General features: G+C 50.7%; 1 protein-coding gene across 2 annotated transcripts; it reads right to left on the bottom strand.

Annotated features, from left to right (window-relative positions):
• Window positions 1-15,197: 15,197 nt before the first annotated feature.
• On the bottom strand, window positions 15,198-71,781 carry LOC133357047 (guanylate-binding protein 2-like). Of its 2 annotated transcripts, XM_061574787.1 has the most exons (10): window positions 71,479-71,781; window positions 60,651-60,778; window positions 54,445-54,554; window positions 43,456-43,711; window positions 41,495-41,672; window positions 40,255-40,535; window positions 29,531-29,743; window positions 21,397-21,499; window positions 20,753-20,856; window positions 15,198-18,276 (listed from the first exon to the last, which is right to left on the bottom strand). In XM_061574787.1, exons 1-10 carry the CDS (start codon window positions 71,705-71,707, stop codon window positions 18,109-18,111), a joined length of 1,770 nt encoding a protein of 589 aa, XP_061430771.1. In that variant the 5' UTR covers window positions 71,708-71,781; the 3' UTR covers window positions 15,198-18,108. The 2 variants fall into 2 exon arrangements, with proteins under 2 accessions (XP_061430771.1, XP_061430772.1); XM_061574788.1 differs by lacking the exon at window positions 21,397-21,499 and having other exon boundaries at window positions 18,153-18,276.
• Window positions 71,782-72,089: the final 308 nt, after the last annotated feature.

The raw sequence follows: 72,089 nt of genomic DNA, 5'->3' as shown, positions 1-72,089 counted from the left end.
GCTAGCTAACCCAGCTCTGGTTAAGCTGGGATTACGGCACCCTGAGTCCCCAGACCGGCTCTTACAAGAGCATCGGCTCTGGGCTCTTGGGGCCACGCCACTGGCTTGCCCTGGTCGGTCCTGAGAAGGACAGCGATCCAGGGGAGTCCCAGGGCCTATCTAGCCGGTCTTCTTGCTTCGCTGGTTAAGGCTGAACACTGCCCCCCGAGCCCTCCGGCTCACCGCCTTATATAGCAACTCCCCCACTGAGGGGTTGGGCCGTGGGAGATCCCAGCGCCGAGTTAGCCCCCCAGGCTAAACGGTGCGGACGTGGATGTAAGCACCTCTTGGCGTACGGGCATAACCACGCCCAGTGTGTTTGTTTGCCCTCCGTAACACCTCTACATATGTATATGTATGTGTTTTTTTCCTTGATCAACTCTTTGTATTAAGTAGACGCCAGGTGCTACGTTGTGAGCTTGTGAGGCTGGGGGAGGGGCATACAAACAGCGGCTTTCTCTCCCTCGCTTCCTCGCTTGGGCGGGTTTGCTGTTAGCTGCAAGCTCTCTCCGTAGCTGGATGACGAGTCGGCACAATGCTCGCCATCGGCGGTGCGCGATGATTCCGTCGTCAGATAGCGGGCACAGCTCGTCTGCTGCAGGATGTCTTGGTTCCCAGCTGGTGCAGGTGGGTGTGTGTGGTCGAACACACGGCACTCTCGCTGGCGCTGACACTCTTGCTCGATGGCGCGGCTGGTGCTGTTGTAATAATCCTCCAGGAGACGGCTTCTGAATCAGTCCTTTATTTCCACTCCACAATACACTTTGTTCACTGACTCTCCGTTGCTGGCAGACAACGGAGAGAGGACAGACTACGCACTAAGTCCCCACCGCGCACGTGGCAACCCGAGGCCCCGTCCGCGCGTGACCCTGCTCTTGTCAGTTCCAGTCTGCTCGCGATCGTTCCCTCTCACTCGCTCTTAAGACCTTCGTCACGTGGTTCCCCCAGCCAATCGTGCATGGACAGCTTCGACCATTCTCGATGGTTCCCTGTCAATCCTGGGACCACGCCCCTCATCCGGCTCCCCATTAGCTGGGGCTCCGAATGGCTAGGCCAATCACTCCTGATGACCTGTCGTGATGACGCATGGGCCATGGTCCCTATCTCAACCCTTATTGGCTACGAGCAGGACCGGCAAGCCAATCCCCACATGAACCCTCTATGGCTGTTATTACATCACCCCCCCCCCCCCCCCCCCCCCACCGGTGAAAAAATGTAGCCGTCTCGGCTGGGAAAAGGGTGAAGAACCAATTCCGCAACATCTTATTAGGGCACCAAGGTGCGTTTAACAATTTGAGGGTGAACAGGCGTTCCCGCGCCTAACAACATGTAAAACAGTCACCCATAATAATTATAAGAAAATCACAACATACATTAGGGCGCCCCTGCAGCGCGGTAACGACAGGAAATAAGCGAACGATCAAACGTTAACGAAACGGAAGAGACTTCGACCGCGTACGCGACGCGGGACCCTCTCCGCTCCCAGCGCAAGGTCGCTTCGCTTCCGGATTAATAGGAGGTGGCAGGCTCGAAGGAGAAGTCGGTTGTTGGTGCTTGGTCACGTCCAGGGCGGGCCCCGTTGGAGGGCGGGCAGCGGGGGCTTCCTCAGCCCTCAGAACCTGTTCATCTGCAGGAGGCACAACACAGTCCCCCTTTGGATCAACGGGCGTGTCAAGCGGCGTAGTCGGCCCGGCAGAACCCGGCAGGTCAGCTATTGGGGATGAAGGACCGACACGCGCGTCAACATAGGGTTTAATTCGCGAGGAATGAACATACCACCGACGTTTACCGTATTGAACGCGGATACTTTGCGAGTTCTGAACATCCACGAGCGTCACAGGCCCCCGCCATGGCCTGTGTAGTTTAGGGGATGTGCCCGCCGGTACCTGGGGGCAGTGGAGCCACGCCAGGTCTCCCACTGACCAAGGCATGCGAGAATGCGATCGACGCGCGTACCGTTCGTTCCTTGCCTGAGCACGAGCCGTCGCACACCGGGCAGCCTCTCGCGCTTCCGTTACTCGTTCAAGCGAGTCACACACGTGGTCAGGCAGGGAGCGGGACGGTTGTTTACTCGGCGTACCCAGTTGCACATCGATGGGCGGAACATTTTCACGGCCATACATAAAAAAAAACGGTGAGTATCCCGTGGACGTGTGCGGAACCATGCGGTATGCCGCCAAGACGCCTGGTATGTGCAAGTCCCAATCGGTTTGCTTTTCACTGACCGTGTGACAAAGCATAGCGGAAAGGGTACGGTTGAATCGTTCCACCATACCATCTGTTTGTGGATGGTATGGGGAGGTGCGAACTTTCTTTGTACCTAGCGCATCACAAACTTCCCTAAGCAATTTAGAGGAGAAATTCCGGCCCTGATCTGTGAGCAGCCTTTCAGGTGCCCCCTTGTCCATGACATACCCGTTCAAGAAAGCGTCGGTGATGGACGCTGCCGTTTGGTCGGGCAGAGGCCAGGCCATCGGCCATCGAGAAAAATATTCCACCCCGACCAGAAGGTATTTATTGCCTCTAGCCGACGGGGGAAATGGCCCCAGAATGTCGAGAGCCACCAATTCGTTGATACGGGACACTTCAATGGAACGCAACGGTGGAACATAGTGGTTCCGAGGCGGCTTCCTTTTCGCACAGTCATGGCACGAGCGGACAAAATCATTGATGTCCGCCGTCATACCGGCCCAGAAAAAATCCTTTTGCATCGCAGCAACAGTCTTTTGGACGCCGAGGTGCATCAACTTCTCAGCGTGCAGAGCACGGAGCAGGTCGTAGCGAAGCGAAGTAGGCACCACCAAGCGTGGTCGGTCAGACACCCCGTCGGTACACATCAACAATCCCGACTTACCCCGGAACATCTGCCACTTCCAGCCCGCCAATTGCGTTTTCTGTTTCCCAACCAATTTACGTAGTGGAGACAGCGAGGCATCGGCCTCCTGCTCGCGCAACCAGACCGCGTGCGGCAGCCGTAAGGTATCATCGGTGTCGACCGACACCTGCTGGTCGTCCTCTTTCGCTTTCGCCCCTGCGTCGTCCTCATTCGCTATCACCCCCATAACCGGGCAGGGCGACGTGAGCGGTGCGGCGCAGCGGTGCGTGCCCGTCAGGCAAGTGCACGGAGGAACGGGCGGCAGCCTTGAGAGCGCATCAGCGTTCACATGACGGGCCCCCTTTCGGTATGTTATATCGAAGGAAAATTCCTGTAACGATTCCAACCACCGGGCCAATTGGCCTGACGGCTGATCCAATTTGAGGGAATATTGCAAAGCCGCATGATCAGTGCGGACCAGGAATTTCCGTCCATACAGGTACGGTCGGTACAATCGAACAAAATGGACAATGGCCAAAAGCTCCCGCCTTGTCACGCAATATCGCGTTTCCGCAGGAGACAGAACCCTGCTGCCATACGCCACCACCCTCTCAACCCCGTCCTTACGTTGCGACAAAACGGCCCCAGTGCCGATATCACTAGCGTCCGTATCAAGGATGAACGGCTGTGAAAAATCTGGGTAATCTAACGTAGGCGCCGTGGCGAGGTGGTCCCAAAGTGCCGTGAAGGAACTTTCTTCCTCCGCCCCCCATTTAAACCTTTGATTTTTGCCAGTCAGAGCATGTAATGGTTTTGCCAACATCGCAAAGTTTTTAACGAAGCGGCGATAATAGGAAGCGAATCCAATAAACCGCTGAACATCACCCACTGAAGTGGGTGTGGGCCACTCACGTACACACTTCGTTTTCAGAGGGTCAGTGGATACACCGTCCGAACTGACAATATGACCCAGGTAACGGACGGAGTGTTGCAGGAGGTGGCATTTCCTCGGTTTAAACTTAAGGTCAGCCGCACGCATTCTTTGAAAAACTGTCTCAAGGCGTTGGAGATGTTCCTCGAACGTGCGGCTAAAGACAATTATATTGTCCAGATATATGAGGCACGTTTCCCACTGCAGTCCCGCCAACACCAATTCCATGAGCCGCTGAAACGTGGCCGGAGCCGCGTTCAGGCCCATCGGCAACCGATTAAATTCAAAGAGGCCTTGCGGCGTGCGGAATGCCGTTTTGGGTTTTGACTCATCATCGAGGGGAAGCTGCCAGAAGCCCGAGGACAGGTCGAGGGTGGAAAAGAATTTAGCACCCGATAAAGCATCCAATGAGTCATCCATCCTCGGTAAGGGGTACGCGTCCGCCACCGAGATTTTGTTCAGCCGGCGGAAATCAACGCAGAACCTCGTACCACCATCTTTTTTCTTAACCAAAACGACGGGCGCGCCCCAAGGACTATTGGATGGCGAGATAATATCCGCCGCCAACAATTCATCTACCGCCCCACGCACGTGTTCCCTTTCCGCCGGGCTCATGCGGTGAGGGTGCATACAGACAGGCGGCGACGCACCGGTTTCAATATGGTGCGACAAAAGCGATGTGCGTCCGAGGTCCAAATCGTTTCTGCTGAACACATCAGCGTACTGCAGCAACAGCGAACGCAATGCGTTCCTATGTTCATTTGACAAGGAAGAATTCTCTCCGCATAAATCGGCGATCCAGCGTTCTTGTGAACGATCATGCGGAGGCCCACTCGCGGGCATCCGAGCGCGCGGCGGTTTTTCACAAGAGGCGAAATCGGTAGTGGCGTGAGCCAGCACCGATCCCTCCGGAACAACAACGCGATCAGGTCCCCCATTCAAGACCTGTATGAAAGGTGCCTGACCTGGGCGCACGATCGTTTGTGCCGCCGCCAAAGAAAAAGATTTCGATACGGAATTCGATGGGGATAATAGCACGCCTTTCGCACCCTTTCCCATTTGAAGTGGTTTTCGGTAACGTAGCGGAATAAGCATTTGTGCTCCCGATGGAACCTCCACCGTAGCCGCAACTACAGCAGTAACCGCGTTACCTGTAGGCGCCTTGGCCAGCAGGGAAGGCAGGAATGCCATCCTACGACCCCCTGGCATTTCCAAACAGTCCTGGTCGACCCGTATTCGCAACGGCATCCGGCGCAGGAAATCCGTACCCAACAAGCATGGAACAGCTAGTGAGCGAGAAATTAACACAGGTCCTGCGGCAGTAATATTTCCGATAGTGATGCTCACATCCACCTGTCCGCAGATACCCATGCTCCCCCCATTGGCGGCAACACACGCATCATTAACCTTGCGTATTCTCGACGCAGGAATGGACAACAAATGAAAAATTACATCCGAAACGATGGTAGCCGATGCGCCAGTGTCCACCAAAATACGGACATCAACGCCGTCGATGGTACCGCGTACCGTCGACGAGCCTGACGCCGCAGCCACAACACTGCGAGCCAATTTCTTCCACTGTGTAGCAGAGCGTGTCAATGGAGCAGGAGAAGTAAAATTACCCTGAGGAGTGTAAGAATGAGTGCGAGTGGATGAGTGATGTGACACAACCTGCCGGGTGTCCGATTTGTGCCGACTCGCCCGAGGTTGTTGCAGCTCCGCGACAGGTAGAGGAGATAGAGGTCCCCTTGGCGGAGGAGGCGACAGCAGAGGTCGGCAGCGGCAGTCACGGGCGAAGTGGCCCCTTCTGCCGCACTTAAAACACGCGGCCAACGTCGGCCGGTGGTCGGACGACCCGGCCCTCGCACGCGGTCGACCCGTGTAGTCGTCCCGCTGGTCGCGCAGCCGCCGGCCCGGAATCCTATGCGGGACAGCAGCAGCCAGCATGTCGTCGTCGCCCGAGTCGTCGGAGCAGTGGACAACCAGTCACGGAGACCACCCCAGAGGCGGCCCGTCGATCTGGTCCCACCGCTTGATATTAAACTTAGCGTCCAGGCAGCGCGCCACCCACCGCGATGAAAGCGGTTCGTGGCCGCACACTGGTAGAGAGATGTTGAGCTCCTGAGACAACTCCAGCATGCGGGAAAGGATGAGAGGATCCAAATGCTCGGCCGTTGCGTCGGGGTAGGCGGCCATGGCCATCGCCATCAACGCCCCCCAATAGGCCAACGGCGATTCCTCCGGTGCCCGGCGACGCGACATAAATTTTCTGGTGGCCGATGTCGGCGGGTCGTAAAATTCCGCCATCTCTGTGAACGCATCCCGCAGTGTCTTCTTCTTGGACGCCGGGATGGAGCGGAAGACTCCCAGAGACACATCATCGAGCAGCGTAGGTAGCGCTCCCAGCGCTTCTTCCTCCGTCCAGTTGACAGATCTAAAAGCTGACTCGAAGCGCCACGTAAAAGCACTCCAATCGCCCCCGGCGATAAATTCTTTTATTTGTGGAAGGCGATGTCCGCGGTGGCAGGCGCGTGCTGCGGGCGTCTCCGGCCGCCGTTCCCGCTCTCCGCTCGGTGCAGACAAAATGGCGTCCGGCGGCCGCGTGGTGGTAGGCGCGCCCAAAATGGCGGCCGACGACTCCGGCGCAGCCACCCCACCCAAGACGACGGCGTCCTCCCGCGTGGTAGGAGCAATGGCGGGTCCTGCTTCCATAGCAGGACCCCTTCCCGCGGCGTCCAGCTGATCGGCGATCTGGCGACCCACGGCTGGTGAGGACGCCACCGCGGTCACCAGGCTTAGCAGAATTGCGCGCAACGACTCAATCTGCTCCGCCATCAGCCACCATTCGTCTCTCGGTCCTGCGGTAGTCGCATCCTCCCCCGGTCGACGCTGAGAGGCGTCGAGGCGAGCGTCGTCAGCCGGCGGCACCAGGGCTGTAGCTCCCAACAGCTCATCTTCATCCGTCTCGACCTCTTCCTCCGACAGAGGCACGGGCAGGTTCTTTTTTCTGAGGTGCTTAGACATCTTGACGATCGTCCAAACAGTCGCAGAATTACTTCTGACACCAGTGTAATAATCCTCCATGAGACGGCTTCTGAATCAGTCCTTTATTTCCACTCCACAATTTGTTCACTCACTCTCCGTTGCTCGTAGACAACGGAGAAGGGACAGACTACGCACTAAGTCCCCACCGCGCACGTGGCAACCCGAGGCCCCGTCCGCGCGTGACCCTGCTCTTGTCAGTTCCAGTCTGCTCGCGATCGTTCCCTCTCACTCGCTCTTAAGACCTTCGTCACGTGGTTCCCCCAGCCAATCGTGCATGGACAGCTTCGACCATTCTCGATGGTTCCCTGTCAATCCCGGGACCACGCCCCTCATCCGGCTCCCCATTAGCTGGGGCTCCGAATGGCTAGGCCAATCACTCCTGATGACCTGTCGTGATGACGCATGGGCCATGGTCCCTATCTCAACCCTTATTGGCTACGAGCAGGACCGGCAAGCCAATCCCCACATGAACCCTCTATGGCTGTTATTACACTGTGATGCTGGCTTGGTCGATGTTTGGCGCTTTCCGTCCGTTCTCGAGGATGATGCTGGAATTCTTGTCAGCTCAACTCAAACTGCAGTGGCTCGTGGGAGTCGGTACCCAGAGCAGAATGACTTTCGAGCGATACTTCTTCTGTTGGCGCTGGTGGTGCGCTCTCTCTCTTGCTCCGTGCTATCTGGCGATGCACGATTGCGCTTGCAGCGTGTCCTCTGTTGCTGGTCCTGTACGATGCTCGCTTGGTCGATGCTTGGCGCTTTCCGCCCTTTCTCTCGGTTGATTGCTCGTTAGCGCAACTCCAGCTGCAGCTGCTGGCATCCACTCTCAAAACTTGTAATTGTATCCGCACACCTCTTAGCCGACTGTGAAAGCTTAGTGCAATCAAACTTATCGCAATCCTTGACTTTGCGAGCGACACAACACACCAGAATAACTGTAGAATAAAAACTTTCGGCGATACTCTGTCGGCCGATGCCGAACTCAGCTCTGCTCCCTCGCGGGACTGTTCCCTCGTGAGCCTCCGTCGCGAGAAGCCTCCATCACAAGACTGACAATTTGTGAATCGTGTTCGGACTTAGAAAAGTATAATCCCTCCCCTCTTTCTCTCCCTTCTCACAAAGGACCCGAATTTCCTTTGATGTCGCTTGCTGTGGGGGAGGGGAAGTGGTATGTGAGTCCGTGTGTGTGTTCTACTTTATTGGGGTGATAATTGGCTTCCTCGCGTTATCTGGCCAACAAAGGAAGTTTGCTCCAGATGGCCCCCGGTGCGTCCCCTCAGCGCCCCCACCTTCCCTCGCGGTGTTTTTTTTTATTACCCTTGTATGGCTCACCTCCTGCTCTCTGGCCTCGAGTGTGAAAGGCAGCTGTTGTGAGGGTGGTTGTTACAATTTTTGTTTGTGCCTCGTGCTACACCGCGGTTGATTAAAAAAATATATTGGCCGAATTATTCTTAATATGAATTTTGGAAAAGTGCCCATATATACAACATTACCCGCGGGGTATACCACTTTTTACAAAAAAACAAGACCCTGCGGGGTATATGGAGGTGCAGGCTATCTGATTTTTTTTTTTACACAAAACGCTATTTTTGCGGGGTATATGTGTCTGCGGGTTATATGCGTCTGCGGGTTATATGCATATACGGGCTATATGCGGGAAAATAGGTAATCGTCGACCCAATCCTCCCTCCCGGGTTGTAGGAATCAACGCGATTCAGAAGTCGATTCTATGATCGATTTTAGATTTGTATCATCGTGCCTGCACTGTACATTGAAAACTCATCTTTCAATTGAAAAGTATATTTTTAGAAGAAAAAAAATTGTGTTTAGTTTGAACTTTCCCTGCACTTCCGATTAGCACGGTTGGCTATGTACAGTGCGAAAGACGTTCAATATGCATACTACGTACGGTGAGAAAGAAGTTCCACATACACATCTTTAGCACTGTCTATGGGACCCTCTTTGCCGGTAGCAATAATACAGGAGGTGGTAAGATGTTCAAACACCAAATAGACACCCATTGCAAGGCATCATTGTATGCATGTGAAACTTCCTTAGCACCGTACGAAGCCAACCGTGTTCAACGGAGGTGTGGTGAAAGGATAACAAACTAAACAAACCAGTTCTAAAGATTTAAAAGTGCATAGCTCCAATGGACTTCCTAATATCAAGTCTGCATAACCACGCATTTTTGTGGTAAAACATGCAAACAACTAATGCTGTGGTGGTGATAGTGATAAATGATAATGATAGGTGGTGAAGATGGGTGGTCGGGATGATACTTCCGGTGATGAAGGTTGGTGGTGATGATGGTTGATGATTATTTGTGGTGGTGGTGGTGATGGTGATAATAAGTGGTTCTTATAATGGGTGGTGGTGATGATAGGGTGTGGTGATGATCGGTGGTGGTGTTGCTGATGGTATGTGGTGATGATAATGAGTGATGATGATGGGTGTTGATGATGCAGAATGGTGATGACGATGGGTGGTTATTATTATGGGTGATGATGACGATGAAGATGGGTGGTGGTGAAGATGTGTGGTGGTGTTAATGATGGTTGGTGGTGGTGATGAATGGTAATCATGGTGGGTGGTGAATATGGGTTGTGGTGATGATAGGTGCTGATGACGATAGTTGCTGATGATGCTGGGTGTGATGATGATGGGTGTTGATGATGATGGCTTATGACGATGTTGGGTGATGATGATTGGTGATGATGTGATGGGCGGTGTAGATGGTGGTGGTGATAATGATAATAGTCCGGCGAAAACAACCCCCTACCTCCTCGTGGTGCCGGACAGGCAATGCTGTCGTGGACAGTGCAGTGGGGGGGAGGGCCAATTCCGATTGACCTTTCCCCTCATGGCGTTGGTAACCACCACAGTGGCCAAATGGGGGCTCTGGACGGGTGCGAGGGGCTGGTAACCCCTCCACCTTCAATTAATTACCACAAAACCACGTAAAATTTTCTAATTGGCTTGTGCCGGAGGCCCCGAGGGGACAGGCGTCTATGACGTCTCCTGACCAAACCCTATTTGGCGGAGCCAGGAGATTGAATCTTTACCCTCGGGGCTCCTCCAGAAACCACAAAAAGCCACTGTGGATGGCCACGTGGAATGTTCGAATGATCACTGCGGCAGAAAGGCTCAAACTCCTCTGTCGGGAGCTGGACCGGTACCGCCTGGATCTTTCTGGCATTCAGGACGTCCGGTGGACCGGCTCTGGCTCCTGCCACCATGAGGTGTGGACAGTCCTCTACTCGGGGCAGGAGACTGCCAAACAACAGGGTGTGGCTCTTCTTCTGAACAAAAGAATGAAGGGGGCGTGGGAGCGTGGCGGTGAGGTGTGGGAAGCTCTAAGCCCCAGGCTACTTTGGGCTCGCCTTCCCATCAACCGGAGGCGATGAGTGGTGGTCGTCATTACTTATGTCCCCAGGCAAGGTCGATGAGTCAGATGCCTTCTATGACCTTCTGTCACAGGTGCTTGCTAAAGTGGCCCCTCGGAATAGAGTCATCTTGTTGGGTGACTTCAATGCCTGAGTTAAACTGGAAAAGTCCCTGAGGCGTATGGAATGCAGTTTTTTTGGCCTCGAAGAATCGTCGAGGGGCAGCTGCCAGAACCCGGAAGAAAGCGCCCCTGACAACGCATCGAGGGAATCGTCCATCCGTGACAGAGGGTACGCATCTGTCACGGAAACCTTATTAAGTTTACGAAAATCGACACAAAACCGGAGGTTACCATCTTTTTTCTTAACAAGAACAACAGGTGCTCCCCAGGAGCTATTTAATGGAGAGATTATGTCAGCGGCCAGCATCTCATCCACCGCGCAGCACACATGGGCCCTTTCCGAGGGGCTCAAACGGTGTGAATTCAGTTGTATAGGGCTCGCCACACCGGTATGAATGTGGTGGGACAAGAGCAATGTGCAACCCAATAAAAGTCATCTGTGCTAAAAACGTCAGCATAGCTGGATAGCAGCGCCCGTAGCGCGCCGCGTTGATCAGCGGCCAATGAAAAATTCTCATGGCACAAATCCGCGACCCAACGATCGTCGGACATTGCCCCGAGATGAGTCGCCCCAGCCAATTTCCCAGGTCGGTTCTCATCGTGGTCCGTAAAGGCGGTAGTGGCATGAGCCAAAATCGTACCGGCCGGGACCAAAACACCATCCAGACCCCATTCAAAACTTGCAAAAACGGGGCCTGACCGGCACAGATAATCGTTTGGGCTCCCAAAAAAGCAAGACTCTTGGTAGCGGTGTTTGACGGGGACAACAGCACACCTGCCCCCGCCTCTGCTCCGCCGAATCGTTTACGGTATTGTAATGGCATGAGCATTTGGGAGCCCAGAGGAATCTCAACAGTGACATCCGCAAGCGCCCGCACTGTCACGCATGGCGGAGGACGACTGAGCGGGGTCGGCAAAAAGAACATCTCTAGACAACCCTGATCCACAATAATTTTAACATACATCTTACAAAGAAAGTCGGTGCCCAATAAACAGGGCACTGCCAAGGACCTGGAAATCAAAACCGTCCCTGATGCAGCAACATTCCCAATGGCAATATGGGCATCCAACCTGCCTGGCGATGCCCATACTACCCCCATTAGCAGCAATATACGCATCAAAAGCCGGCCGCACCCGTGCAGCGGGGATAGAAAGGAGGTGGAAAATCACGTCGAGATAATAGTGGCAGACGCCCCAGTGTCCACTAATATCCGAACGTCTACCCCCTGTATTGAACCCGGTACCGTGGAAGATCCCATCGCTGCTGTCACAACACGTCGTGCCAATTTCCTCCATTGTGTTATCGACCGCGGCGAACCCCCAATGGCATCGTCTGAATCGCGAAGTGGCGGGCTACTACGCACGTCGGAAGATGCATGATATGTCAATTGATGCCGGGTGTCTGATGCGTTGCCGACTTGCCTGGCCGGGGTCGTGGTCCGTCCATGGAGGTGTCACCGAAGATGGAGGCCCGAGAGGCGGTGGAGGACGAGGGCCACTTCGGCAGTCCCGTGCAAAGTGGCCCAAGTGGCCATACTTGAAACATGTCATCTCAGCCCGCCGAGTGGCCCCATCATCGGCCCCATCGTCGGCCCCATCGTCGGCCCCATCGTCGGCCCCATCGTCGGCCCCATCGTCGGCCCCATCGTTGGCCCCATCGTCGGCCCCGCGCGGCTTAATAGGACCCTTCACGATGCGGGTCAGGTCTCTGCCACGGATCCCAGCGAGGAGCGGTGGTGACCAGGTCCCCGACCTCCACGTCGTCCGGGATGTGGACGACTTTAGATGGCGCCTATCCCTTCGGGTCACCATCTCGGCCCGCGTCTCCCGTCCAGGTGGCCATCTGTGCCCAATGGCACAAGTTGTCCTGGGCGTCGAGGCACCTAGCGGCCCACCGGGATGTTAGCGGCTCATGACCGCACACCGGCAGTGGAATGCCCATCTCTTTTAACAGTTAAAACATCTTGCACAAGATGAGAGGGTCGAGCACATCAGGCCTGGCGGCCATTGCAAGCGCCAACAGAGCGCCCCGGTAGGCAAGGGGAGATGAGTTGCTCCCTCGCCAACAATGCATAAACTTCCTCTGAGTGTCTAAAGGTGGCTCATAAACTTCCGCCATCTCGGCAAACGCGCCCTTCAATGTCTTCTTTTTGTCAGAGGGAATAGAGCGGAACACCACTAGCGACACATCATCGAGGAGGGTAGGTAAAACGTCCAACGCCTCCTCCTCCGTCCACCGCACCGAACGAAATACTGACTCGAACCGCCACGTAAAAGCACTCGAGTCGCCGCCCATGACTAATTCCTTGATCTTCTTGGTTCTTTCGGTAAAGTCACGTAGAAGGGAAATAATAAAATAATAAAAATAAAACATAATAAAATAAAATTCTCACGACGTTTCGGCAACAACACAAGCAGCCGTCCTCAGGTGAAGACAGAGCTGTCTGAAAGACAGCGCTCCAATGAACACTGCTAAGCTTGGCAGCGTATTTTAAGCTGGGTGGGAGGAGAAGAGCGCCTTGACAAAGGAGTTTACATATCAACAGAAGAATGTAGCATTGAATAAGCTGTGTTAATGTGAGAGAATTAGCAGGATGTTAAAGTCAGAAATTAGCATGTAACTGGGAGATTAGCATGCTGTTAATGTGAGGAATTAGCAGGTAACTGGTCATGGAAGTGGCTATGTAAAGTTAGAGTTTACATATCAACAAAGGCATTTAGTATATTGACGCTAAAGAACTGCATCCACCCACTACAATAAACCGATGTGAAATAACTAAATATTAACTACTTTCTAGATTTGAAGCTTTCGTGACTGCAAGGATTCATATTCTTAGGTTTTTCGGTAAAGTCACGTAGGTAAAAAGTTTAAATAAAAGTAAAATAAAATGAAAATCACGACGTTTCGGAGGCAACACAAGCTTCCGTCTTCAGGTGGAACCGTCACAGCCCGACAGCTGGATCAAGTAAATGAGAGATTACAGGAGATACCACTCCACATATATAATGGTTGAGGGGGGGGGGGGGGGAAGGGCCAGGAATAGCCCACTTTTTATTATTATGGTAAGGTGCGGTTTGAGACTATGAATAGACTGCATAACAAAAGACTGAGCCTTTAGTATGGAGAGGTTCGGTTTGTGACTACGCCTAGCCTACATGTAGGCTAGGCGTAAAACCTATGAATATAAACTACTTTAATATAATCAATGTACTCAATATATTCTCCAATAAGCTGAGCTATTAACATTAATAGCTCAGCTCCAATAAGCTGTATGATAGTGGGTGATTGCAGTTCTTTAGCGGCAATATACTAAGTACCTCTGTTGATATGTAAACTCTGACTTTAACATAGCCACCTCCGTGACCAGTTACATGATAATTCCTCACATTAACATCATGCTAATCTCTCAGTTACATGCTAATTTCTGACTTTAACATCCTGCTAATTCTCTCACATTAACACAGCTTATTCAATGCTACATTCTTCTGTTGATATGTAAACTCCTTTGTCAAGGCGCTCTTCTCCTCCCACCCAGCTTAAAATATGCTGCCAAGCTTAGCAATGTTCATTGGAACGCTGTCTTTCAGACAGCTGTCTTCACCTGAGGACGGCTGCTTGTGTTGTGGCCGAAACGTCGTTAGAATTTTATTTTATGTTTACATTTTATTATTTTATTATTTCCCTTCTACGTGACTTTACCAAAAGAACCAAGAAGATGAATCCCTGCAGTCACGAAAGCTTTAAATCGAAATGTAATTCCTTGATGTGGGGAAGATGATAACTGCGTCCCGCACCGCTGTCACCGGCAGGCTTCATCACAGCCGGCAGCGCGCCACGCGGCTCCGGCGAAATGGTGGGTTCAGACTGCACGTCTGCAGCCACGCCCAAAATGGCGGCCTCCCACCACGTGGCACCCACCACGGTCGTAATGGCGGACGGCCCCTCCGCGGGCTTAATGGCGGCCGTATTTGGCACGAGCGGACCCTCCGTCTCCACTCGGCAGCACGTCCTGTGGCCATCCCGGCGCCGCAGACGACGCGACCAGTGTCACGAGGTGAAGCAGAACCGTGCGGAGAGAGTCAATCTGCTCAGCAACACACCACCAGCTGTCGTCCGCACCTGGAGATGAAGACGGCGCTGCTCCGACGTCCTTCCCCAGTGCTATGCTCGCGCCAGCTGTGGTTACAGTAACCGAGTCCACGGCACCCGGGGTCGGCAGGTCTTGAGTGAGGGAGTCTTCATCGTCGTCGGAAGATGGTGCAGGCGGGTTCTTTTTCTTGAGATGTTTGGACATTCTTGTAGCACGTCGCGTTGTCCAGTTTCAAGAGTCACTTCTGGCACCAGTTGTAATAAACGACTTCGACGACGAACGTTAACTGGCGTCTTTATTTATTTCCGTGTCAGCTGGACAGATCCCCGCTCCTTCTCATGTAATAACTGTTCGTTCTTCCCTGCGCGGCGTATGTTGACGTTGTTCCACGCATGGCTCTCTCATGCTCCCCGCTCCTGCGCACCGCTGGCTGGCGGTGCACAAGGAGACCACCCTCGGACCACCACATGGCCGCTGGCGTTCCGAAGGCGCGAGACGTGGTCCAGCTCCAAGACTTCCCACACTGACCTTGAACCTCTTCCTGCTTCCCCTTATATCCCTCTCACGTGGAGCCAAGCCCCGCCTCTAGCCAGCAGCGGAGCCTATCCAGCTAGTCGGCGACCGTCAGTGTACTCTCTTATTACACAAGTATTAATGACTGCTTAACAAGATGTCATGACATTACACTTGCAGAATGTGTTCATGAAATTTACATCACAATGTTAGTTTTTATTTTTAAACTTTATTCAATAACAATTACAGAGCCCATGGTATTGACAACATATCAAGGGGAAGGGAGGGGAAAAAGACTAATAATGGTATATACATGGTAAAGCTAAGAATAGGTTTTACCCTTTCATCAAGTACTCCATTAGCCACACATACTTGTGGCAAAACATGCAAACAAACATGCTTTGCTAATATATGCATTGTCTTTGACACTGATTGGCCTACACCAGAAACAGCCTTCTCACATAGAACACAGATTAACGAAGGTAGAGCAGATTACGTATACTAACTAAAACTGCATGAGGCAATTCAAGTAGTTTGTTACCACGCGTTTTCCGAATTCCAATGAAGGTAGGGCTTGCAAACATCTAACCAATCCTAGGTGAGGCAACATCGTACTCAAAGGACCATTCTTTGTGATCAAGGTAATCATCATACACATTCAGCTGTGTTTCCTCGTGGTATACCGCCAGTAATTATTATGTTCGGCAAAATTGTTGTACTTAACTTTTGGTTGTATTCATCTCGAGGCTTTGCGAAGTTCTTCAATCATTTCCTAACTTTACTTTCATTGCTTTACTAGAGGGGCTCGTCCATCAGAATAAGAATCTTTATTTAAAACTGGAGGAATCCGATTACCCTATGGAGCTCTTTTTCAGAGATTTCCAGTCTGGCCTCTATCCAGCAGTGGATAGAACATAGTTACAATCCAGTAGAAAAAGAGCCACAATAAATCCCTGTGTGAAAGTGCATCGGAAGCTCTGAGTATTGTGACTCGTGTGAGATGGCAGTGAGGCAGAGACCATGGAGCATCTCTTGGTCTGTCGGCTCCTGGAGGAGGCACGCACCCCAGACGACCTAGCCTGGGCTACAGACCCAGGCCAACATCATCATCACCACGACGTGGCCCGATGCTAGATAAACATGCGACCGTGGTGGCAGGACACGAGAAGGAGGAGTATTATATAGTGTACTAGCGGGAAGTACCTGGCGTTGCCCAGGCAAAAAATATATTTCACAACTTCTCTTAAAAATACATATCCATACACAGATAGTAAGCTATTGTGAAAGCCCGGCGGGCCGTTTGTCCATTTCTCCACCAACAAAATTATAAGAGGCTTGCAGAAGTCCAAAAAGTTATAGAAAGTGGGGGGTAAATAGTTGATATAAAAGGTTTCCGAAAATGTTTACCCCCGCGTAGGTTTATATATACGTACACACCCTACAGACAACAGAGTAAGTAGTATCGTAGTATTTACTGACCGTAGTGGTATATACTGTTTTAATATCTACTAACTCTATATTGCATATATCTAGCAACTCGATAGCAGTATCTACCATCACTACAGCAGTGCATACTGACTGTGGTGGTTCCTGCTAGGATTACAGCAGTGCATACTGACTGTGGTGGTACCTTCTATGATTATAGCAGTGCGTACTGTGGTTGTGCCTGCTATGACCACAGGAGCACATAGCAACTGTGGTGGTACCTGCTTTCACTACAGCAGTGCATACCGACTGTGGTGGTCCCTGCTATGATTACAGCAGTGCATACTGACTGTGGTGGTTCCTGCTAGGATTACAGCAGTGCATACTGACTGTGGTGATACCTTCTATGATTACAGCAGTGCATACTGTGGTTGTGCCTGCTATGACCACAGGAGCGCATAGCGACTGTGGTGGTACCTGCTTTCACTACAGCAGTGCATACCAACTGTGGTGATACCTGTTATCACTACAGCAGGGCATAACGACTGTGGTGGTACCCGCTATGACTACAGCAATGCATAATGTGGTGGTACCTGCTATGACCACAGGAGCGCACAGCGACTTTGGTGGTATCTGCTATCACTACAGCAGTGCATACCGACTGTGGTGGTACCTGCTTTCACTACAGCAGTGCATACTGACTGGTGCGATCCTGCTACGACCACAGCAGTGCATAGCGACTGTGATGGTACCTGCTATGATTACAGAAATACATAGTGACTGTGGTGGTACCTATCACTACAGCAATGCATACTGACTGTGGTGGTACCTATCACTACAGCAGTGCATACCGACTATGATGGTAACCTGCTATGACTACAGCAGTGGTGGTAACCTGCTATCACTACAGCAGTGCATACCGACTGTGGTGGTACCCGCTATGACGGCAGCAGTGCATACTGACTGGTGGTACCTGCTATGATTACAGCAGTGCATACTGTGGTGGTACTTGCTTTCACTACAGCAGTGCAAACTGACTGTGATGGTACCTGCTATGATAACAGCAGTGCAAAGTAACTGTGGTGGTACCTGCTATCCCGACAGTAGTACGTGCTGACTCTATAGCAGTATATATCGACTCTATAGCACAAAGTATTCACCTGACAAAGTGGCGTGGTGAGGCCTAGTCCTGTGCAGAGCCCCCGGCCTCGCCTAGATTGCCCAGCCGGCCGAGGTGGCACCTTGGCAGGTTGGGGGTTGGGCCGCTAACCCAGCCCACCCCTCCCACCATCCTCCCGCCCGCGCTACAATAACACTAAGCGCTATAATATTAGTATCTACTGACACTTTGGGGTGGGGGGGGGAGAAGAGGACATTACACTTTGATGAATTTACCTCAACTTTGTGTGTATTTTTTTGCATTTTGAACACGAATGAGCAATCCGATGATGTGTGTGTGTTGCTAGGGGCAACCCGCGGGCAGCTTTAGCAGTGCGAGGAAATAATTAAATAAAGCGGAATTGCAATTAATTGCTAATTTAAATACTTTAAAGTTGACGGATGTGAAAACGGAATAGCGCTGGCTCACCATGGGGCTTACGGCGTGGTACATGGATACTTTTTTAAATGTAAATCCCACGGTTTTCGAGCCAAATCCTTCAAGTACACGTCCACAGACAGACGGACAGACAGACAAAAAATGACGTTTATAGGTAAGATAGAGGTTGACTGCCAATTTGGAATCTCAAATAAACAATAAAACGGTGAATGCAACTTTCAGTCCAAAACCCAATACGTTCTCTAACATGTCATACATGTCCATACTGTCATCTTCAATGTCCATGTCCTCGGGAATAGACAATGTTTGCTCCTTCATGCGTTTCACCTTCTTATCAAACTCTGTCTTGTTGGTCTAGATGATCACAAAAAAGTGTGTTACAAAATGAAAAGCATTCACAGCGCCACAACTAGGCGGTGTCATTGTTGAACTTCTATACAAATGTCGCAGACAGCAAATAAAACTTTTAAAACTCATTGTCAATGTAAAAAAATAACTACATTTTCTGCTTTTCAAACATATACTACAACAACATCAGCAACAACTTCCATTTGTAAGGGGCTGAATCGTTGAACCAAAGTCTCGGAGCGCCACACATTGGGAAAAGTACGAGTTGGACACCAAGAGGGGGGAAAGGTTAACTAGGGAGGGTAGAAAGCAGAGACGGTATTACGTGAAGGCTGTTTCATGTCCATCACACTTTTGGCTTGTGTACCAAAGACCATAACTGTAAGATCCACGTAAAATGAAATGCAAAATAAAAATAATTTTCTTAGTGGAAAATATAAATAACTAAATAAATAAGTTGATCGCATGCCTCATATTTGTGTCGCGCAAAAACAATAAAGGTATTTTGCTACACATATCCTATCGGCCATTCGGCCGATAGAAAGTCTGCCTGTTGATGAGATACTAAATGTCAATGCTAGCTTGTAGTAAAACAATGCTTTTGCTGCAATGTACTCCCAGAAGCAATGTGACCATTGGGATGTGTAACAAAAAAATACTTTTTTTTAACGTGTAGACAAATTTGGGAAGGAGGCGAATTGTCAACTTATTTTTATGGGACCCTTTTTGCCGGTATAATATAAATAAAGTGTAAAGCCTATTCTCTTTTCATCATCTCTATACTGATGAAAAAGGTCCCGTAAATATAACTGTTTAACCTGAGCTATAAATGCTTTGACATTTGCATTGCCTTTGTGCTCTTTGCCTTTTGGCGTTCTCTGGTCTAACAGCACCGGTGAGACAAGGTCATAAGGAGGCTGTTTCTGGTGTAGGCCAATCAATTTCAAAGGCATACATTATCGAAGCATGCTTGTTTGCATGTTTTACCACAAGTAAAACATGCAGACTTGATACCTTTGCAATACGTCTGTCTATTTGGTGTTTGAACATCTTAACACCTATATTATTGCTGGTAAGGTTAAGCCTATCCTTGTTTTTGTCAACTTATTTGTTTTTGCTGTGAAATGTACATTAGTGCAGCAGCAGCAAGTGCAGCAGCAGCAGCAAGTGCAGCAGCAGCAGCAACTGCAGCAGCAGCAGCAACTGCAGCAGCAGCAGAAACTGCAGCAGCAGCAGCAACTGCTGCAGCAGCAGTAACTGCAGCTCCCTTTGATGCTGTTAATCCTGCATAATGCACATGCATATGCAGTACTAATCACATTCCTTCATTTCCCATAAATATGCTAAATTCCTTTTGATATGCAAATTCCTTTGTCAATGCGCCCAGCTTATATATATGCTCCAAGCTCGTGTGCTGTTTCATTCAGACTCTGTCGCCTCGACGGACCTGGTTTTCACCTGAGGACGGCTGCTTGCGTTGTGGCCGAAACGTCGTGAGAATTATTTTATTATGTTTTATTTTTATTATTTTATTACTTCCCTTCTACGTGACTTTACCGAAAGAACCAAGAAGATGAATCCCTGCAGTCACGAAAGCTTTAAATCGAAATTTAGTGTACGGTACTTAAGAATGGCTTAAATTCATATTGAGGACTGTTTGCCTTTTCGTTATTCAACAAAGTATTCATGTAAACACCCTTCCGACCGAGTGAGTATTCTCACCGGATACAAATATAAAGAGTGTGTGATACGTACCGTGACCCTCATGTATACACACTCATTCATGATCAAACTTGGCCAAACATCCCAAATATAGGACCAGGACTTGGCCAATTGTTGGCGCTGGTTCTGGCTGCCCCTTCCACTTGCCTGTGATCTGTGGCTCCACACAATAACTGAGCATTATACATTCTACAGCCTTTTGAGAGTCAGTTTGCATGAATGATGGTCTATACAAATAAAACATCAGTTTAATACGTAGGCTTTCGCGACCAATATTATCCATAAGAGGTTAATTTTGTGTTATATCACGTTAAACCCGCCACCACCCGACACAGACAATTAGTAAGGTTTATCACGTAAACAAAACATGCCAATTCGTTACTAGCACACCAGTGTTTTGGATAATAATTGTAAATGTTGGGGGTTTACTCTCCAACACACTGGTGTGCTGACCTAGTAACGAATTCGCATGTTTTGTTTAATCTTCAGGTGGGAGACAATTGCTTGTGTGGCGATCGAAACGTCGTGATCTATTATTATTTCTACCTACGTGACTTTACCGAAATAACCAAAGAGGATGGATTCCTGCAGTCACGCAAGCTTCAAATCAAGAATGTTTTGTTTACTTAATAACCCTTACTTATTGGCTGTGTCAAGTGGTGGCAGGTTTAACGACACATTTACATTTACACAATCTAACCCAAAAAAAAACCTCTTGTGAAATAAAAACATATTTTTATTGTTACAATTAATCGAGTACCTCCAGTTGATTCTTCAAGCTTTCCATCTGGACCTGTTTCTGATTATTTTGTTCTTGCAGCGCTCTCTTCCCCTGCTCCAATCGTTTCTTCCGCTCGTCATTTTCTACCGAAAACATTTCACAACGCATAGCTAAACACAGAAGGCGCACATTGCCATGTAACAGAGTGGTTTACTCCACGTAATATGCGGGTGTGTGTGTGCGTGAGTGCGCGTGTGCGACTCAGCCTCAAATAAGTACCTGGTGCGGTGTGTAAACATCGCCACTAGGGAGACAAAGGCGGCCGGGCGTGGTGTTGGCCACACACCCCCTCGTGTGCTATGCCGGCCTTTATAGGTGCTACTTGCTAACAGCACTTGCCTCAACAATCTGTTAGGTTATACGGGGGATCTTTGTCTTTGTTTTCATTATGTTTAAGTGGAATTTGGGTAAATTAACATTTGCAGAGCAATAAGGTTTCATTGGTTGAGACGTACTGTAGTTGTAATCAGTAACATAGCAGTTAAATTAGCAAAACGTTTCATATGTCTGAATTTTTCAAAATGGTTCCATAACAACATCTTATGCACAGTGTATGGCTTTCCAAAAACTTGAGGTCGGACTGCTCACCGCTAACTCCCACCGCAATTAAGAACACAAATTACCTCGCTTATTCCTTTCCATTTGTGAGATGCCTTTGTCCATCATGAGGATGTTGCTTCCTGTGTCCTTAGTTTGATCCATGAACACCTTGAGGACATTTTCCTGCTATATTTGAAAATATTTGTCGGCGCTTAACAACTTCGTGATTGAAAGTAAAGTCATGCTTTTGTAATAAAAGACTCGGATGCTTCTCTCTGACTCCGTGTCCTTTATTTGGGTTCTTGTCTCTTCCCTCACGGCACTCTCTTAGAGACACTCTACTTGTAGCCCCCGGCTGCTATCGCTATTGTAGCCTCCTTCCTCTCCTTGCAGACTCGCTGCTAACTCCATGTGCAGACCCCCGCTGCCAACTCCGTATGCAGACTCGCTGCCAACTCCGTATGCAGACCCCCGCTGCCAACTCCGTATGCAGACCCGCTGCCAACTGCAGCCTCCTCGCTGCTCCGGGTCGGTCACCGTTGGCCTACGGTGCCGATCCTCGTTCCCCGTGTCCGTGGCGATCTCGCCACCCTCCGCTCTCGCCCTACGTGGCCTCACTCGTTCCTAGTCTCCCGTCACTCCCCCTCCTCTTCTGGTTTCTCTCCCTCTATAGACCTGACCCCTCTCCCCCACGTGACTTAACTCCTCCCCTCATGACGTCACCTCCGGGAGGTCGTTTACGCCCGCATTACACCACCCTCCCCCGTAGAGAAAATCCAGCCGACCTCGGCTGAACTACAACATAACAAGCAATGCGGGTGTAAAAGACCAATACGTTAAAGGACACGAAGCATACAACAACAATATAACAAGAACACAACACAAGTTAACGAAATGTGAGGGATTTCGAGCGAGTACGGGTAGCCGGGCCGTCCCGGACGGTCGGCAGCCCACCCGCCGAGCGGGAACGTGGCAGGGTTTTAAAGGCGACAGGAGCAAGTTCGTCCGTCGCCATTGGAGGCCTGCCACCGTCCCGGTCCCGTTCAGAGACGTCCCGTAATCGCGTCCGTGGAGGGGTAGGAAGGGCTGCAGGTCCCGTAGATTCCGCGGCCCTGGTCGGCATCCCGCGAGCGGAACGTCCTCCCTCCTGCGGCGTCACGGCCGGCTTGTCTGTAAGGGGTACGACAGGCGCTCTTGCAAGGTCAGCAGGCACAGGCAAGGGCGAGTCGGCAGCAACAGACCCCGGCAAGGCAACCTCAGGAGATGACGCATCAGGTCGCGGGGCAACGTATGGCTTCAACTGGGATGTATGCACGAACCAGCGCCGCGAACCAACCCGAACACGTGCCGACTGTGGGTTGGGAACCTCAATGAGGCGGACCGGTCCTTGCCATGGTTTATGTAATTTAGGAGAGGTACCTGGCCGCACCTGTGGGCAATGAAGCCAGGCCAGGTCCCCCGTTTTCCAGGGGCACTCCCCCTTTGAACGTCGAGCACACCGCTCGTTCCGGGCCTGGGCTTTGGCCGTAGCCATGCGGGCTCCTTCCCTCGCCTCAGTGACACGGCGAACGTTATCCTGAATATATTCAGGAAGAGGTTTAGCAGGTCCCCTCGCTCCGGTTCCCAACTGCTCATTAATCGGCGGCACGTTTTCACGGCCGTACATGAGAAAGAACGGCGAGTATCCAGTAGCCGCGTGCGGCGTCATGCGATACGCCGAAAGCACCCCAGGGATATGCAAATCCCAATCTGATTGTTTTTCACTGACCGTATGGCACAGCATGGCGGACAGGGTCCGATTTAACCGTTCCACCATACCATCCGTTTGTGGGTGGTAGGGGGATGTCCGTATATTTTTAGTTCCAAGAGCCGCACACACCTCCCCCAACAATTTAGACGAAAAATTCCGGCCTTGGTCTGTAAGGAGCCTCTCCGGCGCCCCCTTGTCCATAACATACCCAAATAGAAAGGCGTCTGTGATAGACGCCGCTGACTGGTCAGGCAAAGGCCAGGCCATCGGCCAGCGGGAGAGGTACTCCACCCCCACCAGCAAATACTTATTTCCCCTAGCGGATGGCGGAAAGGGTCCCAAAATATCTAACGCCACCAATTCATTAACTCGAGATACCTGAATAGATTGTATCGGCGGCACATATGGATGTTTAGGTGGCTTCCGGCGGGCACAATCGGGACACGCGCGAACGTGACCGACGACATCTGTCGTCATGCCGTGCCAATAGTAATCTCGCTGCAGCATCAATAGGGTCTTCTGCACCCCCAGATGTAAAAGTGTGTCACAATGCAGAGTCCTAATCAATTCGTACCGCAATGATGCCAGTACAACAAGACGCCAGCGTTCCTGTATCCCTTCCCTCCACATCAGCAACCCATCTCGGAGAGCGGTTGCCGGTACACCACCCGCACCGAGTCCCCTACTTGCCTTCTCCGGTCGCTTTCGTAACGTTACCAAGGAATCATCCAACATTTGCTCCCGAATCCACACAGACCTCGGGAGACGCAAAATCCCATCAGCCGGTCCCCCGTCAACCGGTCCCGGCTTAAGCGGAGCTTCAGGCACATCAACCGCCAGCGCGACAGGCTGAGGGGGGAGCTGAATCGGTCCACACCTATGCGTCCCCGACGCACACGCGCAAGGGGATTGTTGCGGCAACCTGGAAAGTGCGTCCGCATTAGCGTGACGCACACCCTTCCGATGGTGAATTTGGAATGAAAATTCTTGCAGCGTGTCCAGCCACCTCGCCAATTGTCCGGATGGCTGGTCCATCTTAAGAGCATACTGCAAGGCCGCATGGTCCGTGCGGACAATAAACGACCGACCGTACAGATACGGTCGAAATTGGCGGAGAAAAAAAACAATGGCCAAAAGTTCCCTGCGAGTGACGCAGTAGCGGGTTTTTGCGGGAGACAAAACCCGACTACCATACGCCACCACGCGTTCAACTCCACCTTTTGACTGAGACAACACCGTCCCAATACCAGTGTCACTCGCATCCGTATCCAGAATGAAGGGATGTTCAAAATCCGGATAATCCAACGTCGGTGCAGTAGCCAATAAATCGCGCAGGCTCCGAAACGCCACCTCCTCCGGCGGTCCCCAAGCAAATTTGTGTCCCTTCCCCATAAGGAGATGCAAAGGCCTCGCGATCGTAGCAAAATTCGGAACAAACCTCCGATAATAAGAAGCGAACCCCAAAAACCGACGCACATCACCCACCGTGGCCGGGGTTGGCCAATCACGGACACACGCTGTCTTCTCCGGATCCGTGGCCACCCCGTCCGCACTAACAATATGCCCCAAGTATCGAACGGAGTGTTGCAGTAGGTGACATTTCTTTGGCTTGAATTTCAAATTAGCAGAACGCATTCTGGTGAATACAGCCTCCAACCGCAGTAAATGCTCATCAAATGTGCGGCTGAAGACGATAATATCGTCTAAATATATCAGACATGTCTCCCACTGCAACCCCGTTAATACCAACTCCATCAACCTCTGAAAAGTGGCAGGGGCCGCATTCAACCCCATCGGAAGACAGTTAAATTGGAATAACCCCTGCGGCGTACGGAAAGCAGTCTTTTCTCGCGAGGGCTCGTCAAGGGGGAGCTGCCAGAAGCCCGAAGAGAGATCTAGCGTTGAAAAGAACTTAGCCCCCGACAAGGCGTCGAGAGAATCGTCCATACGCGGCAGGGGATACGCATCTGCTACCGACACTTTATTCAACTTACGAAAATCAACACAAAATCGCAATTTGCCATCCTTCTTTTTAACCAACACAACAGGCGCGCCCCACGGGCTGTTAGACGGAGATATTATGTCCGCTTTCAACATGTCATCCACTGCCCCTCGAACATGCTCTCGCTCAGCCGGACTCATCCGACGCGAGTTTAAGCGAATAGGGGCAGCGTCCCCTGTGTCGATATGATGATAAAGCAGCGAGGTGCGTCCCAAGTCCAAATCGTCGGAGCTAAACACATCCGAATAACTCGATAATAATTTATGAATCGCACAACGCTGTTCGCCGGAAAGGGCTGAATTCTCCCCACACAATTCAGCGATCCAACGATCATCCACCGCTCCATCGTGTGAAACACCACCCACCAGCCCCCCGTTGGGCAGATCACTCTGAGCCGTAAACGCCGTAGTGGCATGTGCCATAACGGTACCAGCCGGCACACACACGCTTTCAGTACTCGCATTAAGCACCTGCAAAAACGGCCGCTGATCTGGCCGGACAATAGTTTGCGCCCCCACCAGCGCCAATCCGCCCGTAATAGCGGCGGACGGCGACAGCAAAACCCCAAAAGCTCCCTGCCGACCAGGCACCGGCTTCCGATATCGTAAGGGAATAAACATCTGCGAGCCAAGTGGAATATCAACAGAAACTTCCGACAACGCCTGCACCTGGGCGACAGGAGCAGGTCGCCCCCAGGCGGACGGTAAAAATGCCATTTTACGGCCCCCCGGTAATTCAATGCAGTTTTCATTGATTCGAATTAGAATGGGCATCTTGGCCAAAAAATCAGTACCCAACAGGCAAGGAACCGCAAGGGACCTCGAAATTAACACAATTCCCGAGGCCGACACTCCCCCGATAGATATGTTAGCGTCCACCTGGCCCACGATGCCCATGCTACCCTCGTTCACAGCGACGCAGGAAGCGTAAGCCGGCCTCACGGCCCCCGGTGGGATGTTCAAAAGGTGGAATATCACGTCCGAAATGATGGTCACGGACGCACCGGAATCCACCAAAATACGCACGTCCACCCCTTGGATCGACCCGGGTACAGTGGACGAACCGGTAGCGGCCGCGACAACCCGCCGAGCCAGCTTGCGCCACTGCGTTACCGAGCAACAAGGCGCAGATAATGGCCTCCCGTATTTAACAACATCCGCGTCGCACAACAACGGCGATGAGTGAGGTGTCAGGCCTTGCCGGGTGTCTGGTGCGCACCGACTTGCCTGTGCTGTAGAATCTTTCTTGGGAGCGTCCGCTGTCGAGGCCTCCTGCTGGGGCGGACCCGGAACGCGGGCCCAGCAGTCCCTGGCATAATGGCCCCGACGCCCGCAGCGGAAGCACTCGATCTCGTTGCGGCGCGCAGCGGGCACCCCGTCCCGACGCGGCCGTACCGGCGGCGCAGCCCGCGGCCCCGGCCCACCCCGGGCCGGCCACGGAGCAGAGGCAGCTGACAGCTCCTGCTGGCTGCTCCCATCCGGCACGTACACGGCCTTTTTAGGGTCCCACCCTAAGGCACCCCCCTCGACGACAGGACCACCTGTCCACGCCGTAACTTGTTTCCAGCGGCGAAGGTTAAACTGGGCGTCCAGACACTTGGCCGCGGCCCGGGACGTGAGCTTTTCATGACCGCACACCGGCATAGGAATGCCGAGATCCCGGGACAACTCCAACATTTTCCCCAGGATGAGAGGTTCCAGCAGGTCAGGCTCCGTCTCCGGGTAAGCGGCCATAGCAAGTTCCAACACGGCACCCCTATACGCTACCGGTGACTCCTCGGGTGCGCGTTGTCGTTGCACGAATCGGCGATGGGCGTCATCCGGCGGCTCGTACGCGTCCGCCATTTCGTCGAACACCCCTCGCAGAGTCTTCTTCTTCGCGGCTTTTATAGAGCGAAAAAAACGAACGGACTCATCATCAAGAAGAGTCGGAAGCACCTCCAGTGCCTCGGCGTCCGTCCACCTCACTGTGCGTACCGCTGCCAAAAATCTACAGGCGAACGCACTCCAATCGCCTCCGATGGAGAATTCCTTGACAGTTGTTAGGTGACGACTGCGACTCCTTGGCTTGCTTCCTTCAGCCGCTGACTCCTCCGGTGGCAAATTCAACATGGCGTCGCAACGCGGTGTCGACAAGATGGCGACTGACCGTCGCGGCGGTCCCAAAATGGCGGCTTCCCGCTTTTCGTCGTGCGCCACGCCCAAGATGGCGGCTTCGTGCCGCGTGGCCGATGGCGGCGCCATCGAAGACGACCCGGGCTCCTGCGGACCACCAACATCTCCTTCCGACGCCGCGCTCGGCGTGACAAGGTCACACAACTGTGTAATGACGTTCTTAAGAGTTACAAGTTGTTCCGCCATCTGGGTCCATCTTGAATCCGCGTCCTTTGGAGCAGACGGGTCCGCCGACACGGCGACCTCTTGGACTCCCGGACCCGCACTCGTCCCAGCACGGATCTCTTCCTCTGTCAGAGTCAGGCCGACTTCAGGAGGAAGATCATCGTCGTCGGAAGATGAAGCCGATGCCGGAGACGGAATATTCTTTTTTCTCAGTTGTTTCGCCATGCCGTTACACTCCTGACTCCAGTGTAATAAAAGACTCGGACGCTTCTCTCTGACTCCGTGTCCTTTATTTGGGTTCTTGTCTCTTCCCTCACGGCACTCTCTTAGAGACACTCTACTTGTAGCCCCCGGCTGCTATCGCTATTGTAGCCTCCTTCCTCTCCTTGCAGACTCGCTGCTAACTCCGTGTGCAGACCCCCGCTGCCAACTCCGTATGCAGACTCGCTGCCAACTCCGTATGCAGACCCCCGCTGCCAACTCCGTATGCAGACCCGCTGCCAACTGCAGCCTCCTCGCTGCTCCGGGTCGGTCACCGTTGGCCTACGGTGCCGATCCTCGTTCCCCGTGTGCGTGGCGATCTCGCCACCCTCCGCTCTCGCCCTACGTGGCCTCACTCGTTCCTAGTCTCCCGTCACTCCTCCTCCTCTTCCGGTTTCTCTCCCTCTATAAACCTGACCCCTCTCCCCCACATGACTTAACTCCTCCCCTCATGACGTCACCTCCGGGAGGTCGTTTACGCCCGCATTACACTTTTATGAACGTAAATATGGGCCAGATTCATATTCTTGACTGATAAAATTGCCAGTAGAAACCAGCTGCCATCGAGATTTTACACAAGTAATGAAGACGTTGGATTTTCTTCAAAAGTGTATGAAAGGCAACATTTTCCAGCATGTTCATCAGGTTATATCTCTTAACTCGATACAGTTCATCGCGTTAATACAGCACTGCTTATTTCCATAACCGTGAGATTATGTAGTCTCTGTCCGATGAAATTTTCTCAATGGACAAAATGACCATAGGAAATCCCGTTTTTATTACAGTTTAGTGAAATGCCTGGTTGATCATGAAGATACTGCATGATCAATCACTTATATAAAGAGTATCAAAGTGTCGTGGTGCAAAGACGACTTGGAGGCAGATCTTCTTTAGGGGCTCACACCAGGGGTTTATTAGGGGCTTACGCCAAGGGTTTATTAGGGGCTTACACCAATAACGGGCTAAGGGATAATATATTTGTCCCCAGGGGTAGGGGTCCGAGGCTCCCAAGCACAACTCGCTTCCCGGGCTCTTCCCTCTGCGCCAGCCGAGGGATCATCCAACATCGGCCGACCGGGTAAAGCAGCCACTCCTATTGCTAGTGCTGGTTCCCTTCTAGGCTCCGTCAGCCCTTCCCCAGGATCTAACTTCCACCCTTCACTGCGACGACCCCGCTCACGTCACGGGCTCCAGCTTAAGTACCCCCGGGAGACATGACGCTGTCGCCCCGCCCCCTATTCATGACGTCACTTCCCGTGACGTCATCACACCGGAAGGGCCGCATGACGTAATGTCCCTGACTACTCCTCTACATTACCCCCCCCCCCCCGCCCCATGAAAAAAAAATCAGCCGACCCAGCTGTAACAATTACGAAAGCGGAGCCCGGTAACCCGGATAGGAAGACAACAACATGAAAGAGCGCATGTGACACGTGTGTGAAGGTGGGACCGACTGCTAGAACACAAACCCAACATTAGGGCAGCATGGTACAAGACAAAGTTTGGAGGCCGCCATTACAATGGACTCCCTCGCTCAGAGTGAGATGGGCATCTCACAATCCATCCAATGGGAGGCGCCGTACCTTGCTGCGAACTCTCTGGTTCGTGGATGAAACACGCGGGCTCAATGGTTGTGGTGTGACATCAGGCAACCACAATGCACTTAGCATCCAAACCCACCACTCTATAAGAGCCAACGTCTATCGCCGTATAGCGCTCTGCCCACTGAATGCACCCCTTGATTGTAAGTCCACTGTTCTCACCATTACACCGTGGCAGGTCTTGTTCTCAAAACATGTATTTAAAATGACTTGATTGACAATGGGGGTGGAAATGCAACAGGTGAGGCTTTAAGAGGGATTTACCGCCATGCCCAGTCCTGGGGTGCTGTTGTAGTTTTCTTGGAGATTCTCCATCAAGGCCTGGTACTCCTGGAAGCCTCCTGGCCGATAGAATTCACGCTGCTGCACCTTCACTTTAATGGGCTGGTACAGCTGCAGAAGGCGTTCCTTACACTTGCATTGTGACGCCTCTGCATTTTTCATAATCAGCCCCTTGTAAACTTCAGTGATTGCTTTCTAAAATTAAATTAGAGCAGAGATATTCAGATATTGAAAATAAATAGTGTAACGTGGCATCCATATCTAAATTTGTCGTATGTTGTGTACGGACTATGCTGTCGTTATTCATAGAAAGTACATTTAGAGCAAAACCCTGATGCTCTAAACTAAGACAAAGTTACTATTTACAACTACTAAACTATTTTTTATTTACCAAGTAAGGCCCACTTAGCTATATAGCTCTTTAACAGAAGGAACAACAAAATCAATGTCATCAGCAGCAGAGGTGCAATATCAGGCATTATTAATTGCATTTTGAGTAATCAAGTATTCAACATATTTTTAATTATGAATGCGTCAGCTGTTCATTTCAGCTCTACAGTAATACTATATGCTCAGCAGCAATATTGAGATTAAGATTAGGGGTGATTAATTTGACCAAACATCCCAATATTGAACCACAGAGCTCAGGAAATTGTTGGCACCAGCTCGAGGTTGCCCTACTGCTTGACTGTGGTTTCCAATGCCTCCAAATGTTTTCTCTTTCTCTCAGAGTGAACGAAAACCGTGCGCATTACACATTACTTATGATCATTATTATACTTCTATTTAAAGCTTTCGTGACTGCAGGGATTCATCTTCTTGGTTCTTTCGGTAAAGTCACGTAGAAGGGAAGTAATAAAATAATAAAAATAAAACATAATAAAATAATTCTCACGACGTTTCGGCCACAACGCAAGCAGCCGTCCTCAGGTGAAACCAGGTCTGTCGAGGCGACAGCGTCTGAATGAAACAGCACACGTGCTTGGAGCATATATATAAGCTGGGTTGGAAGGGGGGGGGAAGGGCGCCTTGACAAAATAATTTGCATATCAAGAGGAATTTAGCATATTTATGGGAAATGCAGGTATGTGATTAGTACTACTTATGTCCGTGCATTATGCAGGATTAGCAGCATCCAAGGGAGGAGATATGTGAAATGCAGGTATGTGATTAGTACTACTTATGCCCGTGCATTATGCAGTATTAGCAGCATCACAGGGAGAGGATAGGGGTAGCATTCATAAAGGGAAGAAGTGTTAATAGTATGTAGCTGCAGTAACTAAAACCACCACGTAAACAACTAAAATATTAACTACATAGTATCATCATTATACTAAATATACTTTACAATAAGCTGAGTTACTAACAGTAAGTAATACATTACAATTCTACGTCGTAAAAAATATAATATGTTTCCATCTAAACTTTATTCTCTTACATCACACGAGTCTACACCGTACTATATACTGCCATAGACAAACCCAACATTAAATGATATACTGTAATGTATATCACACTGCTGTATATTCACTATACAATTACGATACTATATATTACTTTGTACATTGTATTAAGCATATACATTTTTATACTATTTGTTATTATACATTGTACCGTTGACCGTCGTGTGAAAGATACTAAGAGGAAGAAATAAAATATGTCAATGCAGCGGAGCAAAGAATCCATTCCCTGCGGAGAATACAATGCCAGTGAGTGGAACGCGGTCTGAAAGTCACCGTAAACGTGAACACAATCAGTTAAGAACCAAAATGGTTTATTACGTCCTTCCAATGATTGCTAAGCCAGAATCCATCTTCTTGGTTGAAATTGTCTCTGTGCTTGTATATGTGGATCGCCTCATGAACGAATCTCTCATGATAGCCAGATGGCTTGCAGAGAACCTCTGTCTTGGAGAAGTCAATATCATGTGAGCCCACTGAATTGTAACAGTGATCTGCCACGGCTGAGGTGTTTGTCCTACCGTGTTTCAAGTCTGCTTTATGTTCACGGATGCAGTCTGAGACATGTCGTTTGGTTTCTCCAATGTAACTGCTACCACAGAGGAAACTTAGTTTGTAGACGCCAGGGTACTGTATGTCTGGAACCACATCTTTTACAGACGGGACCAGATCACAAATTTTATGTACTGTGTTGAATCGGACCTGGATCTTGTGTTTTATCAGGATTTTGGAGATCTTTTTTGTGACCCCAGCAATGTAGGGTAAGGTGATGGTCTTGAAAGGCTCCTCAACGGGATCCTTCTTGATGGTTGGAGTGATGGCTTTGCGGAGTGTGTAGTCGGAGTAACCATTAGCCTTAAGAGCTTGGCGTACGTGTTTGAGTTCACTGGCAATGTGTTCCTGGTCGGATATGCATTGGGCTCTATGGTATAGAGTCTTGATGAGGGAATTCTTCTGGGATGGATGGTGGTGGGAATCCGGTTTTAGGTAAGCGTCTGTATGGGTGGCTTTCCTGTAGACAGAGTGGCTCATTGAACCATCAGGTCTCCTTTTAATTAGGACATCCAAAAAGGGTAGCTTGCCATCTTTTTCGACTTCCATGGTGAATCTGATGGCTGGGTGTATGGAATTGATGTGGTCGAGAAATTGGTCTAGAGCAGGCCGGCCATGTGGCCAGATGACAAAAGTGTCATCTACGTACCTCTTCCATAAGGTCGGGCGTAGAGTGGCAGTCTGGATGGCGTCAGTCTCAAATTTCTCCATGAAGATGTTGGCTACAACCGGAGATAGGGGGGAGCCCATTGGGGTGCCCTCAGTTTGCTTGTAGAAAGTTCCATTCCAGGTGAAGTATGTATTGGTTAAGCAGTGTCTCACCAGGGGGGGTACCCCAGTATTCAGTCCTTGATGAACCAAGTCTTCAATGATTGCGATGGTGCCAGGTACAGGAACTTTGGTGAATAAGGAAACCACATCAAAACTGACAAGCAGGTCGTCTGGGGACAGGGAAATCCCCTTGATTGTCGATACCAGGTCGGTAGAGTTTAGTACCGAGGAATTCAAGTGTGCAAAAACCAGGCTCCAGATGACACTGAATGAATCTCGAGACCCAGTGGTGAGCAACAACGCACCGACCTTGGCAACTGGGCGCAAATGGAGGCCAGGAAAAGCAGTCCAGGAGGCAACAGCAGCCCTCAGACATGCTGACATTGTGGGTCATGTTCAGCAAGGGAGAGGAGGCCTTGGGCTAACTAGCCGTGCTGCTTGGAGTAAGGCCACTGCACCAGAGCGGCGGAAGATGGTAGTGCAGGAAGTACGCCATCAGGAGGAGGCTGCAAGGTGGGCCAAGGCAGTCTCTCTTGCCAAACAAGGACAGTGGACTCGATGGGACAGTGTGGAGAAGAGGAAGATCAGCTGGAAGGATCTGTGGGCCATGGAAGCGAGGCGGTTGAGCTTTTCCATCAGAGAAACATATGACATCCTTCCAACACCAGTTAATCTTCACCAATGGTATGGTGAAGATCCGGACTGTGCCCTCTGTTCCATGCCAGCCAACCTCAGGCACATTCTCACAGGGTGTAAAACAAGCCTCACCCAAAGACGCTACACTTGGCGTCACAACCAAGTCCTTAAAAACCTTGCGTCCGCCCTGGAGGACAAGCGAGCTGCCACCAACTCCCTACCACCCCCAGCAGCATCACACCCCTTACGGACGACCTTTGTCCGCGAAGGGGCTAAACCACCGAAGAGCGGCTCTACACCAATAGAGCGAGACCAGCTGCGCTTGGCCCGCGACTGGAAAATGCTAGCTGACATTGGCCGGCAACTTGTGTTTCCTCCGGAGATCGCAACCACCACCCTAAGACCTGACATGGTGCTCTGGTCCCGTTCGCTCAAGAAGGTCTTCATCATTGAGCTCACAGTACCCTGGGAGGACTCAGTAGATGAGGCTTATGAGCGAAAACATCTGCGCTATGCCGATCTAGCTGCTGAAGCACGGCATCATGGCTGGAACACAGAAGTCCGACCAGTGGAGGTGGGCTGCAGAGGTTTTGTGGCAACATCTACAACCAGACTGCTTAGAGACCTGGGAATTAAGGGCCAGAGCCAGCGTTCGACAATCAGAGCTGTATCGGAGGCGGCAGAAGGCAGCAGTCAGTGGCTCTGGATGAAGAGGAAAGACCCCAGCTGGGCCCCAAAGTGAGAGGGCCAGGAGGTATGCAGTCAACAATGCTTGACTCAGGGAGGAGGACGCCCCTGCCATGCATAGTCCCATGGGATGTTGGCTATCAACAACAAGGCAACTCCTATGACTAATTGGGAATGGGACGCAAGCGTAGGATTGATCACCCTGTCGCTGGCCGCCTTTGGGGAGGGTGTATAGTATGAAAGGCCGAAACACCCTAGGAACCAAAGGGTCACTACTGACGATGCGCTCCCCAAATTTCACCAGGCTCACTGTTCATGAACTCTTGGAAGTGCTTGCACAAAGGATAGTAACATCTCATCCTGTGTTCTTTGGAATCTGAATATCTGGACTTGTCCAGTGACTGCTGAGAAAGATCAGCTGACAACAGGGGAAAGTCCTTGTGGCGGCACGGAGAGACGGCTGACAGGAGGGAATAGACCCCACTGGGACAGTCATGGGGTAGCTTCCCATTTCTGTAGTTTCCCATGCTTCGCAGTATGTTGGAAACACCCGATTTAGCTACAGAAAGTCAACATACGAGAATACCCCTAGAGTCTGCGAGAGCGGGGGCGGAAGATGACTCATCGACTGACAACATGGTAACGACTGGACCGGAAACGACTACGAGTAATGAGAGCACAGCACAAGAGAACACCACAGCAACTGTCACAAGTTCCGCTGCAACAGCAGGCCACAAACAGATGCAGGTATGTGTCTGTGGTTGGAGGAAAGTTACATCACACCATGGGTTGAGGATCCACCAGGGGAAGAAGGGGTGTTTGGGTAAAGAGAGACAGAGGCCTCGCATTGATTACTTTCTGCGAAAGCGATCAAATCAGTCGAATGAAGCACAGCAACTGGACGCAAACCATAGTTTGCAGTGCATCAGTACCACTGTCATGGAGGACGTAAACTCAAGCACCGAAGTAACAACTGAGGTGGAACCAACAACAGGAGTGGAACTCACCCAGCCTCTGAGACCTGCAATCGAGAGGAGACTACCAGGGCACAGACCGTATGTGAAGTGGCCTGGCGCCAGTGACAAGAAGTTGTGGGAAACAGTGAATACTGACCTTACCTTGACCCTCGAGAAACTTCGAGGCACAGTGGAGAAGAAGTTGGAGAGGATGGGGGACATCATCTATGAGTACGGGGCAGAAAGCTTTGGAGTGCAAGAGGCAAAAGGCGGGAGAAAGGTTCCAACCCCACCAGTTTCCAGGAGGCAACAAGAAATCAAGCGCCTCGTTCAAGAAAGGAGACAGCTTAAGAAACAATGGAAGAAAGCCTCGGAAGTGGAAAAGGAGGGCATAGAGGCACTTCAGGCTGACATCAAAACCCGGTTGGCATCCCTCCGTAGAGCAGAGAACCTACGGAAACGCAGAAGGAAGAAAGAACAAACTAGAACTCGATTCTATAAAGATCCCTTCAAGTTCCTTAAAAGTCTCTTCACGAAGGAAAAAAGTGGAGTTCTAAAAACAACAAAGAAAGACCTAGAAGAGCACCTGAGAACAACAAACTTTGACTCAAAGCGACATGAACATCTGGCCATCCCATCAGATATCCCACCCATTGAACCCCCGGAACATCATATTGAGACCAGCCCTCCGACATGGAAAGAGGTGGAAAACACAGTTCGAAGGGCAAGAACAGCATCAGCCCCGGGGCCAAATGGAGTCCCGTACAAAGTGTATAAGAACGCACCAGACGTCCTGAGGTTCCTCTGGAGGCTTATGAGAACAGCTTGGCAAAAGAAGATAATACCCAAAGTGTGGCGTAGGGCAGGCGGGGTCCTGATCCCTAAGGAGAAGGATGCAGTGAACATCAGCCAATTCCGCCCAATCTCCTTACTGAATGTCGAGGGTAAAATCTTCTTTAGGATCATTGCGCAGAGGATGGCCGAGTACCTGCAAAGGAATGCGTACGTCGATACATCTGTACAGAAGGCAGGAATATCAGGGTTCTCTGGCTGCTTGGAACATTCCAGCATGATCTGGCACCAGATCCAAATGGCCAAGGTGGAGAAAAGGGACCTCCATGTAGTCTTCCTCGACCTCGCCAATGCATTTGGCTCTGTGCCCCATGAACTCCTGTGGTCTGCCTTCAGATTTTTCCACATACCGGACACCATCACAACCCTGGTGAAGTCGTACTTTCAGGATCTGCAGTTCTGCTTCACCACCTCAGAGTTCACCACCTCATGGCAATGCCTGAATGTAGGTATAATGGCGGGATGTACCATTTCTCCATTGGCATTCATAATAGCAATGGAGGTTATCCTTCAGATCCTCAAAATGGGTTGCTGGTGGACAGCGAGTCGACTCTGGTTTTCGCCTCCCTCCACTCAGAGCCTACATGGACGACATTACAACATTGACCACCACTATCCCATGCACCAGGAGACTGCTCAGAAAACTCGAGGAGAACATCAGCTGGGCCCGTGTGAAGATTAAACCATCAAAGTCACGCAGCATCTCGATTGTGAAGGGAGTACTCTGTGACCTGAAATTCTTCATCGGAGATGAACAAATCCCAACAGTGTCTGAGCAGCCGGTAAAAAGCCTTGGAAGGTGGTATGATGCAAGCCTGAAGGACAAAGACCAGGTGCAACAGCTGCGCAAAGACATCAGTAGTAGCCTACAGTCCATCGACAACACCCAGCTACCTGGAAAGTTAAAGGCCTGGTGTCTGCAGTTTGGTCTCCTACCCCGGGTGTTGTGGCCCCTAGCAGTGTATGAGGTTCCAATCTCAACAGTGGAGAAGATGGAAAGAGGAGCCACGAGCTACTTAAAGAAGTGGCTCGGAGTTCCACGATGCCTTACCACCATAGGCCTCTATGGAGATGGTGTCCTCAAGCTGCCCCTCACCAGTCTAACCGAGGAATTCAAGTGTGCAAAAACCAGGCTCCAGATGACACTGAATGAATCTCGAGACCCAGTGGTGAGCAACAACGCACCGACCTTGGCAACTGGGCGCAAATGGAGGCCAGGAAAAGCAGTCCAGGAGGCAACAGCAGCCCTGAGACATGCTGACATTGTGGGTCATGTTCAGCAAGGGAGAGGAGGCCTTGGGCTAACTAGCCGTGCTGCTTGGAGTAAGGCCACTGCACCAGAGCGGCGGAAGATGGTAGTGCAGGAAGTACGCCATCAGGAGGAGGATGCAAGGTGGGCCAAGGCAGTATCTCTTGCCAAACAAGGACAGTGGACTCGATGGGACAGTGTGGAGAAGAGGAAGATCAGCTGGAAGGTTCTGTGGGCCATGGAAGCGAGGCGGTTGAGCTTTTCCATCAGAGCAACATATGACATCCTTCCAACACCAGTTAATCTTCACCAATGGTATGGTGAAGATCCGGACTGTGCCCTCTGTTCCATGCCAGCCAACCTCAGGCACATTCTCACAGGGTGTAAAACAAGCCTCACCCAAGGACGCTACACTTGGCGTCACAACCAAGTCCTTAAAAACCTTGCGTCCGCCCTGGAGGACAAGCGAGCTGCCACCAACTCCCTACCACCCCCAGCAGCATCACACCCCTTACGGGCGACCTTTGTCCGCGAAGGGGCTAAACCACCGAAGAGCGGCTCTACACCAATAGAGCGAGACCAGCTGCGCTTGGCCCGCGACTGGAAAATGCTAGCTGACATTGGCCGGCAACTTGTGTTTCCTCCGGAGATCGCAACCACCACCCTAAGACCTGACATGGTGCTCTGGTCCCGTTCGCTCAAGAAGGTCTTCATCATTGAGCTCACAGTACCCTGGGAGGACTCAGTAGATGAGGCTTATGAGCGAAAACATCTGCGCTATGCCGATCTAGCTGCTGAAGCACGGCATCATGGCTGGAACACAGAAATCCGACCAGTGGAGGTGGGCTGCAGAGGTTTTGTGGCAACATCTACAACCAGACTGCTTAGAGACCTGGGAATTAAGGGCCAGAGCCAGCGTTCGGCAATCAGAGCTGTATCGGAGGCGGCAGAAGGCAGCAGTCAGTGGCTCTGGATGAAGAGGAATGACCCCAGCTGGGCCCCAAAGTGAGAGGGCCAGGAGGTATGCAGTCAACAATGCTTGACTCAGGGAGGAGGACGCCCCTGCCATGCATAGTTCCATGGGATGTTGGCTATCAACAACAAGGCAACTCCTATGACTAATTGGGAATGGGACGCAAGCGTAGGATTGATCACCCTGTCGCTGGCCGCCTTTGGGGAGGGTGTATAGTATGAAAGGCCGAAACACCCTAGGAACCAAAGGGTCACTACTGACGATGCGCTCCCCAAATTTCACCAGGCTCACTGTTCATGAACTCTTGGAAGTGCTTGCACAAAGGATAGTAACATCTCATCCTGTGTTCTTTGGAATCTCTGCAAGCCATTTGGCTACCATAAGAGATTCGTTCATGAGGCGATCCACATATACAAACACAGAGACAATTTCAACCGAGAAGATGGATTCTGGCTTAGCAATCATTGGAAGGACGTAATAAACCATTTCGGATCTTAACTGATTGTGTTCGCGTTTACGGTGACTTTCAGACCACGTTCCACTCACTGGCATTGTATTCTCCGCAGGGAATGGATTCTTTGCTCCGCTGCAAGTTTTCTCCCCACGACTCACCCATTGACACGACGGTCAATGGTACAGTGTATAATAACAAATAGTATAACATTTATATATTCTTAATACAATGTACAAAGTAATATATAGTATCGTAATTGTATAGTAAACATATAGCAGTGTGTGTGATACACATTAGGGTGGGTAGAATAATACATAGTGTAATATTAAAATGTATAAGGTTTAGGGTGGTTTATAGCAATACAGTATATAATTTAATGTTGGGGTTGTCTATGGCAGTATATAGTACGGTGTATGCTCGTGTGATGTAAGAGAATAAAGTTTAGATGGAAGCATATTATATAATTTTTACGACGTAGAATTGTAATGTATTACTTGCTGTTAGTAACTCAGCTTATTGTAGAGTATAATAAGTATACTGATGATGCTATGCAGTTTATACTTTCGTTTTTTATGCAGTTTATACTTTAGTTTTCTACGTGGTTGTTTAGTAACTGCAGCTACATACTATTAACATTCATTTCCTTTGTTAATGCTACTCCCTGCACCCTCCCTTGGTGCTGCTGATCCTGCATAATGCATGGGCATAATATGACTTTGAAACCTCCCCGCCCACCTCCTACGCATTTGCCATGAATATGCTAAATTCCTCTTGATATGCACATTCTTTTTGTTAAGGCGCTCTTCTTCCACCTCCAACCCAGGTTATATATAAGCTCCTAGCTTGGCAATGTCTCATTCTTCACCTGAAGACGGCTGCTTGCGTTGTAGCCTAAACGTTGTGAGAATTATGTTATTATGTTTTATTTTTATTATTTTATTACTTCCCTTCTACGTGACTTTACCGAAAAAACCAAGAAAAAAAACAAATAGTATACAAATGTATATGCTTAATACAATGTACAAAGTAATATATAGTATCGTAATTGTATAGTGAATATACAGCAGTGTGATATACATTAGGGTGGGTAGAATAATACATAGTGTAATACTACAATGTATAAGGTATAGGGTGGTTTATAGCAATCTATATATATAAAATCGTGCATGTCTGTCTGTCTGTGTATGTGTGTGTGGATTTCGGACCATACGCACTTTCATTGGACGGCGGTTGCCCCTGGCAACAGCTAACGACGCCTTCGCCGCTTTCATTGGACGGCGGTTGCCCCTGGCAACGAGTAGCAACTTTTCGCCGCGGGGTGGACGCCATTTTTAATAGCGCGGGGGGGGGGGGGGGGACCGGCACCCGTACCCAGCGTTCGCCGGGTGGGAAAATCAGGCAAGGCGGGAGGCTCTGCACGGTGCTAGGCCTCGACACCCAACACGCCACTCTGAGGTAAATTCATACAAATTTCACGTCCTCTACAGAGTGGCGAGGGAGGCAGAGTGGCGAGGGAGGGACTCAGCCTCAAAACGAGTAACTGGTGTGGCGTATTAACATCGCCACTGGGGAGACAAAGGCGGCCGGCCGTGGTGGATACAAGTCCCGGGCGAAGCCGGGTAGTACAGCTAGTACAGTATATAATTTAATGTTGGGTTTGTCTATGGCAGTACATAGTACGGTGTAGACTCGTGTGATGTAAGAGAATAAAGTTTAGATGGAAACATTATATTTTTTACGACGTAGAATTATAATGTATTACTTACTGTTAATAACTCAGCTTATTGTAGAGTATATTTAGTATAATGATGATACTATGTAGTTTATACTTTAGTTGTTTACGTGGTGGTTTTAGTTACTGCAGCTACATACTATTAACACTTCTTCCCTTTATTAATGCTACCCCTATCCCCTCCCTGTGATGCTGCTAATCCTGTATAATGCACGGGCATAAGTAGTACTAATCACATACCTGCATTTCCCATATCCCCTCCCTTGGATGCTGCTACGTGACTTTACCGAAAGAACCAAGAAGACATTATTATACTTTTAGAAAACAGAAAGAAAGATGACGAACAGAGATAAAAAAAGAACTTGTGCTGAAACTCAAACTGACCATGAGCTCCTTCTCGTGAGCGTGGTCCTTGTCGAGCACAGAGCGGCTGTGGAACAGCGCAACGGCCGCCTCCACGCCCTCCTGGTGCCGCGCATTGAGCTCCAGCGTGGGAAGAGAGAGACGTTCCGCGACCGGGCCCATCGCCTTCCGGTAGAATGCAAGCGCCGCCTCCTTGGCCTGCCGGTTCGCCAGCGTCACCACCTGCACGAGGGCGCTCTCTATGCAGGGCAATGCGTGCGCCCGCTGAGCTGACGCATACTGCTCCACCAGTTCAATGAAAGCTTAAACGACAAAGAAAAAGTGAAATATTTTCAGGAGCTGGTTGGTGGTTCGTGAAGACGCATGGAGCTGTGTTGCATTTTAATAGACAAACGTTATTGAGATAACACAAGTGCGTGCGGCAAAACGTCAGAATGGAGAAATTAAAGCATGAAAAAAAGTGGAACGTAAATGGAGAAAGCATTAGCCAGCTCAGATTTGCTGATGACACAGTTATTTTCACAAGCAATGAAAAGAAATGACAAAAGATGATTGGCGAACTCCACCAATAACGCTACAAGACAGATGCGACTGGAGTGAGGGTAATGGTCACCAAGTGTGCCCAACAATGTCAACCCTGCGAGTACCAGTGGTTGTGCGATGAGAGAGGGAAGAGGGACCAGGCCATTTTCCAGCTTAGAGACTCCAGGGTATGATTATAAATCAGGAGGGAGAGCTGACAAGGAAGTCATATGTCCTGAAAGAGGCCCCCCCTGCTTTGAGTATTTATAGTCTGTTCTCCTGTAACGTCGGGTGTGTTCATAACACAAATTGTAGAAAACGCAATGAATGTATTAAGGGGGAACACATTTTTCGGAGTGCGGATGAGATATAACACGATTGAGTGAACAGAACTATGTCGCGCGAGTAGGAATAAGCAGTCGTATGGCTGCCTCAGCATAGCATCACACAAGGCATTGGAGATGCTGCTGGATGCTTCTAGATGCAACCCACGTGCCTCAGTCTTTGTTCAGGCTGTGTACGTATCTCACGTGTTATCGCAGACTGTGCTTTACGTTATATTATTTTTAATTTATGACAAAACAAATTTTCCACAACGCGATGTTCTTCAGGAACGCAACTACCACCGCGTTATAGGAGAACATGTGTTTTTAAGACAGGCCACATGAGATCCGCAACATCTGAAGGCGCGCCGACCGTGAAGCGTTCACCTACATGCAGCCTACACAAGCGACCTTACTGTGGGTGAAGATGACTGTTCCGCAGACGTGCTTGACTTTGGCAGAATCCAAGATGTACTTAATTAAATTGTCGGCCACGCTGAGGAACTTGGGGTTGAGCCTGTCGTCCGGTAGCTCCTCAAGGTGCTCCAGGTGTTGTGCTTCAGCTGGCACTGGGAACACGAAACACTTTCGCTCCTGGAAAGAAAACAATGGTGAAAATCGTGAAGCTCCAGCCGGTGGCTTTTGGCTCATTTGAATGGCAAAATAATAACACTACAGTGAATTAATTCCCCGCAAACAATCATGTAAAGGAAACAGGATGCTCATTCATCATTATATGTGCGTGTTAGACGTGTCTAAACCAAATTCCTACAAAAAATACAGTTTGAAGATTAGACAGCTACTTCGAAAAAATATTTAAATTCTGTGCATTGAAAATGTGTCTGTCTGACGTGTACAATTTTAAGTACTATATACCGATTATATTGAATTAAGTCAATAAGGGTGGCACAGTTCAATTAGGGTGACGCAATGGCAATGTTTTCGCTCCACAGTAAGAAAGGTCCTAGTTCGATTCCCGACTCGGGCAGCTTTATGTGTTGAGTTTGTATGTTAGGGGTGCCACGGTGGCGAGATATTAACTACCTCGTCTGGTATACAGGAGGTCGTGGGTTTGACCCTGACGCCTGTATATTTGGAGTTTGCATGTTCTCCCCGTGGTGGCGTGGATTTTTATCTCCGGGTCCTCCGGTTTTTCCATCCACATTTAGAAACATGCGTTTAGAACAGTGGCATTTGGCTGCTATAAATTTCCAATTAATTGAGCTATCATTTGTGAAAAATAAGAATACGTGACTTTACCGAAAGAACCAAAGAGTTTGGATTCTTGCAGTCACGAAAACTTCAAATCTAGATCTATCATTTGTGGCCAGGTCGCTTCTGAAAAAGAGCTATATAGCTCAGTGGGCCATACCTGGTCAAACAAAAATAGTTTCATGTTCTCTCCCTGTTCTGCATGGGTTTCCCTTAGGTTCTTCGGTTTCATCCCATAGCTAAAAGAAAACTCCGCACAATGTTGACTGGTGTTGCCCAAAACATCCAGATCCTGAAAAATTACCTCCAAATTACTCGATTGGGCTCACACAGTCGTAATATGCACCGAACTGTAAACACTCGGCAGGATCCTTCTGACAAATTTGCCTTGAGATTCATTGAGGCTTTCCTTGCTGAACCTGTTTTGCAACTGACTTGCCCAGACACAAATAACCACAGATTACTTACCAACACACGATTGGGGCTACAAGTAACTCCGTGATGTTTTTGCAAACCGGAAAAAGTGCACCCAGAACCGCGAATCGCCCCAACAATGTGTAATTTAACATGATCAATTTATTTAGGTTTGTTTACCCATGGAAAGCCTCCCTGGGTCTCAACTCTTTTTCAGGAGGGCCCTGCCAGGTTTTCACAGGAGTGGGGCAATGTTGCCGCCGCTGCTCGATTGTAATCCCGAGTTAGTGATTTCCAGGAAATGTTTCAGCATTGGGAAGTTTGCCCGATATCCAGTTACAATGATATTGTTCATCTGCGGGAAGAAACCAGAGAAGCCAGAGGAAACCCTTGCAGAACAGGGGGAGAGAATATACAAGCTCCACACAGAGAGGTGCCCGAGTCAGGAATCGAACCCAGGGTCTTCCTGCTGTGAGGCAAGAGTGTTAGAGCTGCACCACCACGCCAAACGTGGGGGTTACGATCCTAAAAAATGGCGTTTTGGGAAAAACCACAGTCGCCAAATATATGAAATATAGGGTTGCGTTCCTGGATTCGAAATCATCGACTGTAGAGTACAAGTGCACAGCGCACCACTTGCCACCCCCAGCCCCTCCTCCCGTGTTCCAGAAAACCGACCTCAACAAGTAAACCACATACGGCCCAATCGTGCGTTTGACAAAGTAGCGTTGGTCAAGGTGTGCGACCGCACCTTGAAGTAACCGCAGAGCATCTCCCGCTGCTCGTTGAACTCGCGGCAAGCCTTGGCTAGCCCCTTCTTGCGCATTTGCAGGCAGTGCTCCATGTAGTCGTCGGCCGTGCAGGGCCTGCCTCCCACCTCCAGGTGCAGCGTGAAGTCCCGCATGCACATCACCAGCGACGGGAAGTGTCGGTGAAAGTCCGAGCCGATGCGGTCAGCTTTTTGGTGCTCCTTCGTTCTCACGTGGTCTGCTAGGTTCAATATGAAGCTACGACGTATTGCAGTCAAGGGTAAGACAACACAACATGCTCATTCAGGTAGTGTTTCTATGCTAATAGTTGTATGTCTGTGTGTGGGGAGCGGTAGTTATCGAGCTGCGCTACGAACCTGGCAACTCGAGTTTGATACCTGCTCACGGCCAACACCTGCGACAGTTATCTGCACCGGTCCTGGGCCTCCTCCTCTAGGTCGACTCACTCTCAAATGAGTAACTGGTGCGGTGTGTAAACAACACCACTGGGCAGACAAAGGCGGTTGAGCGTGGTGCTGACCATCCACACCCTCGTGTGCCGTGCCAGCTTTCATAGGTGCTTGCTAAAAGCACTTGCCCTAACAGTTTGTTTAGGCTATGGATATATTGGGGAATCTTTGTCTTTTCACTCCTTTGTTCGGCAATATTTTCACATTTGTCCTTTCCTTCACCAAGCCTTTGCAGTTTTAGATTCGCTTGCTTCTACCTTACGTGTTTTACTTTGCCCCTTAACGTAAATAGTACCATATCTTATATTGCTAGTGATTTCATCATTTGACCTTGATTGCTAGTTACCAGATTACAATCTCGAACATCTGCACCAATTGAAGATTTTTATTTATTTTTATTATGAGTATAATTTTATTTTAAATTTCGGCTGGATTCGTTTTGAATGCACGCGTGCAAACATGGTGCAGAAAGATGCACACGGCCCATGCGCACGTACACATGTGCATTCGGACAAAGTCGAAAGTGATTTACTGCCAATTGAGCATTGAAGCGGTACCCATTTTCGATTTACAGCCCTGAGTCAGTGGTGGGTATTCCACAATCCTATGGCGGGGGAAAGTATATTTAGAGGACAACTACCATTGACTTCTGCACAAAATAGTATATAGTAGTAGGTTTTTACCCTTTTAAACTGGTACAAAACTGACACCTTTATTCAAGGCATCATGTTTGCAAAGGTGTCAGTTTTGTACCAGTTTAAAAGGGTAAAAACCTACTACTATATTTTGCCACTGGTAAAAGAGATCTCATAAAATAGTATATATTTTGACACGGAGGCTTTCACGACCAATATTATTTGTAATAAAGGTGTTTTGGGTTAGATCACGTATATATACTTTCTGGTAAAATCGCCCGATGATGCCGGATGTAATTACCAGCAAAACGTCGTACTCAAATTGTAAATGTTGTGGATGTACTCTCTAACACAGCATTGGGCTGAAGCAGTAACTAGTTGGCACGTTTTTTTACTTGACAAACCTTAATGGTTTGCTGTGTCGAGTGGTGTCGAGTTAACAACACATTTATATGGAAAAATTTGAGACTGACGCCATCCAGACTGCCACTCTACGCCCGACCTTATGGAAGAGGTACGTAGATGACACTTTTGTCATCTGGCCACATGGCCGGCCTGCTCTAGACCAATTTCTCGACCACATCAATTCCATACACCCAGCCATCAGATTCACCATGGAAGTCGAAAAAGATGGCAAGCTACCCTTTTTGGATGTCCTAATTAAAAGGAGACCTGATGGTTCAATGAGCCACTCTGTCTACAGGAAAGCCACCCATACAGACGCTTACCTATAACCGGATTCCCACCACCATCCATCCCAGAAGAATTCCCTCATCAAGACTCTATACCATAGAGCCCAATGCATATCCGACCAGGAACACATTGCCAGTGAACTCAAACACGTACGCCAAGCTCTTAAGGCTAATGGTTACTCCGACTACACAATCCGCAAAGCCATCACTCCAACCATCAAGAAGGATCTTGTTGAGGAGCCTTTCAAAACCATCACCTTACCCTACATTGCTGGGGTCACAAAAAGATCTCCAAAATCCTGATAAAACACAAGATCCAGGTCCGATTCAACACAGTACATAAAATCCGTGATCTGGTCCCGTCTGTAAAAGATGTGGTTCCAGACATACAGTACCCTGGCGTCTACAAACTAAGTTGCCTCTGTGGTAGCAGTTACATTGGAGAAACCAAACGACATGTCTCGGACCGCATCCGTGAACATAAAGCAGACTTGAAACACGGTAGGACAAACACCTCAGCCGTAGCAGATCACTGTTACAATTCAGTGGGCTCACATGATATTGACTTCTCCAAGACAGAGGTGCTCTGCAAGCCATCTGGCTACCATGAGAGATTCGTTCGAGGCGATCCACATATACAAACACAGAGACAATTTCAACCGAGAAGATGGATTCTGGCTTAGCAATCATTGGAAGGACATAATAAACCATTTCGGATCTTAACTGATTGTGTTCACGTTTACGGTGACTTTCAGACCGCGTTCCACTCACTGGCATTGTATTCTCCGCAGGGAATGGATTCTTTGCTCCTCTGCAAGTTTCCCACTTCTACTCTCCCATTGACATATTTCTTTGCTTCTTCTTAGTATCTTTCACACGACGGTCAATGGTACAGTGTATAATAACAAATAGTATAACATTTATATGTTTAATACAATGTACAAAGTAATATATAGTATCGTAATTGTATAGCGAATATACAGCAGTGTGATATACATTAGGGTGGGTAGAATAATACATAGTGTAATATTACAATGTATAAGGTGGTTTATAGCAATACAGTATGTAATTTAATGTTGGGTTTGTCTATGGCTGTATATAGTACGGTGTAGACTCGTGTGATGTAAGAGAATAACGTTTAGGTGGAAGCATATTATATTTTTTACGACGTAGAATTGTAATGTATTACTTACTGTTAGTAACTCAGCTTATTGTAGATTATATTTAGTATACTGATGATACTATGTAGTTTATACTTTAGTTGTTTACGTGGTGGTTTTAGTTACTGCAGCTACATACTATTAACACTCCTTCCCTTACACTATGATATCTCTTCTACCAGTGGCAAAATATAGTAGTAGGTTTTTATACTTTAAACTAGTACAAAACTGACACCTTTTTTCAAGGCATCATGTTTGCAATAACAAAAACACAAGTAGTCAAAAAAGCGAACAAAAAGAAGCAATTATTATCATTATCAGAGTTGCTTCTTTTTGTTTGCTTTTTTGACTACTTGTGTTGTGGTTATTGCAAACACGATGCCTTGAATAAAGGTGTCAGTTTTGTACCAGTTTAAAAGGGTAAAAGCCTACTACTATACTCCTTCCCTTTATTAATGCTACCCCTATCCCCTCCCTTTGATGCTGCTAATCCTGCATAATGCACGAGCATAAGTAGTACTAATCACATACCTGCATTTCCCATATCCCCTCCCTTTGATGCTGCTAATCCTGCATAATGCACGGGCATAAGTAGTACTAATCACATACCTGCATTTCACATATCTCCTCCCTTGGATGCTGCTAATCCTGCATAATGCACGGACATAAGTAGTACTAATCACATACCTGCATTTCCCATAAATATGCTAAATTCCTCTTGATATGCAAATTATTTTGTCAAGGCGCCCTTTCCCCCCCTTCCAACCCAGCTTAAATATATGCTCCAAGCATGGTGCTGTTTCATTCAGACGCTGTCGCCTCGACAGACCTGGTTTTCACCTGAGGACGGCTGCCTGCGTTGTGGCCGAAATGTCGTGAGAATTATTTTATTATGTTTAATTTTTATTATTTCATTACTTCCCTTCTACGTGACTTTACCGAAAGAACCAAGAAGATGAATCCCTGCAGTCACGAAAGCTTTAAATCGAAATTTAACACATTTATATTTACGCGATCTAACACTAAAAACCTTTATTGTGAATAGTATGTGTAACAGGTTCCGGAGACACTTGTAGAGGTAACTTATTTATTACAATACAACACTCCAACAGTCCTGATACTCTGTTACAGCCTAGGTACACAGCCTAGCTACACAGCCTAGATACTCTACTCTGGCTACGCTCCGGAACTCGCCCTCACAAGGTCGTAGAGTCGGAAGTTCCAGAGTCCCAGCGCTGGCTCTCACAGCATCCCAGGGTCTTCAGATGGCTGGTCGTGGGTCTTGGGTCTTGAGTTACAACTGGGCCCTGATCGTCCAGGGAGCTCTCCTTTTATGCCTGGTCCAACGAGGGGTGGGGCCGTGTGCGCCACCAGACATCCCACAGAGCACACACAGCCCCCCCCCCCGTTGGCGGCGCCCAAAGGCTTAAGCGTCTGGACCCGCTGGGAACCCAACGCCTGGCGCCCAGAGGCTTAAGCATCTGGACCCCCTGGGAACCCAGCGCCTGGCGCCCAGAGGCTTAAGCGTCTGGACCCGCCCGGGAACCCAGAGCCCCCAGCAGCCCCTCCCTTCTTATGTCACTACATTACCCCCCTCTACGTAGCCTCCAGCCATCCCGGCTGTCAATAATTAGAAAGTTTAAATTAACTAAAGGGAGAGAGAGAAAAAAAATACGCGAGCCTCAAAAGGAAAAGAAAAGAGAACAAGAAAGCAACCATAAATACCATAACCAACCTGTACAACTCTACACTATATACAAGCATCAATCAACAAAAAGGTGAAGCAATGACACGTGAACAAACGACCCGCGGCACACCTAGCCCTTTTCGGGATCTGCATAGAAAACGGGGAATTAACAACAAATATACAGATTCCGACGCGTTGGATGCACAACCAACACCGGTAATCGAACCGAAATCACACAATCACAGCATGGATGGCAGGGATCCACACCACCCTGCCACCCTCCCATCCATCAGGTGGTGAGAAGGCGAAGACCAACATGTCTATCACCCCTCTACACACACTTATCCGGACGTCTGTCTATGTCCCGGGTCGAGAAGTCGTACTTCAGGGCCGACCCATGTACTGGGCAAAGAAGTCGCACTTCAGGGCTGCTCCAGTATCTACATTTTTAAATATATATATAAAATTTACATGACACAACCAAAATAAATCTGCCTGCTCCTGTCCATAAATGGTGGCCGCACGCGCGAACCGCATCTCCAAGGCATCCCGTGCTTGCGTCCCAGCAGCCTTCAATGAGGACCACAACCGACATTACATGTCAACCGTTTGCACCCCCCGCCTTTCCAACGTGGCGTCTCCATCCTAAAACCGCGCACGTCGGCCATATCGGGGGGGACTTCAACCCAGTCTCTCTCCAAGACTCGCATCGCAGCATATAGCTGTACCGACCGATCTGAGACCCAACCTCTCTCCAAGACTCGCATCGCAGCATATAGCTGTACCGACCGATCTGAGACCCAATCTCTCTCCAAGACTCGCATCGCAGCATATAGCTGTACCGACCGATCTGAGACCCAACCTCTCTCCAAGACTCGCATCGCAGCATATAGCTGTACCGACCGATCTGAGACCCAACCTCTCTCCAAGACTCGCATCGCAGCATATAGCTGTACCGACCGATCTGAGACCCAACCTCTCTCCAAGACTCGCATCGCAGCATATAGCTGTACCGACCGATCTGAGACGACCCATTGTTCACTCCCTGCACAACATGCACCCTAACAACTGAGGGATACAGTCCCAACGTAACGGGACAACTACACCTGAACACCACGAATCTCCAGCCCACTGTTTCAACGCGCCTCGGAGTGTTTCAATCTCCGGGCCGTCAGGGCGAGCCTACTGCTCCAGATGTACCACGGAGGGTCTCAACCTCCGGGCCGTCAGGTCAAGCCGTCAGCGATTCCATGACGGGACCACCCTCTCCGAGCCATGTGAGCACACAGCCCACAAGGCTAGACATGCCACGGAGTGTCTCTATCTCCGGGCTGTCAGGTCAAGCCGTCAGCCATAGCATGACGGGACCACAACTCTCGTGTTAGACACGCAACACCCGCTGGGACATCCTGGTCAGAATCTGCACCCCAAGATATTTGAGAGCCAGCATGACAATTCCAATCCTTGGCAGCATGTCACCATCTCAAGATAAATGCCCCATACAGTATATACATCGTTAACAATGACAACACAAGCTATACATTAACAATTACGAACAAAGCTCAATATAAACCATACATTTGTAATAAAAGACTCGACCACGATATCTGGCTTGGTGTCCTTTATTCGGTTCGTTTGCTGTCTCCCACACGGCTGTCCTCCTTTGAGACTTTCCACATGGTGCCGACGCTGTTGTTACACCCGTCACCACTATCAGCCCCGCTGTTGGTCTCCGTCGCTCCCGTAGCCTCTTAGCAGCCTCGCTGCTGTTACTCTCACGCAGCCTCCCTGGCTGTACTCGCTGCAGCTCCTCCTCGTGTCGCTCCCGTAGCCTCGGACAGCCTCGCGGCTGTTTCCCTGTCGCTCCCGTAGCTCCTAGCAGCCTTGCTGCTGTCTCCCATACACAGCCTCCCTGGCTGTACTCGCTGCAGCTCCTCCACCGCTCTCCCTCTCCAGCAGCCCCACTGCTGTCTCCTCCCGCAGCTCCGCTGGCTGCTCCCGTGGTTGGTCACCGCTGATCGACGGTGGCACCCTTCCCTGGTTTCGCCCTGAGTGGCCTCACCCTTGCTCAGTCTCCCACTCTCCCCCATCTCCTTCAGGTTTCTCCCCTTAAGGACCCGAACCTTTCTCCCACATCACATAACTCCACCTCTCCATGATGTCACATCCGGAAGGTCGCTTACGCCCGCATTACACCACCCTCCCCCGTAGAGAAAAACCCAGCCGACCTCGGCTGAACAATACCAACAGTAATGTGGGCGAAACCGACCTTGACACACCAAAGGACACCAAGCATGCAATATAACAGTAAGAACAATCAACACAACATAACAATCAACGAACGTACGAGAAGCAGGCAATAAATATAACAGTAAGAACAATAATGCAACATAACAATCAACGAAACGTAAGGGATTTAGAACGTGTGCGGGTCGCCGGCCCGTCCCGAACGGTCGGCGGCCCACCCGCAGAGCGGGAACGTGATGGAGTTTGAGGAGTGACAGGGCGTAATCCTCCTGTCGATGTTGGAGGTCCACCAACGTCCCGTGTCCCTGAAGAATTAGCCCCGGACGTGTCCCGCGAATGTGCCTGCAGCGGGGTCGGAAGGGCCGCAGGGCCCGGAGTTCCCGCAGTCCTGGCAGGCACCTTCCGAGCAGGGCCCTTCGTCACCTGCGGCGTCACGGCCGGTCTGTCTGTTTCGGAGGTTCCTTGGTCAGCTTGTCCGTTGATGAGGCCTCCTGCTGCGGCGGACCCGGGATGCGGGCCCAGCAGTCCTTTGAGTAGTGGCCCCTCCGCCCGCAGCGGAAGCAGTCGACGTCGTTGCGCCGAAGCGCAGGCCTTGCATCCCGCCGGCCCCGTACCGGTGGTGCAGCGCGCGGGCCCGGCCCACCGCGTCCCAACCATGGACCGGAGGCGGCCGTCAGCTCCTGAGGGCCCCCCCCATCCGGCACGTAGACCGCCTTCGTAGGGTCCCAACCCAGAGCGCCACCCTCTGCGACGGGCCCCCCCGTCCACGCCGCGACTTGTTTCCACCGTCGGAGGTTGAATTGTGCATCCAGACATTTTGCCGCCGCCCGGGAAGTGAGCTTCTCATGCCCACACACAGGCATGGGAATCCCAAGATCCCGAGACAGCTCGAGCATCTTACCCAAGATGAGAGGCTCGAGCAGGTCCGGTGTCGTCTCTGGATATGCGGCCATAGCCAACTCCAGCACCGCACCCCTATATGCAACGGGCGATTCCTCGGGCGCTCGTTGTCGTTGAGCAAATCGCCGATGCGCATCGTCAGGTGGCTCGTAGGCGTCAGCCATTTCTTCAAAAACTCCACGTAATGTCTTCTTCTTTTCGGCCGTTATGGAACGAAAAAATCTAACTGATTCGTCGTCCAGAAGAGTCGGCAACACTTCTAAGGCCTCAGCATCGGTCCACCTCGCAGAACGGACCGCCGCCAAGAATCTGCAGGCGAAAGCGCTCCAATCGCCCCCGATGGCGAATTCCTTGACTGTGGTAAGATGGCGACTCCGACTTCTCTTTACTCCGTCCTCCACCGATGGCTCCTCCGGTGGTAAGTTCAAAATGGCGTCGAACCGCGGCGTGGTCAAGATGGCGGTTTCCCGCCGCGGAACGCGCAAGATGGCGGCCTCGTGCCGCGTGGCTGATGGCGTCGGAAGCGAAGACAATGTGGCGGCCTGTGGAGCACTCTCTGCTCTCTCCGTCGCCGTCCTTGGCGTGACGAGATGACTCAACTGCGCCAGGACGTCCTTGAGAGTCTCCAGTTGCTCCGCCATCTGCTGCCATCGTGGATCAGCGTCCGATGATGTTGGCGGGCCCGACACCGCGGCGACATCTTCAACTCCAGTCCCCGCGCTCGTTTCAGCAGGGCTCTCCTCCACCACCCCAGCAGAATCCATGGTTGGAGGGAGGTCGTCGTCGTCGGACGAAGAAGCCGATGCTGGCGCCGGAATAATTTTCTTTCTTACTTGCTTCGACATGCCGTTGCACTTCCGACACCAATGTAATAAAAGACTCGACCACGATATCTGGCTTGGTGTCCTTTATTCGGTTCGTTTGCTGTCTCCCACACGGCTGTCCTCCTTTGAGACTTTCCACACGGTGCCGACGCTGTTGTTACACCCGTCACCACTAACAGCCCCGCTGTTGGTCTCCGTCGCTCCCGTAGCCTCTTAGCAGCCTCGCTGCTGTTACTCTCACGCAGCCTCCCTGGCTGTACTCGCTGCAGCTCCTCCTCGTGTCGCTCCCGTAGCCTCGGACAGCCTCGCGGCTGTTTCCCTGTCGCTCCCGTAGCTCCTAGCAGCCTTGCTGCTGTCTCCCATACACAGCCTCCCTGGCTGTACTCGCTGCAGCTCCTCCACCGCTCTCCCTCTCCAGCAGCCCCACTGCTGTCTCCTCCCGCAGCTCCGCTGGCTGCTCCCGTGGTTGGTCACCGCTGATCGACGGTGCCACCCTTCCCTGGTTTTGCCCTGCGTGGCCTCACCCTTGCTCAGTCTCCCACTCTCCCCCGTCTCCTTCCGGTTTCTCCCCTTAAGGACCCGAACCTTTCTCCCACGTCACATAACTCCACCTCTCCGTGACGTCACATCCGGAAGGTCGCTTACGCCCGCATTACACATTGTTAACAATCACAAGCAAAGTTTCGCACACACATTGACAACACTCACGAGCGAAGCTCCACACAGTTTACCCAACAACAGTCACGACTCCCCGACGACAACGAAGAAAATGTCAACAAAAAAATCATTAATCCGGAGCGCGTAAATGTACGAAATGTCAGGGGCCTGGTCTCCCGACCTCCAACCTTTGGCCAGAGCAGCAAAGGCGGCGACCAGCGTGTCGGTCGATGTGCAGCCCCGGCGCCGGTTACAGTAAGAATGGCGCCCTCACTGTCCGGTCGCAGCGCTGATGACGTGGTATGCTAGGTTGAAGCCAGCTGTCGTCCGGCAGTAAAGGTCGCAGCGCTGATGACGCGGCGTTGCTAGGTTGCAAACAGCTGTCACCCGGCGGTGAGGGACGCAGCGCTGATGACGCGGCGTTGCTAGGTTGTAAACACCTGTCGCCCGGCGGTGAGGGACGCAGCGCTGATGACGCGGCATTGCTAGGTTGTAAACACCTGTCGCCCGGTGGTGAAGGACACAGCGCTGATGACGCGGCGTTGTTCAGTTGGACAGCGTTGAGGCCAGAAGTGATGTCACTCCCAGCGGCCATTGCTCCCCCCGCAGAAGTGACGACACACCCGGATGTATTTGCGGCGGGAACGGCTGCCATCTTTGTGTTGGAGCCGGCGGAATGGCGCGGCCGCTGCGCCGCCTCTCTCCCTCCTGCCTCCGCCTGTGAGCGACGCATGTCGTCCAGGATGGAGACGGTGGCGTGGAGCAGTTCAGTGAGGCGAAGCAGCGTTTCCTCCATTGCTGCTCCCGACACTGGAGGAGGATCGGCAGGTGTGGTGGACGACTGCTCAGCCGGCGGTGCGGCGTCGTTGTCGGCCCGAGTTGGCTGCCCCGTCGCCGCTTGCTCTTCAACATCGCCGTCAGGACTGAAGGTACGTGGCTCACTTCTTGTCTCCATTGCCACTTCTGACGCCAAATGTAACGGGTTCCGGAAACACTTGTAGAGGTAACTTTTTTATTACAATACAACACTCCAACAGTCCTGATACTCTGTTACAGCCTAGGTACACAGCCTAGCTACACAGCCTAGATACTCTACTCTGGCTACGCTCCGGAACTCGCCCTCACAAGGTCGTAGAGTCGGGAGTTCCAGAGTCCCAGCGCTGGCTCTCACAGCATCCCAGGGTCTTCAGATGGCTGGTCGTGGGTCTTGGGTCTTGAGTTACAACTGGGCCCTGATCGTCCAGGGAGCTCTCCTTTTATGCCTGGTCCAACGAGGGGTGGGGCCGTGTGCGCCACCAGACATCGCACAGAGCACACACAGCCCCCCCCCCCGTTGGCGGCGCCCAGAGGCTTAAGCGTCTGGACCCCCTGGGAACCCAACGCCTGGCGCCCAGAGGCTTAAGCGTCTGGACCCCCTGGGAACCCAGCGCCTGGCGCCCAGAGGCTTAAGCGTCTGGACCCGCCCGGGAACCCAGAGCCCTCAGCAGCCCCTCCCTTCTTATGTCACTACATATGTATTTTATCAACCCTGGAAGGATGACCAGAGGAATTAACCCACAGCGACGATTTGGTACCCGCAACCTTTTAATTGCGAGCCTCAAGCTCTACAACTGAGCGACCTGGCCAGTCACTTTGCATGCACATGAATGTGCACTCGTAGGGCGTGTAAACGCGCGTAAATGTGTGTACGTAAAAAAGTGTTTCTACTGCCGAGGATACTGCAGCTGCTCCATGCCTTCCTTGTCGAGCGTGCCCTTCGTGTTAAACAACAGCGTGGAGCTCAGCAGCATGGCCAGCACAAACAGCCATGTGTCATGCTCACTGCCCGACTGCAAAAAAGCAAAAACACAAAACAATCACGTTTTTGCCAAATACATCTGTTGTATCATCCAGTTCATTCAATCAAGCCGTTAATATTCATCACATAAATGGATACTGTATATGTTACATGCGTACTGTTTGTAAGCGTGTCATTAAGGGTTTTCTTTGTGTACCACCTCAAGGGATTATCCAGATGAAATATTGTAATTCATAAATAAAATACAAGTTATACAGGGTGTACGTCAATGTATCACCCATTATTAAATAATTATCACGAATCAGCATGTTGACCCACCTGGTTCAATGATGACGTTAAATGAAACAAAACGTTCGAGTGACCTTCAACAGCAAACAACGGAAACATCAATCACAGCCGAGACGTTTGCGGAGACCTGGCACTCTCTCCAATCTCGCCGTGCCGTGCGTCATCGACGTCACGAATGTGTGGTGGTGATGTTGGAACGCGCGCACACTGAACCCGGGTGAATCACAGTACTTACCGGTGCAGGGTGGTTGTGTTATCGCTGCCCAGGGCCCCTCCTGAGGGGAGGGGGCTGTGGGGTGTGTGTGATCCCACAGAAACCCGCCCCTCAGTGTGGAATTGTATAAAAGGCGGGACCCTGAGAGCAGAGAGGTAGTTCAATCAAGCCAAAGACGAAGAACCAGCTGAAGACTGAAGTCCAGCTAGATAGACCCTGGGACTCCTCTGACCCGCTGCCCTTCTAAGGGCTGGGCAGAGCAAGCCAGTGGTATGACCCCAGAGCCGCGAAGGCCGATGTCCTTTTCAGGGCCAGATTCGTGTGGCTGGTGGTCGAGAACTGTGCCGAAGCTGGGCCAGGTCAGTTAGTCTCCTTGAGAGGAAGATCGTAGAATCGAGGGAAGTCGAGGAGTTAACGTGGGGTGTTAATTTTGGGAAATACTTCCCTCCATATAACGGGTGGAGAGGCCATTACCTCTTCAAGTGTGAGCTGTCAAGTTGAGATTAATAAATACGTGTTGCCTCAAGTCAACCGTCTCTGTCGTCATACAAGGCCACTACAAATGGAAAGGTGCGGGTGTAGAAAGAGGATGTAGATGAGGGACGAAACGCGGATTATTAAATATCTTGACTCCCAATCGCGCGGTGTGTCACCGAATTTCCCTGGTTCTAACTGCTCTCTAGTTATGATTCTTTAACGAGAATGTTAGGTTTACGACAGAGCACTCTGCACCTCCGATTAGCAAGGCTGGCTACGTACAGTGGCGAAATAAGTTCAACATATATGTACATACATGAGCGACTGGCATTATCTTCTTGGTTCTTTCGGTAAAGTCACGTAGAATGGAAATAATGAAATAAAATAAAAAAACATAATAAAATAATTCTCACGACGTTTCGGCTACAACGCAAGCAGCCGTCCTCAGGTGAAGAACAGGTCTGTCGAGAAGACAGAGTCTGAATGACACACCCCAGGCTTGGAGCGTCTATTTAAGCTGGGTTGGAGGGGGGGGAGAGCGCCTTGACAAAATAATTTGCATATCAAGAGGAATTTAGCATATTTATGGGAAATGCAGATATGCGATTAGTACTACTTGTGAAATGCGTAGGAGGTGGGCGGGGGGTTTAAAGTCATATTATGCCCGTGCATTATGCAGGATTAGCAGCATCAAAGGGAGGGGATAGGTGAAGGATCCTGTTGAGGAGCCTTTCAAAACCATCACCTTACCCTACATTGCTGGGGTCACAAGAAAGATCTCCAAAATCCTGATAAAACACAAGATCCAGGTCCGATTCAACACAGTACATAAAATCTGTGATCTGGTCCTGTCTGTAAAAGATATGGTTCCAGACATACAGTACCCTGGCGTCTACAAAATAAGTTGCCTCTGTGGTAGCAGTTGCATTAGAGAAACCAAACGACATGTCTCGGACCGCATCCGTGAACATAAAGCAGACTTGAAACACGGTAGGACAAACACCTCAGCCGTGGCAGATCCCTGTTACAATTCAGTGGGCTCACATGATATTGACTTCTCCAAGACAGAGGTTCGCTGCAAGCCATCTGGCTACCATGAGAGATTCGTTCATGAGGCGATCCACATATACAAACACAGAGACAATTTCAACTGAGAAGATGGATTCTGGCTCAGCAATCATTGGAAGGACGTAATCAACCATTTCGGATCTTAACTGATTGTGTTCAGGTTTACGGTGACTTTCAGACCGCAGTCCACTCACTGGCATTGACTATAGATCTTGTATTCTCCGCAGGGAATAATTTATTTGCTCCGCTGCAAGTCTCCTACCACCACTCTCCCATTGACATATTTCCTTGCTTCCTCTTAGTATGTTTCACGTGACGGTCAATGGTATAGTGTATAGCGGATTGTATAATAATAATTAGTATAAAATTGTAATGTTTTATACAATGTACTAGCTGTACTACCCGGCTTCGCCCGGGACTTGTATCCACCACGCCCGGCCGCCTTTGTCTCCCCAGTGGCGATGTTAATAGGCCACACCAGTTACTCGTTTTGAGGCTGAGTCCCTCCCTCACCGCTCTCCCTCCCTCACCGCTCTCCCTCCCTCACCGCTCTCCCTCCCTCACCGCTCTCCCTCCCTCACCGCTCTCCCTCCCTCACCGCTCTCCCTCCCTCACCGCTCTCCCTCCCTCACCGCTCTCCCTCCCTCACCGCTCTCCCTCCCTCACCGCTCTCCCTCCCTCACCGCTCTCCCTCCCTCACCGCTCTCCCTCCCTCACCGCTCTCCCTCCCGCACCGCTCTCCCTCCCTCACCGCTCTCCCTCCCTCACCGCTCTCCCTCCCTCACCGCTCTCCCTCCCTCACCGCTCTCCCTCCCTCACCGCTCTCCCTCCCTGACCGCTCTCCCTCCCTGACCGCTCTCCCTCCCTCACCGCTGAACGTGACACTTTTTTACAGAATGGCCGTGTTGGGTGGTGGAGGGTTACAACACATTAATAAATAAGGCGATCTAAAGCCAATAACGTTGTTTATGATTAATGCTCGCGAAAGGCCACGTGTTACAAATTGACAAACTTTACTTAATAAGCAGGCTACAGTGTACATGATAGACTGGCAGTACACCCACCCAGCTGAATAAGCAGGCTACAGTCTACATTATAGACTGCCAGTACGCTCAGCCAGCTTAATGAGTATTTGTAGAATGAACATTGAAAGAATGCAATATTGGCGCGTGGGGTTTAAACATAATTATACAGTTGTTTTTTAATGATAAATGGTAATTGTTGTGGTTTTACGCTTGAACACACCGGTGGGCTAAAGCAGTGAAGTCTAAGTCACTTATGAACGTGACAATTTTTTGCAGATTGGGCGTGTCGGGTGGTGGATAAGGGTTACAACACATTAATAAATAAGGCGATCTAAACCCAATAACGTTGTTTATGAATAATGTTTGCGAAAGCGTACGTGTTACAAATTGACTAACTTTACTTAATAACCAGGCTACAGTCTACATGATAGACTGGCAGTACACCCACCCAGCTGAATAAGCAGGCTACAGTCTACATTATAGACGGCCAGTACGCTCAACCAGCTTAATGACTATTTGTACAAAGAACATTGAAAGAATCGATTATAATAACCAGGCTACAGTCGACATTATAGACTGCCAGTACACCCACTCAGCTTCATAAGCAGGCTAAAGTCTACATGATAGAGTGGCAGTACGCTGACGGAGCTTAATAAGCAGGCTACAGTCTACATTATAGACTGGCAGTACACTCACCCCATTTAATAAGCAGGCTACAGTCTACATTATAGACTGGTAGTACGCTCACCCAGCTTAATGACTATTTGTACAGTCAACATTTCAAGAATAGATTGTTGGCGCGTTGGGTTTAAAAGTAATATTAATTGCACACATTGTGGTGGGGGGGGGAGTGAAGAGTACGTGAAACTTTGATGAATTTACCTCAGAGTCGCGTGGTGGGTGTCGAGGCCTAGTAGCGTGCAGAGCCTCCGGCCTCGCCAAAACTGCCCACCCGGCAGAGGCAAGGTACGGGTGCTGTTCCCCCCCCCCCCCCCCGCGCTACAATAATACTGTCTAATCGCTATTATTTTATTATCTACGGAGCCTATAATAGTAATTGAACACATTGGGGTGGGAGGGGAGTGAAGAGGACGTGAAACTGTGCTGAATTTACGTCAGAGTCGCGTGTTAATGCGTGCGCCTATTTTTAAGGGGAATTTAAAATGGCGTCCACCCCGCGCCGAAGGCGTCGCTACCCGTTGGCAGGGGCAACCGCCAGTCCAATGAAAGCGGCAAAGGTGTGGCTACCCGTTGCCAGGGGCAACCGCCGTCTAATGAAACTGCTGCCCGCGGCGAAGGCGTCGCTACCCGTTGCCAGGGGCAACCGCCGTCCAATGAAAGCGGCGAAGGCGTCGCTACCCGTTGCCAGGGGCAACCGCCGTCCAATGAAAGTGCGTATGGTCCGGCGACACACAGACACACAGACAGACAGACAGATTCACGATTTTATATATATAGATAAGGTAATATCGTAATTGTATAGTGAATATACAGCAGTGTGATATACAGTAGGGTGGTTAGAATAATACATAGTGTAATATTACAATGTATAAGGTATAGGGTGGTGTATAGCAATACAGTATGTAATTTAATGTTGGGTTTGTCTATGGCAGTATATAGTATGGGGTATACCCGTGTGATATAAGAGAATAAAGTTTAGCTGGAAGCATATTATATTTTTTGCGACATAGAATTGTAATGTATTACTTACTGTTAGTAGCTCAGCTTATTGAAGAGTGTATTTAGTATACTGATGATACTATGTAGTTTATACTTTAGTTGTTTACGTGGTGGTTTAGTTACTGCAGCTACATACTATTAACATTCTTAATTTTTGAGCTTTCGTGACTGCAGGAATTATTCTTTGGTTCTTTCGGTAAAGTCACGTATAAAGATAAAATAATAAATTAAATAATACCATAATACGACGTTTCGATTGCAACACAAGCAATCATCATCAGGTATAAAAGAAATAGCAACAAAAATCTAACCAGAGAACTATAGACAGACATATAAGCAGACAGATATCACAAAGATACACAGAGAGAGAATACGTATCGGCACAAAGAGAGAGGTCGTCTCTGTGACGAGGCCTTAAATATAGAGAGGGGGCGGGGGCGGAGAGAGGCAGGGGGCAGAGAAAAAATTAGCATGTCAATGAGTGGACGACGACGTGGCAAGCTTGAACATTAGGAGAAAGATTAAAATTAGGAGAAAGACTATTAACATTCCTTCCCTTTATTAATGCTACCCCCTATCCCCTCCCTTTGATGCTGCTAATCCTGCACAATGCACGGGCATAATATGACTTTAAACCCCCCGCCCACCTCCTACGCATTTCACAAGTAGTACTAATCTCGTATCTGCATTTCCCATAAATATGCTAAATTCCTCTTGATATGCAAATTATTTTGTCAAGGCGCTCTCCCCCCCTCCATCCCAGCTTAAATAGACGCTCCAAGCCTGGGGTGTGTCATTCAGACTCTGTCTTCTCGACAGACCTGTTCTTCACCTGAGGACGGCTGCTTGAGTTGTGGCCGAAACGTCGTGAGAATAATTTTATTAGGTTTAATTTTTATTATTTTATTATTTCCATTCTACGTTACTTTACCGAAAGAACCAAGAAGATGAATCCCTGCAGTCACGAAAGCTTTAAATCGAGACTTGCATTATGTCACATCTCAGACAATCAAACGGAAGCCCCAGTGGCAGCTGTCCCTGTGCAGCACGAGGTGACTCGTTAGTCTGCCACCAGGGGAGGGGGGCGATGATTGCTGCTTTGTGTAATCTCAATCGAGTCATTTGTGGGTAGTTTTTCTAATTTGGCAAAAATCAGACCGTGACGCCGCCACAAAATGGCTGACTCGTTTCAAATGATGCCAGGGAATCTTTCACGTCCACTAGGAGGCACGTGGCATACATCAGCACGGTAATTTTACCCACCATAATATTGCAAGCCGCTGCGATAAGCGGCGAACGCGCTACCACTGCGCCGTGAGGAACGACGCCCTCGGCTACGCGCTGTACGCGTAGGGAGTGAGAATGCGTTGCTCACGCTGTGGATGTCTCCCTGGCCCTCGGTGTCGAGCAGCAGGAGGCACTTCTCTTGGTCCCGTGGGTGTGGCCGTAACCAGACCCAGATGCCCTTTGTGTGAGCCTCCACCGTGCTCCCCAGGGGAAACGCTGGCATTGTAGAGACAAGGGATTCGAGGGGACACACAATCCCGCACTTGTGTAAATGCCACAGAAACACTCCTCCTCGACATAGAAAAAATCAGCACGCTCCTATAATCCACCGCTCATTCACTCTGCTCACTCGCTCACCGGTGGCCAGTCACCTCCTGGACATCTGTGAAAAAGAGCTCATCGGATTCCTCCAGTATAAATAGATATTCTGATTCTATAACTCTTCTGTCGCTACTTCCACGCTTACGGTTCAAATGAACGTTACTCACGGATTCCTCCACCCATGTTGAGGACTTGGTGTATCAGACTGTGCTGTGTCTCATCCATACTGTTCAACCACCACGCTGCAGGTCACAACAACACACCCACACACTCGGTCACTCAACACACTGCAGGTCACACGTAACATGTTTCTTTCTGCTTCTTCCCTCGCCCTGCTCCACTTTGGAAATCCTTCCCATCGTATCTTTTCGCCAAGCTCTTTTAATAATAACCCGCCTCAATTGAAGAAATGTGGTCCACTTATCTCTTACGACTCTTATCTCTTACGTTAACAGCGCTGTTTATTGCTGGTCGTATGACGTGTCGGGCGTTTAGGTGCGTGCTCAGAAACTATGTTTAACAGACAAAGGGGTAATGTGGGAGAGTCATGCTTGTGACACACACGTGACACAGACATGCACATGCGTGACACGCACGTGGACTATTCTTGTTCGTGTGGGCAAATTGGTCCACGTTCAGCTGACTCACACAAGTGCGGGAGAGCACGTGCTTGTCACTGTGGAGATACATGGGTGCTGTCACTGTGGAGATTGGCAGGTGACGTCACTGTGGCTTTCGACAGGTTTCGTCGCTGTGTAGATCGACAGGTGACGTCACTGTGAAGATCGACAGGTGACGTCACTGTGGAGATCGACAGGTGACGTCACTGTGAAGATCGACAGGTGACGTCACTGTGGAGATCGACAGGTGACGTCAGTGTGGAGATCGACATGTGACGTCACTGTGGAGATCGACAGGTGACGTCGCTGTGGATATCGACAGGTGACATCACTGGATATCGACAGATGACGTCACTGTGAAGACCGACAGGTGACGTCACTGTGTAGATCGACAGGTGACGTCGCTGTGGAGATTGACAGGTGACGTCACTGGAGATCGACAGGTGACGTCACTGCGGAGATCGACAGGTGACGTCACTGCGGAGATCGACACGTGACGTCACTGCGGAGATCGACAGGTGACGTCACTGCGGAGATTGACACGTGACGTCACTGCGGAGATCGACAGGTGACGTCACTGCGGAGATCGACAGGTGACGTCACTGCGGAGATCGACAGGTGACGTCGCTGTAAAGATCGACAGGTGACATCACTGCGGAAATCGACAGGTGACGTCACTATGGAAATCGACAGGTGACGTCACTGCGGAGATCGACAGGTGACGTCACTATGGAAATCGACAGGTGACGTCGCTGTGGAAATCGACAGGTGACGTCACTATGGAAATCGACAGGTGACGTCGCTGTGGAAATCGACAGGTGACGTCGCTGCGGAAATCGACAGGTGACGTCACTATGGAAATCGACAGGTGACGTCGCTGTGGAGATCGACAGGTGACGTCGCTGCGGAAATCGACAGGTGACGTCACTATGGAAATCGACAGGTGACGTCGCTGTGGAGATCGACAGGTGACGTCACTGTGAAGATTGACAGGTGACGTCACTGTGGAGATCGACAGGTGACGTCGCTGTGGATATCGACAGGTGGCATCACTGGATATCGACAGGTGACGTCACTGTGAAGACCGACAGGTGACGTCACTGTGTAGATCGATAGGTGACGTCACTGCGGAGATCGACACGTGACGTCACTGCGGAGATCGACAGGTGACGTCACTGCGGAGATCGACAGGTGACGTCACTGAGGAGATCGACAGGTGATGTCACTGCGGAGATCGACAGGTGACGTCGCTGTGGAGATCAACAGGTGACAACGCTGTAAAGATCGACAGGTGACGTCACTGCGGAAATCGACAGGTGACGTCACTATGGAAATCGACAGGTGACGTCACTGTGGAGATCGACAGGTGACGTCACTATGGAAATCGACAGGTGACGTCGCTGTGGAAATCGACAGGTGACGTCACTATGGAAATCGACAGGTGACGTCGCTGTGGAAATCGACAGGTGACGTCGCTGCGGAAATCGACAGGTGACGTCACTATGGAAATCGACAGGTGACGTCGCTGTGGAGATCGACAGGTGACGTCGCTGCGGAAATCGACAGGTGACGTCACTGTGGAGATTGACAGGTGACGTCACTATGGAAATCGACAGGTGACGTCACTGCGGAGATCGACAGGTGACGTCACTGCGGAGATCGACAAGTGACGTCACTGCGGAGATCGACAGGTGACGTCACTGCGGAGATCGACAGGTGACGTCACTGCGGAGATCGACAGGTGACGTCACTGCGGAGATTGACAGGTGACGTCACTGCGGAGATCGACAGGTGACGTCGCTGTGAAGATCGACAGGTGACGTCACTGCGGAGATCGACAGGTGATGTCACTGTGAAGATCGACAGGTGACGTCACTGCGGAGATCGACTGGTGACATCAAAGTGTAGATCGACAGGTGACGTTACTGCGGAGATCGACAGGTGACGTCACTGTGGTGATCGACAGGTGACATCGCTGTGGACATCGGAACATGACGTCACTGTGGAGATCGACAGGTGACGTTACTGTGTAGATCGACAGGTGACGTCACTGTGGAGATCGACAGGTGACGTTACTGTGTAGATCGACAGGTGACGTCGCTGTGAAGATCGACAGGTGACGTCGCTGTGAAGATCGACAGGTGACGTCACTGTGAAGATCGACAGGTGATGTCACTGTGGAGATCGACAGGTGACGTCACTGTGAAGATCGACAGGTGACGACACTGTGGAGATCGACAGGTGACGTCACTGTGAAGATCGACAGGTGACGTCACTGCGAAGATCGACAGGTGACGTCACTGCGGAGATCGACAGGTGACGTCACTGCGGAGATCGACAGGTGACGTCACTGCGGAGATCGACAGGTGACGTCACTGCGGAGATCGACAGGTGACAGCACTGCGGAGATCGACAGGTGACGTCACTGCGGAGATCGACAGGTGATGTCACTGTGAAGATCGACAGGTGACGTCACTGCGGAGATCGACAGGTGACATCAAAGTGTAGATCGACAGGTGACGTTACTGCGGAGATCGACAGGTGACGTCACTGTGGTGATCGACAGGTGACATCGCTGTGGACATCGGAACATCACGTCACTGTGGAGATCGACAGGTGACGTTACTGTGTAGATCGACAGGTGACGTCACTGTGGAGATCGACAGGTGACGTTACTGTGTAGATCGACAGGTGACGTCACTGTGAAGATCGACAGGTGACGTCGCTGTGAAGATCGACAGGTGACGTCACTGTGAAGATCGACAGGTGATGTCACTGTGGAGATCGACAGGTGACGTCACTGTGAAGATCAACAGGTGACGACACTGTGGAGATCGACAGGTGACGTCACTGTGAAGATCGACAGGTGACGTCACTGTGAAGATCGACAGGTGACGTCACTGTGAAGATCGACAGGTGACGTCACTGTGAAGATCGACAGGTAACGTCACTGTGAAGATCGACAGGTGACGTCGCTGTGAAGATCGACAGGTGACGTCACTGTGGAGATCGACAGGTGACGTCACTGTGTAGATCGACAGGTGACATCGCTGTGAAGATCGACAGGTGACGTCACTGTGAAGATCGACAGGTGATGTCACTGTGAAGATCGACAGGTGACGTCACTGTGAAGATGGAGAGGTGACGTCACTGTGGAGATCGACAGGTGACGTCACTGTGAAGATCGACAGGTGACGTCACTGTGAAGATCGACAGGTGACGTCACTGTGAAGATGGAGAGGTGACGTCACTGTGTAGATCGACAGGTGACGTCACTGTGAAGATCGACAGGTGACGTCACTGTGTAGATCGACAGGTGACGTCGCTGTGTAGATCGACAGGTGACGTCGCTGTGTAGATCGACAGGTGACGTCGCTGTGAAGATCGACAGGTGACGTCACTGTGTAGATCGACAGGTGACGTCGCTGTGTAGATCGACAGGTGACGTCGCTGTGTAGATCGACAGGTGACGTCACTGTGAAGATCGACAGGTGACGTCGCTGTGTAGATCGACAGGTGACGTCGCTGTGAAGATCGACAGGTGACGTCGCTGTGTAGATCGACAGGTGACGTCACTGTGTAGATCGACAGGTGACGTCACTGTGGAGATCGACAGGTGATGTCACTATGGAAATCGACAGGTGATGTCACTGCGGAGATCGACAGGTGACGTCACTGCGGAGATCGACAGGTGACGTCGCTGTGGAGATCAACAGGTGACAACGCTGTAAAGATCGACAGGTGACGTCACTGCGGAAATCGACAGGTGACGTCACTATGGAAATCGACAGGTGACGTCACTGTGGAGATCGACAGGTGACGTCACTATGGAAATCGACAGGTGACGTCGCTGTGGAAATCGACAGGTGACGTCACTATGGAAATCGACAGGTGACGTCGCTGTGGAAATCGACAGGTGACGTCGCTGCGGAAATCGACAGGTGACGTCACTATGGAAATCGACAGGTGACGTCGCTGTGGAGATCGACAGGTGACGTCGCTGCGGAAATCGACAGGTGACGTCACTGTGGAGATTGACAGGTGACGTCACTATGGAAATCGACAGGTGACGTCACTGCGGAGATCGACAGGTGACGTCACTGCGGAGATCGACAAGTGACGTCACTGCGGAGATCGACAGGTGACGTCACTGCGGAGATCGACAGGTGACGCCACTGCGGAGATCGACAGGTGACGTCACTGCGGAGATTGACAGGTGACGTCACTGCGGAGATCGACAGGTGACGTCGCTGTGAAGATCGACAGGTGACGTCACTGCGGAGATCGACAGGTGATGTCACTGTGAAGATCGACAGGTGACGTCACTGCGGAGATCGACAGGTGACATCAAAGTGTAGATCGACAGGTGACGTTACTGCGGAGATCGACAGGTGACGTCACTGTGGTGATCGACAGGTGACATCGCTGTGGACATCGGAACATGACGTCACTGTGGAGATCGACAGGTGACGTTACTGTGTAGATCGACAGGTGACGTCACTGTGGAGATCGACAGGTGACGTTACTGTGTAGATCGACAGGTGACGTCACTGTGAAGATCGACAGGTGACGTCGCTGTGAAGATCGACAGGTGACGTCACTGTGAAGATCGACAGGTGATGTCACTGTGGAGATCGACAGGTGACGTCACTGTGAAGATCGACAGGTGACGACACTGTGGAGATCGACAGGTGACGTCACTGGGAAGATCGACAGGTGACGTCACTGTGAAGATCGACAGGAGACGTCACTGCGGAGATCGACAGGTGACGTCACTGCGGAGATCGACAGGTGACGTCACTGCGGAGATCGACAGGTGACGTCACTGCGGAGATCGACAGGTGACGTCACTGCGGAGATCGACAGGTGACGTCACTGCGGAGATCGACAGGTGACGTCACTGCGGAGATCGACAGGTGACGTCGCTGTGAAGATCGACAGGTGACGTCACTGCGGAGATCGACAGGTGATGTCACTGTGAAGATCGACAGGTGACGTCACTGCGGAGATCGACAGGTGACATCAAAGTGTAGATCGACAGGTGACGTTACTGCGGAGATCGACAGGTGACGTCACTGTGGTGATCGACAGGTGACATCGCTGTGGACATCGGAACATCACGTCACTGTGGAGATCGACAGGTGACGTTACTGTGTAGATCGACAGGTGACGTCACTGTGGAGATCGACAGGTGACGTTACTGTGTAGATCGACAGGTGACGTCACTGTGAAGATCGACAGGTGACGTCGCTGTGAAGATCGACAGGTGACGTCACTGTGAAGATCGACAGGTGATGTCACTGTGGAGATCGACAGGTGACGTCACTGTGAAGATCAACAGGTGACGACACTGTGGAGATCGACAGGTGACGTCACTGTGAAGATCGACAGGTGACGTCACTGTGAAGATCGACAGGTGACGTCACTGTGAAGATCGACAGGTGACGTCACTGTGAAGATCGACAGGTAACGTCACTGTGAAGATCGACAGGTGACGTCGCTGTGAAGATCGACAGGTGACGTCACTGTGGAGATCGACAGGTGACGTCACTGTGTAGATCGACAGGTGACATCGCTGTGAAGATCGACAGGTGACGTCACTGTGAAGATCGACAGGTGATGTCACTGTGAAGATCGACAGGTGACGTCACTGTGAAGATGGAGAGGTGACGTCACTGTGGAGATCGACAGGTGACGTCACTGTGAAGATCGACAGGTGACGTCACTGTGAAGATCGACAGGTGACGTCACTGTGAAGATGGAGAGGTGACGTCACTGTGTAGATCGACAGGTGACGTCACTGTGAAGATCGACAGGTGACGTCACTGTGTAGATCGACAGGTGACGTCGCTGTGTAGATCGACAGGTGACGTCGCTGTGTAGATCGACAGGTGACGTCGCTGTGAAGATCGACAGGTGACGTCACTGTGTAGATCGACAGGTGACGTCGCTGTGTAGATCGACAGGTGACGTCGCTGTGTAGATCGACAGGTGACGTCACTGTGAAGATCGACAGGTGACGTCGCTGTGTAGATCGACAGGTGACGTCGCTGTGAAGATCGACAGGTGACGTCGCTGTGTAGATCGACAGGTGACGTCACTGTGTAGATCGACAGGTGACGTCACTGTGTAGATCGACAGGTGACGTCACTGTGGAGATCGACAGGTGACGTCGCTGTGAAGATCGACAGGTGACGTCACTGTGAAGATCGACAGGTGATGTCACTGTGAAGATCGACAAGTGACGTCACTGTGAAGGATCCTGGAGACAGGTGACGTCACTGTGGAGATCGACAGGTGACGTCACTGTGAAGATCGACAGGTGACGTCACTGTGAAGATCGACAGGTGACGTCACTGTGAAGATCGACAGGTGACGTCACTGTGTAGATCGACAGGTGACGTCGCTGTGTAGATCGACAGGTGACGTCGCTGTGTAGATCGACAGGTGACGTCACTGTGAAGATCGACAGGTGACGTCGCTGTGTAGATCGACAGGTGACGTCGCTGTGAAGATCGACAGGTGACGTCGCTGTGTAGATCGACAGGTGACGTCACTGTGTAGATCGACAGGTGACGTCACTGTAAAGATCGACAGGTGACGTCACTGTGAAGATCGACAGGTGACGTCACTGTGTAGATCGACAGGTGACGTCGCTGTGAAGATCGACAGGTGACGTCACTGTGGAGATCGACAGGTGACGTCACTGTGGAGATCGACAGGTGACGTCACTGTGAAGATCGACAGGTGACGTCACTGTGAAGATGGAGAGGTGACGTCGCTGTGTAGATCGACAGGTGACGTCGCTGTGAAGATCGACAGGTGACGTCGCTGTGGAGATCGACAGGTGACGTCACTGTGAAGATGGAGAGGTGACGTCACTGTGTAGATCGACAGGTGACGTCACTGTGGAGATCGACAGGTGACGTCACTGTGAAGATGGAGAGGTGACGTCACTGTGTAGATCGACAGGTGACGTCACTGTGGAGATCGACAGGTGACGTCACTGTGAAGATCGACGGGTGACGTCACTGTGAAGATCGACAGGTGACGTCACTGTGTAGATCGACAGGTGACGTCACTGTGTAGATCGACAGGTGACGTCACTGTGTAGATCGACAGGTGACGTCACTGTGAAGATCGACAGGTGACGTCACTGTGAAGATCGACAGGTGAGGTGACTGGATATCGACAGGTGACGTCACTGTGAAGATCGACAGGTGACGTGACTGGATATCGACAGGTGACGTCGCTGTGGAGATCGACAGATGACGTGACTGGATATTGACAGGTGACGTCGCTGTGGAGATCTACAGGTGACGTGACTGGATATCGACAGGTGACGTCGCTGTGGAGATCGACAGGTGACGTGACTGTGTAGACCGACAAGTGACGTCGCTGTGGAGATCGACAGGTGACGTCGCTGTGAAGACCGACAAGTGACGTCACTGTGGAGATCGACAAGTGACGTCACTGTGAAGACCGACAGGTGACGTCGCTGTGTAGACCGACAAGTGACGTCGCTGTGGATATTGACAGGTGACGTCGCTGTGAAGACCGACAAGTGACGTCACTGTGGAGATCGACAAGTGACGTCGCTGTGGATATTGACAGGTGACGTCGCTGTGAAGACCGACAAGTGACGTCACTGTGGAGATCGACAAGTGACGTCACTGTGAAGACCGACAGGTGACGTCGCTGTGTAGACCGACAAGTGACGTCACTGTGGATATTGACAGGTGACGTCACTGTGTAGACCGACAAGTGACATCACTGTGGAGATCGACAAGTGACGTCACTGTGAAGACCGACAGGTGACGTCACTGTGTAGACCGACAGGTGACGTCGCTGTGGATATTGACAGGTGACGTCACTGTGTAGACCGACAAGTGACGTCGCTGTGGATATTGACAGGTGACGTCGCTGTGAAGACCGACAAGTGACGTCACTGTGGAGATCGACTGGTTACGTCGCTGTGGAGACCGACAAGTGATGTCACCTTAGAGATCCACGGGTGACGTCCCCGTGGATCTCCACGAGGGAGCTGTGGAGCCTTCCAGAGAATGCCAAAGGTTTGAAGTGTGCTTCGTATAAGATACGTAACTATCTTAAACATGACCACACATTACTCCTACAATCACAGCCACATTTTACTCTGAATAAATATAAAAAAAAAACCACCTTACACAAAAATTTAAAGCAATAATAATAGAAGTAGCGTCTGATCATCATCAGTGGTTCTCCTGTGGCCAGAGTGCCCTCGATATTGAAATGTGGAACTTAGAAAGGTGGCCACCTGCCTTTACGGGCTACTAAGGAATCAGATCAGAGCACTGGGCCAGTAGCATCACCAAGATCCGGGTTCAAAACTGGATCGCAGCCTCCCATGGTTAAACAATGCTCTCAATTATAGGAAGTCGATTACATCAGCGCAGTCAGCGATGACCACATGAATATTATGGTATATTTGCTATTCCACTTATTTCGGAAAATTCCAACTGTGACATTTAAACGTTTCGTGTCGACGTGCATTGGCCGCCGCTTGCCTGGCAGATCAAGGGTGGGCCTCTCGTGCAGATGGTGACACGGATAAGTCGCCACATTCATTCCGAACCCTGCCTGAAGTAGGGCTATCACCTACAAGGTCAGCCTATTATATGTATCTTTCTGTGAGACAGTTTTGTTATCATGCAGTGCTCATGAAGATTGTGTGCAAAGCTATTGTCTTGTGCTCGTGAACGAAATGAATGTGCGGCCGTGTGTGGGATTTTCCACCAACGAATGGAGGACTGCGGGGCTTGCGTCACAGTGCCGGCCAAACCGGTTTGGGCAGCGGGACGATTCCACGCTCACCCTCGTATCAACCGTCGTGTCTGCAGAGGCCACTCTTCCCAACCACTATACTGGCCCGCATAACACGCGGTGAGCGGTGTTAACATAATTAACAGATAAAAAAAACCTGACCTAAGTACCTCCTCCCCGTAGCTGTCTCTCCACATCAATTGCTTCACACACCGAGCAGTCCGCACGGCCTTTGCACGTAACCGCCCACCTATTCGTCCCTCCAGCCAGCCAGCCAGCAAAACTCACCCTAGATGAACTCAGCATACTCACCCTGCACACACACTTACCCTGCACACTTACCCTGCACACACACAACACTCACCCTGTACACACACAACACTCATCCTGTACAAACACAACACACCCTGTACACACACTTACCCTGCACACACACAACACTCACCCTGTACACACACGACACTCGCCCTGTACACACACAACACTCACCCTGTACAAACACAACACACTCACCCTGTACACACACACACACTCACCATGTACACACACAGCACACTCACCCTGCACACACACAGCGCACTCACCATGCACACACACACAGCGCATTCACCCTGCACACCCACACAGCACACTCACCATGCACACACACACAGCACACTCACCCTGCACACACACACAGCACACTCACCATGCACACACACACAGCGCACTCACCCTGCACACACACACACAGCACACACACCATGCACACACACACAGCGCACTCCCCCTGCACACACACACAGCACACTCACCCTGCACACACACAGCACACTCACCCTGCACACACACACACAGCGCACTCACCCTGCACACACACGCAGCAGACTCACCCTACACACACACAGCACACTGACCCTGCACACACACAGCGCACTCACCCTGCACACACACACAGCACACTCACCATGCACACACACACAGCGCACTCACACGGCACACACACACAGCACACTCACCCTGCACTCACACACACAGCACACTCACCCTGCACACACACACAGCGCACTCACCCTGCACACACACACACCCTGCACACACACACAGCACACTCACCCTGCACACACACACAGCACACTCGCCCTGCACACACGCACACACGGCACACACCCTGCACACACACAGCACACTCACCCTGCACCGGGGTGCACGATCCGGCCCTGGTCCCCGCGAGTCTGTTCATCAGGAAGGACTTGCCGGTGCGGTACCGGCCCACGATGGCCACCACCACCACGGGCTTCGCGATCCTCGCAAGTGCCCGGGCCGTGTCTACCACCACGCAGAAGCGGCCCTGCTCATCCGTCACGAGCAGGGGCAGCGGCGCTGGAAACGCGACCAGGGGACAGCGAGAGCTGCTCGCCATGGCCAGCGGAGGAAGGTGGCAGCAGCAGCAGCACGGGGGTCACGCCGTGAGATGCGACTACGTGAGTCTCACCATGGGGGTCACTGCTGGGAAGTGAGCTGGTTTCACTTCGCAGTGACGCGCACATACCGTGACGCGCACCCACACCGTGACACACACTCACAGTGACACCGACACCCAAAGTCACACCGTAATTAAGTTGGTTTTATACTCTTAGTTCTTTCGGTAAAGTCACGTAAGTAAAAAATGAAATTAAAATTAATAAAAATAAAACAATAAAAATCACGACGTTTCGGAGGCAACACAAGTCTCCGTCATCAGGTGGGACCGTCACATCCAGATTTGCTGCATCAAGCGACGGTCAATGGTATAGTGTATAGCA

This window comes from Lethenteron reissneri, chromosome 56, assembly GCF_015708825.2.
Source record: "Lethenteron reissneri isolate LAM-NWPU_2019-01 chromosome 56, ASM1570882v1, whole genome shotgun sequence".
In the NCBI taxonomy this organism is placed as follows: domain Eukaryota; kingdom Metazoa; phylum Chordata; class Hyperoartia; order Petromyzontiformes; family Petromyzontidae; genus Lethenteron; species Lethenteron reissneri.
Note: the sequence above shows the minus strand (reverse complement) of the source record. Positions and strands in the feature narration are given on the sequence as shown.

Bases quoted from the DNA above. Each gene is read 5' to 3' on its own strand.
- LOC133357047 (XM_061574787.1), bottom strand. From the start codon at position 71,707: ATGGCGAGCAGCTCTCGCTGTCCCCTGGTCGCGTTTCCAGCGCCGCTG. The intron at 41,673-43,455 runs GTGCGGTCGCAC...TTTTCTTTCCAG, and splicing joins TGCTCTGCGGTTACTTCAAG to GAGCGAAAGTGTTTCGTGTT. The intron at 18,277-20,752 runs GTACTCGATTAA...GTGATCATCTAG, and splicing joins GCTTGAAGAATCAACTGGAG to ACCAACAAGACAGAGTTTGA.